The 62178-nt window shown below is 41.3% G+C and overlaps 1 protein-coding gene across 1 annotated transcript; it reads right to left on the bottom strand.

The window, feature by feature from the left end:
• Nucleotides 1-35360: 35360 nt before the first annotated feature.
• On the bottom strand, nucleotides 35361-52833 carry LOC134100439 (myosin heavy chain, fast skeletal muscle-like). The gene is made up of 40 exons (XM_062553633.1): nucleotides 52772-52833; nucleotides 52555-52591; nucleotides 48780-48995; nucleotides 48549-48692; nucleotides 47805-47961; nucleotides 47694-47721; nucleotides 47428-47554; nucleotides 47250-47342; nucleotides 46844-46907; nucleotides 46651-46749; nucleotides 46468-46571; nucleotides 46250-46388; nucleotides 45693-45811; nucleotides 45387-45536; nucleotides 45114-45284; nucleotides 44725-45025; nucleotides 44550-44617; nucleotides 43908-43995; nucleotides 43702-43819; nucleotides 43480-43603; nucleotides 43249-43385; nucleotides 41522-41777; nucleotides 41161-41403; nucleotides 40895-41071; nucleotides 40637-40782; nucleotides 39523-39613; nucleotides 39051-39440; nucleotides 38709-38954; nucleotides 38418-38614; nucleotides 38129-38312; nucleotides 37883-38048; nucleotides 37508-37632; nucleotides 37112-37420; nucleotides 36783-36986; nucleotides 36570-36695; nucleotides 36301-36471; nucleotides 36112-36216; nucleotides 35937-36032; nucleotides 35566-35697; nucleotides 35361-35476 (listed from the first exon to the last, which is right to left on the bottom strand). Exons 3-40 carry the CDS (start codon nucleotides 48981-48983, stop codon nucleotides 35456-35458), a joined length of 5820 nt encoding a protein of 1939 aa, XP_062409617.1. The 5' UTR covers nucleotides 48984-48995; nucleotides 52555-52591; nucleotides 52772-52833; the 3' UTR covers nucleotides 35361-35455.
• Between the last annotated feature and the right edge of the window lie 9345 nt (nucleotides 52834-62178).

The raw sequence follows: 62178 nt of genomic DNA, 5'->3' as shown, positions 1-62178 counted from the left end.
ACAACTTAGTCTTGTAATGAACAAAAACAAGTTAATTGAGGAATTCATGGAGTGCTGGGTCATGAAAATAAGTTTTTTTTAAAGAAATTGCTAAGAAACCCTAGCCCTTCAACAAAACTCCATAGAAAATGAATGCGGGTCACTTGTGACCCATGTTATGCATTAGAGGGGGTTTCAATAGCTCATGCATCAAAGGGTTAAGTGCCGTTGTAGCCTAGAAATCTAGACGCACCCTAGCGGCCAAAAATATTTTTGCTTAGCGGGATGGTCTAGGGTCGCACGGTTGAGGACAAGCCTGCGCCAGGCTCGAGTTCAGCCTAGCCAATCAGAACGCTCTATCTGTGTACGGAGTCTTTGAGCCCGCCTTAGCTCACCTTCGGCTTCCGATAAGACGCCAGGGGGCTGGACAATGCGTCCTCGTTCGACGAGTTGGGTTTGAGACCATATCGCACAACCAGAGAAAAACAAAAGATGGATGAGAGTAACGAAGCGCGCTCGTTTGAATCGGCTTTGAAAGAGTTAGACTTGGGCTTTTCTTTGAAGTTTGAGCAGAAAGAAGCACTCAAGTCATTCGTTTTAAAGAAGGATGTATTTGCCGCAGGGCTGCCAAGTCTCACGCTTTGAGACTTGGCATTCTCACACCACACGCCATAGGCTACTTGACATTTCTCACGCAAAATATTTTCCCATTCAGTGCGCTATATATTTTTTGTTTTCATGATAATAAACGTTGGTCCTTGCCTTGCCAACTCTGATTGACTGACCGCAATAACCAATCCATCAGTTCTTTGTGCCTAAATCTAACCAACCACGGAAGGCATCACGCAATAAACAAATCAGATGCAACGAAAGGCGGGTCTTGGCATCTAACTTATCTTTCACACACGACAGCGCCGACTCCGATAATTGTTCTCCTGCTTGCTCACTGTTGTTCACTGTTGATTCGCTGTTTCTCCTTGAGTTTCCAAGTTAACGTTAAGGCTACTACGTCTATCATTGTCCTATACTTGTTGCAGAGCTGTGTAACATCTATTTGCCTCTGTCTTGGTAAGTTCACACTTGAAAAACCGACTCTAATCGGCGTTGCCAAGTGTCACGCTTTGAGTGTGACAGTCAAAAGAATGTTCGACGAACGCATCTCACTCTTGCCATTTTCTGAAACTTGGCAGCCCTGTTGCCGTTTTGCCGACCGGCTACGATTGGTCACAAATGCTGGCCTATTACGTGCAGAGGCAGTTTGAAAGACAACTGTTCATCCCACCCACTGGCTTCAACTCCGTGAATGGTCCGACCCCAGACTATACATTTCTGTGTAGTTTGGCTTGCCAGGCTAGTGCCGTTGAGCAATAGCCTAGAAATCTAGACGCCCCTAGCGGCAGCAAATGTAATTTGGCTGGCGGGGCAGTCTAGCAACGCTCCGTAGAGCTAAGGAGCTGAGAAATGGAAAATAAAAGCGGGCCAATCACAGCGTGTATAGAGTCAGTGGGTGGGCTTAACATAATGGTGACTGACATGCGACCAGAAGTTGCGACGGTAACGCATCCTGTTATTTGAAAACAAGAAGATGATTCGTTTAGCGTTATCCTATTGCGTGGAGAGGGAAGGTTACGCATCCTGCTACTTGAAAACAAGAAGATGATTCGTTTAGCGTTATCCTATTGCGGGGAGGGAATTTGAAAGACAACTGTTTATCCCACCCCTCCGATTGAGCCCTGTCTACGGTGAGTGTCCAGACCCTACATCTTTTTTTTTTTGAACTTCTTTTTATTTTGTTTTCATATCAGTCATACAATGCATCAAAACAAGATTCTAATGTGACAAAGTTGAATAACATACATTATGTCAGTCTTAGTGGGTTCATACAGGTAGTCCATGGTTTAAAAACATATCCCTCAAGGATCAAAGACTTAAAGATTGATTTACAGTCAATTCAATACATTGATATACCTAAATCTGCCTTCAAGTTCCAACAGAAAAGACGCAAAAAAAAAACACAGAGAAAAACAAATAAATAAATAAAATAAAATAAAATAAAAATAAAAAATAAGTCATATTAAATGGAGATGCAACACAGTGGAGGTCCAGTTGTTGAGGAATGTTTCTAACTTTAGCTGTAAGACTGCAGTGATATATTCCATGTGATACACCTCTTGAACTCTATCCCTCCATTGGACTATTGTGGGGGGCTCTGGCTTCAACCAGGAGGCCGTTATGACTTTGTTTGCAATTAAAAGAAGTATCCTTAACAGTTTTGTATGGCCATCCTCCGGGAAGTCCTCAGGTACTATGCCCAATACAAAATGTATTGGCTCCATTGGTAGGTCAATAAATAAGCATTGCTTTATTTCTCTCTGCATATTTTTCCAATATTCCAATACTTTTGGACAGTCCCAAAATATATGTGTATGGTCCCCCAGTGAGCCACAACCCCTCCAACATACAGGTGAACCATTACTCCACTTAGATGTAACAAGTGGCGTCCTAAAATATCTCACTCTTAACTTCCAGCCATATTCCCTCCAACTGGGGCTATTTGTTACCTTATGCCCTTGCTCAAATGAAGTATCCCACTGTTTGTCAGATATTATTGTATTCATCTCCAATTCCCACTTTTCTTTAATATCCAAATTGTTCTCTCCCAGGTCTTCTTGTAGTGCCTTATATAAATATGATATATACTTTTTCGTCACTGTTCCCTGTATAGCTGAAATGAAAACACGCTCTATTTTAGATGGTAGGGAACAAAGCTTTTCCCATTCTTTATGTTTCTTTAAATAGTCTCTAATCTGTAAGAACCTGAAAAAGTCTTCATTTCCTAAGTCATACTTTTCTTTAATTTGTTCGAATGACTTTAATACTGTTCCTTCAAATAACTGGTCTAAGACTTCTAAACCCTTGTCTTTCCATCTTTCAAAACCCTTATCTAGTCTCGCTGGAATAAATTCTAAATTTTTAGCTATGCTTATGGCTCTGGATATGGTTGTAGGCAATTGTACTTTGTTTCTCACAGTAGACCATACTCTCAAAGTATTTTTAACCCATATGTTTGTAAGCTTTTTCATCCTAGCTTTGTCTAAGTTGAGGAATGGGAGGGTGCTCAATGGAGCATCTAAACATTCAGATTGTTCCATCCCTACCCAAATAGTATCTTTGTCCTGAGTTACCCAGGAAACTATGGATCGTAATTGGGCTGCCCAGTAATATTGTTTCAAATTGGGTAAATTCAGACCACCATTGATTTTTGTGCATAGTAACCTTCTGAGTTTAAGTCTAGGGGGTTTACTTTGCCATATGAATTTTGAAAACCATTTTCCTATAGTGGTGAACGTAGCGGAGGGGACAGGAATAGGCAAAGATTGGAAAAGAAAAAGCAGTCTGGGAAGGATGTTCATTCGAATAGTCTCCACTCTTCCCATCAAAGAAAGTGGCAGTATTTCCCATCTCAAGAGATCTGCTTTAATAGAATTCATCAACTTCCCATAATTGGCTGTGAACATTTTTGATAGATCGGTGGTTAAAATTATTCCTAAGTATCTGAAAGTTTGTGACCAGCGAAAATGAAGTTTTCCTGTTAATTGTGTAGGCCACTGCCCCTTTAACATCATAGCTTCTGACTTGGATTCGTTAATCTGATATCCAGAGAGTTCACCATACTCTTTAAGAGTGTTCATTAGAGCAGGTACAGAGACAATAGGGTCACCTATATAAGTTAAAATGTCATCCGCATATAGTGATATTTTATGTTCTGTATTTCCCATATCCATTATCCCTTTTATTTTCTCATTCTGTCTAATTGACGCCGCCAAGGGCTCAATGTTTATGGCAAACAGCAGGGGGCTAAGACAATCTCCCTGTCTCACCCCTCGCTGCAGGCCAAAGAACTACGAGCAGCATCCATTCACTCTGACTCTTGCTTTTGGCTGTTTATAAATAGTTGTTACCCATCTTATAAATTTTGAATGAAAGCCCATCCCAGATAATGTCTTGAACAGAAACTCCCAATTCACAGTGTCGAATGCCTTCTGTGCATCAAAGCTTATTAGCATAGACGTCTGTTTATTTTTCTTTGCACAGGTAATTACATTTAAAGTTCTCCTTATGTTATTAGCGCCCTGTCTGCATGGAATAAACCCTGTTTGGTCTGACTTAATAAGTGACCCAATGTGTCTTTGAACTCTTTGTGCTAAGATGCTTGTCAGCAATTTCTGGTCATTACATAACAGGCTAATGGGTCTATACCCTTCACATAGTGTTGGGTCTTTTCCTTCCTTGTGTATCACAGATATGATGGCTTGTGACCAGGTCTCAGGCGGGTTACCCTCAGATAGAGCATATCTAAACACCCCAGTCAACACTGGTGTCAGGTCATTAATAAAGCACTTATAAAATTCTCCAGGGAGAACGTCAACTCCTGGGGATTTACTATTTTTTAACCTCTTTATTGCATTCCTTATTTCTTCATCTGTTATGGGTGATATCATATGTGATGACACTTCCTCTGTTAATGTAGGGAGTTTTAATTTTTTAAGAAAGATGTCGGTGTTATCGGTTATCAAAGGTGACTTAGGTTCCTTATATAAGTTGTGATAGAATGTTGCAAAAGCCTCTACCACTTCTTTGGGGTGTGAGACTGTTTTACCATTTGTTGGATGAACTACTTTGGCAACAGTTCGGTTGGCCTGGGCTTTGCGAAGTTGAAAGGCTAAAAGACGGCTAGCTCTGTTTCCACTCTCATAGTACCTCTGCTTAGTAAATCTTAGAGCTCCTTCTGCCTTCAGTGATAACAGTTTATCTAAAGCTTTTCTTGCTTCTGTAAGTTCTGTAATGACGTTGCTTGAACCTGTGCCCTGGTGTTGCCTCTCTAACAACTTTATTTTATTTTCTAGTCCCAGCTGTTCCTCCTGTCGCATTCTCTTCAGTTTGGATGAAACCTGTATAATTTTCCCTCTCATAACAGCCTTTGCTCCCTCCCACAATATTGTAGGGTTGACTTCTCCGTTATCATTTGTCTCAAAATAATCATTTAAATGTTGCCTCAGTTCCTCAACAATTTCCGTGTTATTCAGTATTGATACATTCATTCTCCAATACTTGAAACAAGAGTGTGTTCCCAAGTTTAGTTTCAACATGATTGGAGCATGGTCACTTATGGTTATAGGCTCAATATGACAGTCAATTACCTTATACATATACTGTGGGGGAACGCAGAAAAAGTCAATTCTGGAATAACTGTTATGCACATTGGAGAAAAAACTGAAGTCTTTCCCTTTGGGGTTTTTAACTCTCCATGGATCTACAAGACCCAATTCGGAAATGAAATTATTTAACATATATGTTTTAGGGCTTGGAGCCCCCTTTTCCATTGGCATCCTATCCATTTTTCCATTTTGTACTGCATTAAAGTCTCCTCCCATTATCAACATTCCTTTGGAATTATCTGTTATAATATTTGCCAGCTCTTTGAAAAACTGTGGGTTGTGCTCATTTGGAGCATATACATTTAGAATAGAGAATTCAAGTTCTCCCACAGTTCCCACCACCATTACAAATCTTCCTAATTTGTCCTTAACCACCTTTTCAGTACTGAAAGTCAAGGCTTTATTTATCAAAATCGCCACCCCTCTTTTCTTTCCATGTGAAGCACTATATACTTGACTAACCCATTCTCTTCTTAGTTTCACATGTTCATTATCACTTAGATGAGTTTCTTGTAGCAGAGCAATTGAACAATATGTTTTCTTTAACTGATTGAATATTTTTTTCCGTTTTATAGGATGGTTCAAACCATGGACATTATAACTGACTATATTCAACTTATTCATAGACGACTGTACCCCTTCATACCCTGTAAAATAAACATCCTTTCTTCTCTATAAACATGATGCACATTATATGACTGCACAGGTATACCGTTTACATGTAAAAACAAGCAATGTAAAGAACAAGAACACTCAATCAAAAGGAAGAAAGAACTGACTTCCAAAGGCCCGACTGATTCAAAACGCATCAGTCTCAACAAGGACGGAGAGTTGTGACTAATCTCTCCGGGGGTGTGCACTATGTGCGAAAGGCTATACGCAAGTCAAACGCCTTTGCTATGGCCCGTAGGTTGCAGGATCGCCAACTAAAAAGAAAAAAAAGGGGGAAACAAAAACTCCTCCGTTGAGGAGAGTCTAATCTTATATATTTTGATGTAGCTTTCTATGAATATACTAGCCAAAACGTGTCTATCTTACAACGGATGCGAACAATAGCCAGAGTTAACCAAGACCTAGGCTACTTACTACACAGCTCACAGACGTCAGTCTTTTTGAAGGAATCTTTTCAGATCTGCATTGGTCATCCCGGAATGCCTGTGTGCTGTATCCGACCAGTTGTTCTGTAAAAGTTCATTGAGAAGAGTTTCCCGTTCATCACGTTCCACATGGATACCCAGGCCCTGGAGAGTTTCGGTTGCGTCCCCGAGGGTTGTGAAGGTCTTCACGCCGGAGTCTAGATGAATTTTTAACTTTGCTGGGAATGGCGATTGCGCTTTAATGTTCTTCTCTTTCAGTTGCTTTATGACGTCCCTCACTTGTTTGCGTTTCTTCTGAATGTCAGCAGTGTAATCTTGGTCAAAGAAAATTTTCTGGTCGTTATATGTCACTCCTCCACGACGCTTCCACGCTTCCTGAATCACCGTCTCCTTAACTCTGTAGTCCAGGAATCGGACGATAATGGACCGGGGTGGGTTCTTGGGATCTTTAGGCTTCATAGTGAGAGAGCGGTGTGCTCTTACTATGTTCAGGTTCAGGCCGTCAGGCAACGCCAGTGATGTTCGGATAAGGTCACTCATGAAATCCAACATGTTGCTGTTGTTTTCTTCGTCCTCTTTCACTCCATAGATGCGTAGGTTGTTCCTTCTCGCCCTCGATTCCAGATCCTCACATTTGGCAGCCATATTAGCCTCTCGATGGAGTAGATAGCGGAGGGCTCTTTCGTTTCGTTGAGATTTTTCTTCGGAGTCAACCAATCTGTCTTCATACTCTGTTATTCGTTGTTCGAGTTGTGTCGTCCTGTCTGCCACTTCACTAAGAGCAGTTTCTACCCTCGTTAAAGATTCTTTGGTATCCTTAGATGCTTCAGCATGCTCCTTCCTCAACGTACGCAGTTCGGCTAGCACAGCCGCCATGCTTTCTTCACTTGGCTCCGAATCTGTTTGTTGGTCTTTCGTCTTAGATGGTTTGTTAGTCCTTTTCTCCGTTTCTTTTCGGTTGGTCGCCATTGTGAATTCTTAATATGGTTGTTTTAAGTTGTTTTTAGGAAAATAAAATTGCGTTTTGGCTAGTTTTTTAGACTCTCCTCGGGAGCTCTGGGATCAGGCTGTTGCCTCGGTCATGACGTCACCGGAAGTCCAGACCCTACATCTTGATGTGGGTCTGGCTCGTCAGGCTAGTTGAGCAAGGCACCTAACCCCTCACTGCTCCCCGAGCGCCACTGGTTGGGCAGGCAGCTCACTGCTCTGGGTTAGTGTGTGATTCACCTCACTGTGTGTGTTCACTAATTCGGTTAAATTGGGTTAAATGCAGAGAAACGAATTTCCCTCACAGGATCAAAAAAGTATATATTCTATTCTATTCTATTCTTCTTGCATTAACCGCTGGAAGATACTGGGGGCATTGCATATGTAGCGCTTATAGACCTGGACCAGTAAATTCAGCACTAAACATCAACCTAGGCTCGAGAGAGGGGTAGGCATAAACCAAAACAACGAATGAATAAGTTGAACAATAGACAGTTTTATTGCCTCAACAGCAATGCAAATGTACCACATTCAGTGGCAAACAGAGAATGAATTGTTAAAGAAGACAATTGAATGTTAAAGAAGAGCTCTTCAAAGAAATAAACATAAGCAAAGGAAACTTGGAATTCAAGTGTTCAGTCCTTGTATGAAATGTATTGATTCCGAAAGTTCAGTTCCTGTATGAAATGAGTGTATATTGATTCCAAATGTTCAGTTCCTTGAACGTATGTGTGCGTATTGATTCCAAAAGTTCAGTTCCTTGAACGTGTGTTTGTGTATTTTGACTACAGTGTGGAAAAGCTTATCTGGTCGATGAACGAAAGAACAATCTTGGAGTTCTCTGAGACAAATCGTACGGTTGGCCACACCGCTTCCACGATCGTCCTCAGTCTCACTGGGCTGGGCTCGCCATCTATGATCCAATCTGATCTGGTCATTCAAAAAAACCAATCTACACAAAGTGCAGAATAATAAGAATTGTGTTCTACTTCTATTCTTAACATGAGACTCATTAACTTCTTTCTATTTCTCTTAGAACATCTTGTACTGTGTAACCAATAGCTAAGGATGCACTTACACTACAATGAGATGAATGACTTACATCACAATAAACAATAGTAATGAAAATATAAGTAAATACATTACTTATAAGCATGTACTTTCCGTACATATTCAATAAATTGCATAAATGAAATGACTATAATGTTTTTAACATCATTAACCAATGTACTTATCTTTTATACACTTGTCTTTTTACTATAACATACATTTTTAACCTTTTCAAATATCATGAATTACATTTTACCATTTACCTTATTCAAAACACGTGTGAAACTCAAAAGATATGCATTCGTAATGCATCTGCATTATAACTTATTAGCACTCGCTATTACTCTCAACTGCGAGGCTAAAATGTAAACAAATGAAGCGCCACGGATCCCGCATGGCTTACAACTCTTTCAATGACTCGGCTGGCCAGGCTAACATGCTGCGCCAGCTAGTTAGGGCGTTAGCTATCTTCTAACACTGAATACAATGATACGGCTAGTATCAAAGTGGAAGGAAACATTTCCATTCTCGTCGGAGATTAAACATTCTATCAACCAAGATAGTGCATACCAAGGTTTCATACAAACATTGAGCATAGTCTAATTCATACTCCGATTGGTTTTGAATTATATCTTTCCTAAGTTGCTAGTAAGAACTTAGCCAAACGTGTCTCACTCACCGGAGATTCCAATACACTGCAAACTCGATGAAATCACTCTATTTCTTCACTCAAGAAATAGCTTACGGTAGACTATAACCGTATGTGTAAAGCTAGAGGTAAGTTACCGACTTTTCGTGAGTATTAGATTAATTATTTATTCGCAAATCCAGGAGCTCGGTCAGATGCACGTTGCAGGGACTATCTCGATGGTAAAAAAGAGTGTCTTCTAGTATGGCGCTCTAGTCTTCCAACACATAGAGCGCTCTCTATAGGAAGTTACATATCACTGCATCTAAATTAGTAGCCCTAATTTCATGAGGGTTACACATAGGCCAGATGGCATTCTATTCCATTCGAATAAACCGAATTATCCGTCTCTGAGACTGGAACTTGGTTGTACCCATTGGCAAGGTCCAGTGTGGAAAACCATTGGGCACCTGCCAGCGCATCCAAACTCTCTTCAATAAGAGGTAAGGGAAAAGAGTCCTTACGGGTCTTACTATTCAGGAGGCGATAGTCCACGCACATGCGTAGGCTCCCATCCTTTTTCTTAACCAGAACAATAGGTGACGCGTAGGGGTTACAACTCTCCCTCACTACCTGCGACTCGAGGAGCTGGTTGATGTGAGCTTTAACCATCTCATAATCTGAGGGAGGAATACGCCGATGCCTTTGCCGAACGGGTACAGTATCAAGCAGGGGGATGTTGTGAGATATTAAAGTTGTGCAACCCAAGTCGCCATCATTGGTGGAGAACACAGTGCTGTACTTGTGCAAATGCCTCCGCGCCTCAATCTGTTCTGGTTCGGACAAAGCTGACAGATCAACAGATTCAATCCTATCGAGCAAAGGGCTAGTTGCTTCCTGTGAGGCAACAGTGGCAATAATGGACCGGACCTCTGAAACTCCAGTAGGCAAGCAGATGACTTCTACACTAATCAGCCCAGGCTTGCACGAGGATAAAGAAGAACTTCAGTTAGACCTACGTTGACTATTGGGACATAGGTTGTGCCTCTCAGGACATGGACCAAACAAGGTGAAGCCAGGAGCCCTGCTGGTAACCCCGAATCGGGAGGCTCAAAGAGAGCGGTTTGACCTGAAATCTGCTCTGGACAGGTACTGGCAACCAATTTCATGGTACCACCGGCTATACGCACAGCCTGTGGGCCTCTGACCCGGACAGTACCCATGCGTGTTCTCGGAGTTTGCCTTGCTGACGAATGGCACCGCTGTAAGGCCTCCACAACTGGACCTGATGCTTGTGACACAGGGGGAGAGTCAAAAAGTGAGGGACCATGTGCTCCGAAAAGTTCTTGGTAGCACCGGCTAATCACATTCATACCGAGGACACCAGGTGGGCCTCCAGGTGGATCCTTCACTATCAGTACACCACAGCGAGGCATTACTTTGCCACATAGGACCACATCCAGCTCCAAGTAGCCAATGTAAGGAATGGCCAGGGTCCCCCCATCGAAACATTAATGCTTGGACAAGAAGACATAAGCCTAGATATCTTCCTACTCTGTGAGCCAGTGGACACCCCAACTGAGCCGTGGCTCGGCAGCTCAGTGGGCTTCAGTTTCCCGAATGTTGGGAAGAGCGGGATACTCTTAATGGGCTGGACAGTGGACCAGAGGTGGAACTGGCTCGAGGTCGAGAGGGGACTCGTTCCCCATCACATTCCCTAGCGAAATGACCTGGCTGCTGGCACAGTCGACATATCACAGGACCTAGGTGTGGGGGCCTACTAGGCAAGGGAGGGTTTTGCAGGGAGGCCACAGTCTGAGTGAGCTGGTTAAACTGCTCTTGCTGTTGTTTCAGTAGCTCTTTCAACTCCACCAACTCACCACCAGGTGGGGGTACTGGGTAACCTGACTTTCGCCAGATCCTGTAGTTCGCTGTCTGCTTCACACAAGGATCTGGGACTTCTCGATAGGAGATGTATTTCTGAAGGCGGGTCCTTGTAAAACATCCTCGCATGTGATTTGATAAACCACTTGCCTGTTATCTTGAATGATGTGCTAGGCTTCTTCAAGCTCTTGCCAAACCCGGTCGGAAGAAGAGTAAAAACATCCTTGCCACCAATAAATGTCTTCAAAACTATTCTCTGTTAATCTTTTAAAGAATTAATACTCGATAGATTCGACAAAACGGTTGAAATAGCAGAATCAATGTCAGCACAAGACTCCTCGCTGCGTGCCGCCATTGTTATTTGAATCAAACACTCGCTTCGGCGCTCCTGATTGGTTGCTAATTTTTTGATCACTGGCACAGGGGTTTGGATTGCCCTCGCGTCCAGACCCTTGTGTGGAGCTTAGCGAAACGCCTCTGGTGGAGCATGGCGGAACTACAAGGGTCTGGCGAGAGTCAGGCTAGGTACTGGGTGGGCTGGGTGAGAATGGCCTTGTACACCATACTGGATGCCATATGCTGCTGGGAGAGAGAAACTATGTGCCCTAGCATTGCCCGGAAACCCCTCTTGTTCCCATCTAATAGCTTCCCTCCGAATGTCCAACAAAGTAGCCAATGGCTGACGATGAATTAACTGTTTCAGTTCTCTACGAAGTGCACTGTCCAAGACATGCTCCACAAATTGGTCGCGAAGGAGAACTTCAGCATTAGGCACACCACTGGGGGCACGCTGTTTGACCTGTTCCATGAGGGGCCAAAAGGGCTAGGGAAAACTCCTGCAATGTCTCCCCTTCCTGTTGCTGCCTAGAGAAAAAGGCTTGTTGAAGGGTTACATGGGACTGACTTCAGCCATACAACTCTCTTAGGATGTCTAGGATCTTAATAGGATCTACTCGCTCTGCGCTTGAGCGACAATTGATCTCCTCCTTCGCCTCTCCTTCAAGATGATCAAAAACATAGAAGGCCAGATCAACCAATGACAGATGGCGAGCGCGCAAGCAAGCCTGCACCTCCTCTATCCACTCTGTTACCTTAAGGCCTGTCTTTCCATTGAACATCGGACATTTACGATCGCGAGGAATGACCACTAGCCGCTCTGTGACAGTGGGGGGCGCAGGTGCGGGCCCGAGTGTGGGTGCCGGTCCTGGAGCAGGCCGTTCTTGATGAAGGCACTCGTAATCTGCCTGCAGTTGTGCAATTAAGTCTCGCATCTGTTGCATGTCAGCCTCCATGCTAACTAGAAGGACAGGGCTATCCTAGACAAGAAACGGTAATTACGACAACCAATACAAATAGGCCCTACCGTAGAGAAAGTTATGTGGCCCCTGAAATGGAGGCTGCTGTTCTGTTGCTGCCACAAATAAACCAGACCGCAAAAATGTCAATTTCACCTGGGTGTAATTAGAAACAACATCACGGCAAACAAACACACATCAGCGAACCAATGAAAGAACTCAAGTCTCTACTTTTAGGAAGTGCTATCCTGCAGACAGTACGTCAAATGTGACTGTGGCAAGGAAATTTGGGAGTCGACTACGCCCTCTAGGGAATTGCACCCTAGGACCAGTTCTAATAGAATTACCCTCAGCATTCACAAGTTTCACAGTACCTGGTCTCAAAAATAGGTAAAAAGACTAAAATATCATCAATAAAGAATGCAGACAGAAACAAATTTCAACCCACATCACATCCTATCCTGTCAATGGTAAAAATGACCTGGCAGCACCAGGCCCAACTGGTAAGCTCTGTACCTCCTTTTGACTTTTATTGTTATAAAAATGTGGTGGAATAACAATTGGGAGCACTTAGACTCGGTGCAGTAATATCCTCACTCTTGACCTTTCAGTTTCACTTTAGAGTGAGGATATTACTGCGCCACACAATATAGTTATCCCTCTTACCTGCTTAGAAATGCACCACATTTTATTTTGTCTCACCATACTTGGTCGTGTGACTACTCGTGTAACTGTATTTTAATAGGGAAAAACATGGAGGTGTTTGGTCGCTTCTTCATCTCTGTTTGGATCTTAATGAATGAACTGGGCTAGCTAAGTGCTATCAAAGTAGCGCCGCGCACCAGAGCCAGTGAGTGCACGCATTGAAACGCGAGAGGTATGTATCAACTCGTCTGAAGGCTGGCTGACATTGCACGATTTTGGCCTGTTTTAAAGAGGAACTATGCAGGATTGGCGATTTCATCTCTGGTTTCGGTTTCGTTGTTCGTTTTCGCTCGTTTTATGCTTGCATTTTCTCTGCAGAGCTTCCCCGACAGCTTTAGCGTGTATATTTATACATGTATAGGCTATATTTAAATATATAAATTGCAAGCGTGGTTCTTCATCTCAGACTTCCAGATGTAAACAAAGAGCGATCGTCTCCTGCAGAAAGTTGCATAGGGTCTCTTTAACAGTCGGCGACTAAATTTCTAAAATCGGAAATCTTGGGAGTTGTACTAGAATCGCGGGGCGCTCCCGTCATCTAAATCGTTTAGTGTAAGGTGCCAATCTTGGCGGTTTTAAGTCCATCTGAGTCAGTCTTTTTCTAGTTTTGCAGTTACGACAGTATCAAACATGTTTGACATTATCGGAAGTCTTTTCAGTCGTGGCTCATGCAAATAGTGACGTGAACATTAAAAAACAATAGTAACCTCGCTCGAACACGAAACAGGAAGGGGCCAAATAGGCGATAGCTGTAGCCTTTATGATTATTTGTTATTTAATTTCTTATAATGTATTGGTCGGCTATTCTACGTGACAGAACAACTCTATATCTGTTAGTGATGTCACACATCAAACAATGCTGCAGAAACGTGAAAAAATTACTTTGATATGAGTAGTTTATCGTATATAAGTTTGTGTTGATATGTAGTGCACAATGGAAATAATTTGAAGGAATCTTGTAGCAGTCTTGTAAACACTGACCCACAGTCTTTGCAAAATCCTAATCTGAGACTGGCCTGTGACTAGACTGTGACTAGAAACTGGATGAATTGTCTTTAGATGTGAGAGGGTCTGAGACTGTAATCTTTCAAAAATCTTTTCCAAATCTTTGCAAAGTCTGTCAATGTAAGGTAGGCTTAAGTTGATGCAGGCTCTTGAGACCAACATAACATAAACATTTTGTCATTCTTGGTGCCACGGTTCAGGTAGTTATTTAGGAAAAACTGTAATTTCTGGGCTTCCGGGCGGGGCAGCGTGGGGTGTGGCCCCCGGGGACAAAACATATTTTTTCTGTGAAAGTCTCCTGGGGCTACATGCCCACCAAGTTTCATGTGCTCCGGTGTTACGGTGTCCCGGGAATCGTTGACCAAGAATTCAGGATCGATGACGAAAAAAAACAAAAAAAACTTTGACAACAACTATATGACCGCTTCGCTAGCTATGCTAGCGGCGGTCATAATCAATAGTTTATTTTACTGTCTATGGAGAAAAACAAGCCGTTGGACCTAAAAAGAGATTTGTTATCCCATTATTACATCTTCACTTAATAACCGAATTGGGCATATGTTTTGGGCAAAACTGCTCATGCGCAAGGCTTCACTAACTACCGACACCAACCTGGCTCCAGCTGTGAGATTACATCACATGGTTGGAACGATATATTTGTGTTTTTTCGGCGGAAGGGGTGGAGTATGTTATAGCGCCATATTTGCATTATGAACTATACTGTGCTGATAGAGCTGTAGCTATACAGTATGTTACAATAGTGTTCAGTATCCTATTCATTTATTAACATATAAGTCATGCTTATAACCTTGACAGGCTGTTAATAGGTGGTGTTTTTAAATAACTGTTGGTGAATGGGGTACCCTCCTTCATTGGCACATGCTCAATTAAATTCAATGACACATGCCTACTACGGCAATAACATTTAAACTGATCAAGATTTATATCCTTATGGCCCAGCCACTGATTTGGAGCTGTTGCAGCTGTCAGAAATAAATATAGCGGCCACAGCAAAAATGTTGTTGTCAAAGTTGCCATGTTCAGATATTACCTTGTATGGGACAGGGTCTTAGTGATATAGTTACAGTTTGGCTATGAGCTGCTGGCACCTAGGCTGGGTGAACCCTGCCTGAACTTCCAGCGAATTTGGATTTTGTCTGGCAGCTCAGGCTGGAAACCTGCACATCTATCTTCTCTGTTCCCTGCCAGAACCTTTGGCTCCAATCAGGAACTAGCTTATCCAAAAGACGCACTGGATCGTTAGTCTGATTGGTTGAAGGACTATCCAAGCGTTCAGAGTCATTTGAACGATGCCCATTGATCACGCATCTTGTGCAGTAGAGAAAAAGTGCAACCTCCCCACTAATGTTCAATTTTAAAAGATTGAGCATAGTATGGTGATAGCCAGACTAGCTGGCAACATAACGTCAAAAAGAAACAGCTTACCAAGGGGTAAGTAAATGTCTTTTGAAATATCTTTAATTATTTATTAATAGCATGCACATTAGTTAAATAATTTGCCAGAGTCTGTGGTGCATTTTAGTAGCACTTGTGTAAAGGTTGCTACACACTGAAAATTTGACATTGAATTTATCTAATTCAGTAATGGGGCTTACATGATGAAGTCTTGTATCAGATTAACATTTAAACTTTGCAATCAACTTCATGTTTGCAGATTAAATTATTAACAAATTGGCTCAGATTGCTTTTAGGAGACCATTGTCAGTAATAACTTCATCAGGTGCTCTTTTGAATTGGGTGTGAGTTCAGTCAAAAAAGGAAAGTAACAAAGGCACTTTAAACGTATATGAAAAAGCAGTCAATTAAACATTTAAACATGTTTTTTTTTTACTTGTTGGCATGTGTAATTAAAGGAACCGTATGTAAGAAATGTATTTCAATGAATCAATAAAATGGATGGTCCTGATATGTCACTGAGAAATCATGCACATTTCAAATACTTTTATCACTGACAACTGTAGTCTAGGACACTGTAGGATACAGAAGGATATTGCCATTTAAAAGTGAAGTTGCAGCCCTCAGCTGGGGCCTGTACTACGAAGCGGGATTACTGGCTTAGCTGGGTAACTTCGAGAGTAAATTGATCATGTGTTGCGTATCTTCCCGGTTAACCTGTACTACGAAAGGTGGATAGATTTTAACCAAGGTATGCTGCCATGGCAATTTACGCTGCATCTCAAACCTGCTCCGTGCAGGTTATGTTCTTGGTTAACCTGAGGTTTGCAGTTAACCACACCTTTTATAGGCGAAGTACCACCCCACAATGTCGACGTACAGTAGGCTACCTGAAAGATCCATACAACATTGGAGCGCAAATTGTGAGCAAGGCCAGGGTTTTAAAAGACCGCCAGAATCCGCTGACTTAACCATAAGATATTCTCGAGGAAATATATAGATTCTCAGCTGAGGGAATTCATTACATTCGTCAGCTGACCGAAGCATACGTCTCTCTCACCCGTTGTAGCAATGGCCTTATACAAAAGAGCAGATAATGTGCCTTTCCTTAATTTTGCCAGTAATGTATTCCATCGGTGATGCTGAACATCTGAGCAAGAATGCTGTATGTCGTATGATTCACAATACTTGATCTAAGCAAAGTACTTACTAGGCTAAGCATTAGGCTACAACATATTTTCATAATTAAGAAATATCAATGCAAGCTATAACTACGCCTACTCCGAATAGCCTAATGTTTTTGGGTTTCATTCCGTTTGGCACTGCCGTTAATTTAAATGTTCACAGGATTAGGCATACACTAAATTAGTCAATGGGGGCTAATAATTCAATTACCCTTACTAATGGCCTGAATTGTGTTGCATCTGTATTTCAACAGATTTCAGACATTATGCAAGCTATTAAGCCTGTATGCTCTTGTTTTGGATTCATTGAGCGCAGCTCAGTAACTTATCCCGGATGTCTTAATTCTGCTTTTGTGCAACAGGCCCCTGGACGCCGTGACGTCATGACGTCATTACACAGGACTACAGCCATTCTAGTAGGCCTAACGGACTACACTTCCCAGGGGCCTGGTGAGATCGATTCTTTATTTGTTGGAACAGTCAGTTTCTTTTTCTTTCTTTTTTTTATTTGATATTTTTGGCTGGGAGGGGCCCCAGCCACATGGATGATGCTTTACTTCTCTGTTTGTTTGTGTATGTTGTGTCTTTGTGCTTATGGGCTGCAGCCAGCTAATTTGGGGGCGGGTAATTGTAGAGGGCCTTTCTAGTGTGTGGGCTTATGTCACCTCATTGCTGAGTGGCGTGTCTATGGATTGTGTGAATATGAGATGTGGTGAATTGCGCTTATGATTCGTGAAGTGCCCTGTGTGTTGGGATGGGTTTTCTTGCACAATTAATCTGAGTGGCCAACCCTATACATGTCTGCCGTATAAGCTTGCTCCCCTGCTTAGAGTGGTGAATGCCTGTGTAATTATATGTTAATAAACTTGCATTGTTTTTACAAACATTACCCCATGTTGCGTTGTGTGTAACTGGGATTCCTTTGGTTATTTAAGTTAATTGGCCTTTGGTCAGTGACATTAACGGATACAATGTGGACACAAACTATCCGACGCAACGCAACAGTCGCGCAGTCGCTTACAATTAGGACACAGTGTTAGGAACTGGGATGAGTCATGATGTCTTCCAGTCAGAGGCTCAAGTTCAAGACTGTACTGTATGGGCTCCCCCAGTTCCTCAACACAGGCTTTGGCAGTCTAGGACACACTCAGTCTGGGCCGGCTACTTTCCTGGGGCTAAATCCACTCCACAGCTCTCCTCTGATCTGATAAACCGTCATGATGGGAGGACGGTTGTCCCTTTGTTGAGAATTGGGGAGAGGGGCTGAATCTGTGAATGGTGGCTGGTGATTGATGACTGAAGGGAATGGAGCCAGACTGTCTGTGGTAGCAGCATGGAGGAGGTGAGAGTAATGGGCATGCAGTGAACAGATAAGTATAGATAGATAGATACTTTATTGATCCCCAAGGGGAAATTTAAGGTTCCAGCAGCTTAAGACACCACATGCAACATACACTACAATGTAAACATAATTATAAAAAAGCAAATCAACAAATCAACATGACTTAAATGAACAGTAAAATATTCAAAGATAAAGATGGACATGAATATTGAGGACTGGTACTGTGATCCACTATGAGGTGTGTGTCAAGGTGGAAGTGCAAATAAGTCCAACTGTGCAAGGTTAAAGCCTAGTGACCAGCAATAAATATGGACAATAAAAAATGTAAAAGTACATGGACAAATACTAAGAGAAAAGTAACAGTAATATAAGAATATGTAGGGTTATAATGGTAACAATAATGGTATAATGGTAGCAATAATTGCATAATGTTTAGTTTATTTGACGTCTAGTTATGACAGAAATGGCCCCTGGAAAACATTCAGCAAATATTTTTACTATTGGAACCTTGGCAATGAAACATTTGTGTGTAAGAGAAGAAACCGCATTTAAGAGCATGACTTAAGACCAAGCCTGTGGAGCGGATTTAGCCAGTGCTGTGAGCTCAACAACTTCTCTCCTTGTCAAGTTGACAGTACTTTGTCAGCAGCTCGTTAAGACTTCCTCAAGCAATTGATTTATTGCCAGAACTAGCAAGCTTTTAACCCTCCCCCTAAGCATTTACTATACTACAGTATCATGTTCCCAAATAAGTCATTATAAATAGATTGTGCAGTACGTTTCTAAAATAATGTTCCCCTCTAGATTAGTAGTAAATAATTTACATATAAATTGAGCTGTTTCAATGTGGCAATCCTATTTCCTATACATCTGACCAAACAAAATCATTGTTTACATTGTTTTGAGTTTTATAGGGTCAAACAAAACACATTTGCTAAATGGTGGGCTGAACACTGTGCTGTTACAGTAATAAGAAAATACAATGAATACTATGCTGTTAAAATTTAAAATTGACATTTAGAAACAAAAATGTATGAAAAAGCCTTTAATTAAACATGGCAACTGTTAAAAAAAAAAAAAAAAAAAAAACACACACGGGCTAGTTGGCTAGTTGCTTTTTCCTCTTTTTTTGTCTTTTTTACTTTCCTTTTTTAACTTAACTCCCACCCACTTCAAAAGAGCACCTGTTTACAGTTATTACTGCTGTTTCCTAGTATCTCTCTGAGCCATGTTTTTTTTATATATATAATTGAATCATCTGCAAACATAAAGTTATAAGATAATCAAATGTGAAGGTTATTAATCTGATACAATGTTTCATCATGTAAGCTCCATTATATGACATCAATCCAATTTCACATTTTCAAGAACTTGTTGAAATGTCCCTCAGACTCTGCCAAATTATTTCCCTAGTATGCATGCAAGTATATAAATAATCAGAGATATTTCAAAAGACATTTTCTTACCACTTGGGTTGTAAAGCTGTCCTGTTTTGATGTTATGTTGGCTGCCAGCAGCTCCTGGCCAAATTGTAACTATATCACTAATACCCTTTCCCATACAAGGTCATATGAGGTGTGTCTGATCCAGTTACTGGTACACACACACACACACACACACACACACACACACAAACACACACACACACACACACACACATCTGAACCTGGAAACTTTGTGAACAACATTTTTGCTGTGGCTGCTATATTTATTTCTGACAGCTGCAACAGTTGCAAAATCAGTGGCTGGGCATCAGAATTTAAATCTCAGTGAGATTAAGTGTTATTGCCGTATTAGGTGTAGTGCCATTGAAGTTAACTGGGTAGGTGCCCACACAGATTTTTGAACACTTTGACTTCTCTGCCATCTCTGTAATGTGTCTTGTTATTTTAAACTATAATTATGTCAAACACATTGTTATTATGACATTATATCATATCTCATAAAATCATACACCCCCTTCTCAAAAATGTTGGTTTCTTCCAAACGTGGCATGATTATATAACTGTTCCGCATTCAAAGGGGTTTCTGTTTTCTTTTATTTTCAGGCTCTGACAGGCATAGATACACTGCATGGGCAGCTCGGATCAGACCTTTGGGGGCTCAGCCCCTAAAGAGCAGCTGTTGTGGTTCTTGAGCCAAGAAATGGGCCTACAAGTTTAGTTCAGTCTTGAAGATCCAACAGTCTTCAACTGTTTAACACTGGAAGCGCCAAGCGCCGGTCATTTGACCGCTTACGGTTACGCGTATTACTAGAAGCGCCGTGTAGGTTTGACCTAGATATACCTAGAACTGCCGGGCTGCGGTCATTTGACCGCAGTAATTAATAAAAATTAATAATTAATAAAAATATATATATATTTTCACTCGATTAAATTCCAGGACCCTACGTTCACGACTTTTCCTACATACGCGTGTTTTGTCACCCAGAATTTTTACATGATCAAAAGCACACCGGTACAAGCTAGTTTAGAGCTAAAAAGAGAGTGCTGAGAGCGCTACTAGGAGTAGTACAAAATTGTAGTAAATTCCACACTGGTGCTCTTTTGAGGCCGGGCAAAAATGTAAGTAAGAAAAGTTGGTCAAAGGCACTCAGTTGAGGAAAAAAATTAAGCCTTTAATGGTACATGGCAGAGACTAAAAACATACGCCGACGCGTTGCGGCCACATGGCCTTCTTCAGGGCATAAAGCTTGAAGATAGGACAAAGAACAGAGTATAAAATGGCACCCTTGGGTGTCAAGTGGGTGGAGTAACCCTTACAGGTCAAAGGTCACTTGATTGACAATCATCAATTAAAAGACAAACAAAGTCAGAAAATCACTGTTTGACTTGTATAGAACTAGGAGCATAACAGAATCAATGCTAGAACACAGGTAGACAAATAATACAATTCACTAAGGGACATTCACAAAAAAGGGGAGAAGTCACATTCATCATTTAGTCCAGGAAAGTTGGTGGCACTTAGTGTGCTAATCCAAAATGTCTCTCGTTGTAAAAGGATCTTGAGTTGGTCGCCCCCTCTTGGGGGCTTAGGGATCACTTCGATAGCCATCACTTTGAGTGACGAGGAAGAGGGATGTCCGGCGTCTTGATAGTGAGCAGCCATTTGATAGGTTGAATTTCCGGTGCGGATGGCATACTTGTGTTCTGCCACTCTATCCTTGAGACGTCTCTTTGTCCTACCGATATAGAAGCAGCCACACTCGCATTCAAGTCTGTAAACTACAAAACATGTGTTACAGTTTGCAAAATAATTCACTAAATACTGTTTTCTTGAAAAGACATCAAAAAAGGTATTCGTTTTGACCACATTGTCACAATGGTTACATCTGCCACATCTGTAATTTCCTTGCGGCTTTGGGAATATTTGTTTCTTTAATGGAGCTGTGAGGTGGCTACGGACCAATCGGTCCCGTATAGAAGGTGCTCTTCTGAAACAGAATGATGGTTGTTCTGTAAACACACCCCTCAAGGAGGGATCACTTTTCAAAATGTCCCAGTTCTTTTTAATAATGGTCTTGATTTTTTCTGACGCCTTACTGAATCTGGTGGAGAAGAAGATCTGGTTATTCCTTTTTGGTCGTTGTTTTTTTGTAAAAAGGTTTTCCCTCTTGCACTGCATGGCTTTTTTCTGAGCATTCTTAACAACTTCACTGTGATAACCCCTTTCTCTAAATCTCTCTGACATCACCGCTGCTTGGGAAAAGAAATCCTGATCCCGGTCACAGATCCTTCGTAGACGGAGAAACTGTCCATAAGGGATATTGTTGATCAGATGGGATGAATGAAAACTGTCAGCTCTGAGTAGTGTGTTGCGATCTGTATCTTTTCTGTAGATGGAAGTGTGCAGGTCTCTAGTTTAGAGCTATTTTGCTCTCACTTATGTGACAACACTATGTTGTCTCGCGTTCGGCCATGTTTGTCCAGGCTGCTATTCTCTTTTCTCACAGCAGATGTCGCAAGGGTTTCCTGTCAGTCGGGCATGAGAATAATATTTTACCATAAAACATATAGTTTATATATGTGAAATAGGTATTATATATGTGCTTTATTTTAATAGCTATTTTTCATTTACATGGCATAGTCTATGGATGCGATTTACAGTGGTAAAATGCGAGTTTGTTTTGAAAACGTTGCGACAGGCCTACATGTGTAAAAAATATTTTCGTCGTAGCCTATTGATGTACGTAGGGCGCGTATGCCTACGTACATTCATAGTTGTATATCTTATCTTCTATTTGTAGGCTATCTTTTAAAGCTCAGACTAATGTATCAGCATTTTCTTACATATTTGCTGGACTGACTGAGTTACGTCAAGTTAAACACCTATCCTAACATATGTAAAATATCAAGTGGTGCAGCGTTAACACCCCAGTCTGCAACATCGAAGGCCAGGGTTCACAACTTGGCAGGAGCGAAGTATAGAATCTCATATCGATTGATTTTGCTGACCGTTTTTCAACGTCGACGAACAATTATTTTTTGTTAATGGTTTTTAATAACAAACTATCTGAAATAAACGGATGAATCACAATACTGTTTAGGCCTACCATTAACGAAAAATAATTTCGCCAGCCAATCATTTTCTGAGCCAAATTGAGCCGCCATCTGACAAACTTTGACTAAGCCAGTTAGACTTTTTGCATCTAAAAATAACTAGATGCACCGCATAGCGGTACACAATATGACCGCCGCTCAGTTCTGCACATTCTCTCCAAAACGAATTACGCTTGTCAACTTTCCTGTATGGCTGGGATTATACTTGCTGTTAGACCAACCGTAAGCGTATGCGCCCGTGTGCGACCTGCTGTGTCCGGTGTACAGACTCGCTGCAGCATTACGCACTCTACTGGAGGTCTTCACTAGGGGGAGACTATAGTAACATCAGATGCGGATGTGGCCATGTGCCATTGTTTACTCTCATGATTGCCTCCAGCTTCGATGTCGATAATGCATCTTGCAGTCACCTTTTTTTGTAGTGATCGCCCCCTACTTTCTTATCAGTATTGCATCTCGCGGACGCGTCATGTTCGCTTGCGACGACGTGCACGACCGACGCACCAAACTACCGCAAAATACGCGAGGCAGCCATGATACGAACATGAACGCGTTGTCTGCGCAAGTCTAAACCTGCCTTATCTCCGATTTGTGCAATATACTGTATGTATATATCTCCTACTCTTGCAGCTCATGTGTAGCCTATATGAGTGTGTGCATGTGTGAGTTTGCTTGTATAAAGATGTGTGTCTGTCTGTGTGTGTGAATGTGCATGTGTGCGCATGTGTGTGTGTGTGTGTGTGTGTGTGGAATCCGTGGAAGTGTGTTTATCTGTGCGTGTGAATCTGTTGATGTGTGTGTGCGAACTTAGTTACTTTTTAAACTGAGCCCCCTGCCGGCTCAACATAAAAATGGCAATCGGTTTTGCCAATAGCCTACTCACTATATTGGAATTTAACAGTTACGCCATTTTAACAGTAACGTCAGAACGTATAGAAGACATCACAACCTGCAAAAAGTAATTTCAGGGAGGTATCTAAAAAATACTTTAACCTACTGAGATACTGAAATACAGATGAATAGCCTATGTTTGTTCAATAATGTCTAGTCAGTATACCAAATAAGAGAGGCCTATAGATAGAAACTGTGGTAATAAAATATGAAGATTTTGGTAGTTTGGGCTTTTCGTGTATCCTTCTACTGTAGCCATTTAGCCATCTACTATAGGCCTGAATTATATGCCAATGAAATTACACTTGTTAAACTCACCTCAATAAATATTTTGCAATCATTTAATCCACCATGGGCAATGCTAAAGTTACTGTTACAAACCAGCGGCAGAGTTGGCGGTCCAACGGCGGTAACCACCAGTGGCCCACTGGAGTTTTGCTCATCAGTTCTCTGGCTGTCCACCGGCGGCTCAGAAGCGGCTCCAGATAAAGGGCCACCCTTTTGCCGCTTACTACCCACCAGCTTCTAATTGGCCTTATTTATGGCCATAATAATGAAAATGATGCACTAAAATAGCAATAATACATTACAGTATAACACTTTCCATTTGCCCTCAATCAGAACAATTTACAATTATTTATAGAACTTACCAAAGTTACCAAATTTACTAAGGTGAAGACAGTGCCTGCTGATGAGAAACCTATAAATGTATTCTGTAATTTAATAATCCAATATAAAAACATTTATCCTCAGCAACCATCACACAGACTCACCACACATAGTATTAGGTTCAATACATTTTGTTTATTTATTTATTTTACTTGCTTTTGTTTATTTATTTTACATGCTCATTTACATGCTTTATTTATCGTACATGCTTAAACAATTTGTTAAAATTGTTTTTAATGATGATATAAATATGCAACACACTCTTCAGATGTAAGGAAAGTAAAGATGCAAAGAAGTTGTGACAGACATTCATGGCTTGTTTCTCCCTTGATATTGGTGCCAGATTAATGAAAATGCAGTTCTACCTTGCTGGGGTGTTACTGGCAGCACTGTGAGCGAATTTGACAGAGGTGTATGTCTGACTGGTAAACTCTGTTGAACAGATTAGAAATGAAAAGGCGTATTTAGTGAGATGATTACTGCAATGGCAGGGTTCATACAAAAAAATTGAGCTGAATGTAGGCTACTACCTTTTCACTACCATCAACATGTTTTCTACTACAAAAGCAAAAGGTGAAGAGTAATGTAATGCAATACCTTTCCAAAACACAATAACACATTTAAGAACAACATTTAACAATGGACAAAGCTACTGGCATTTGAACAGGGGTGTGTAGGCTGTCAATAGGCACTGTATTTACCGGCATGGCTATAGTTGATGAAGCTTGCTGGGTGGTGGTGCTGGCAAAGGTGTAGTGGTCTGACTGGCAAACTCTGTTGAACAGATTGGATATGAAAAGACGTGTTTAGTGAGATGATTACTGCAATGGTATGACACCTGGCACGCTAACTAGCGCCTAAAGTACAAACACTTCTAAAGGATATTTCCACTTAATTTTCAGACAAAGCAAGCAAGGGACCACATGTACAGACTCTACAAATACTAACCATTATATCCATTTTTTATTTAAATGACTTGAAAGAGATCGTCAGGTATAAATGCACCATACAGTAGTGGCCAGTTCATTCATTCACATGCTGTTACATGCTAACTAGCGCCTAGAGTACAAACACTTCTAAAGGATATTTCTACTTAATTTTCAGACAAACCAAGCTAGGGACCACATGTACAGACTCTATAAATACTAACCACGAGGTCCGTTTCTTATTTAAATTACTTGAAAGAGATCGTCAGGTATAAATGCACCATGCCAGTTCATTAATTCAGATGCTGTTACATGCTAACTAGCGCCTAAAGTAAACACTTCTAAAGGATATTTCCACTTAATTTTCGGGCAAACCAAGCTATGGGACCACATGTCCAGACTCTATAAATACATTTTGGAAACAGGTGTTGGCTAGAATTACGCTTTACATACAGTTTTTAAAATGCAAATAGTAGAGATATAGAGAAGAGATGTTTTACTTACCTAGTCCTAAGCCTGCTACTGGTGGTTTGAGTACTGACAGGCTATTCGCATCTGCTTGGATGAGTTTGCTTGATTACGTTTCTAAACGTAAAGACATTTACCAACTTCTTTATCAGTCTGACGGTTACACAGTTACGTGCAAGAATAACAAGTCACGTAAGAGATGAAATCGTTTAGCTTACTGCAACATGAGAAATCAAGTAGTGTGAAACTAGCGACAGTAAAGAAAATTCCAATATGGCCGCCATTCGGAACTGAGAAATCACAACTCCATCTTCTTCGTTTGTCTTCTTCTCTCTGATCTGATCTATCATTCACTGAGCAGCGCCAGCGCCACACACCAGTGGCAGCAGGCTGCAGTGTTTGAACGTTGTTGCATTAGTTCTGCCTTTGACATTCTCATATAAAATCGTAATAAATACATAATTGTTTTATTTGGTAAGCACAGGGTAGCCACGGGGGTGGCCAGTGACACAGCTACATGGGGCACGGGCCATTCTAGGCTTCAGTGTAGAGCAGCCACGTTGAGGGACCATTCACTAAATGCACACATTTACATTTATTATAGCCCCCCATGGATGAAATTCCACAAAACTTGGCTTACTCCCAGAGGGTGTCAGGTTAATCGTACACATGAAATTTGGTGCAGTTCATAGCATCTCATCTGAAAATAGGGGCAATTAAAGCAATATTACATTACATTTTCAATTTTTACCATGGGGGTGCAATTCACAAATTACTGGTTATAAGCTAAGTTGATCCGAGCTCTTGAGACCAACATACCATAAAAATGTTGTCATCCTCGGTGCCACGGTTCAGGTAGTTATATAGGAAAAACTGCAATTTTTGGCCTTCGGGCGGGGCCAGCGAAGGGGGGGAGTGACCCCTGGGGACGAAACAAAATTTTTCCGTAAAAGTCTACTGGGGCTACATGCCCACCAAGTTTCATGTGCCCCGGTGTTACGGTGTCCCGGGAATCGTTGACCAAAAATTCAGAACCGATGACGAAAAAAAAAAAAAAAAAAAAACTTTGACAACAACTATATGACCGCTTCGCTAGCTATGCTAGCGGCGGTCATAATTATATCATAGTGACACGCAAAAAATAAACGATAACCTAGAAACTAGGCCTACATGAGATTTTCCCACTGGACACACCACATCAGTCTTGTGCTCGTTGCTACGATACACAGGACTCACAGTGAGTTGACGACCAATGAAAATGACATGGGGAAAAGAAGCAAACAAAGTAGCCTGATTTTAATCTCACCTTACATACTTTCCTAATTCCTACGTAGGGCTACTCAGACTTTTGTTAAATCTTCAGGGCCCGGTTGCACAAACACCAAAACCAAAGATTGATGATATGAACCAAATATTCTGGAACAGATGGATTTACAGCATTGAACATGATAGGCTATTAGGCTACGCTCACCGTTTCCTTTCCAGAGATTGCTGCGCTGTTCACAACGCAATGAACGCATGCAGTCTACATTGAAGTGAAACGTGCAGAACGTTGTCCAAAACAATACAATAACATTGTGTGTTGATATCTAATACAATATAGCCTACAGATCTGTAGACATGAAGTGGCAACTAAAGCCATTATCAGTCATGAAAACTTCATTTGCTGCATTTAGGTTTTGGCTGAGCCAGCTAGCCAGCCAACAACTTCATCAGCCAGCCGTTCTCAAAGCAAATGGCTTCGGGGTCTATACATAACACATTATCCATTGCAAACATAGCCTATTTGAAACCGATCATCCCCCCTCCCCCATACACTCGTCTAGGCTACAGACATCACCGAGGCATTGAGGACAATTAACTGCCTTCCCACCCCGACCCCATCTCTCTGTCCCCTGCATTGGCCTACTAGGCTGTAGGCTGGCTGTTTAGGCAACTCTTGGAAGAATGCGCAATCGTGTTTCATCGCATATGCGCGTTTCAGAATGTTCGAATTCGCCAGCGTGCGTGTAGTTATGTGAATAGAAAATAATAGAATAGAATACTTTATTGATGCCTTGTTCAAAAGAACTTCCGTCATGAATAGATTGGGGATCAAACCAGCAACCCCTGGATGGTCAAGCTGAAGGTCTAACCACTGAGCTACAGCTCTGCTTGTTTAATGTGTGAAAATGTGTCTCAATGCTGAATCTCGAATTCACATAGAAGTTAGCTTAAATTGTAGAAACAATAGGCCTATAGCTTTTTTTCAGCAGACATCGCAAACATAGCCTACACATTCGCAAAACGGAGAATATCATTCACTCATTATTTTTAATTAAGCTACTTCTCACGCCTATGCCTGCTCATCATAGCGCTCTTTATAAACTGTCTCTGGTGATATTGCTTAATATCACCACTGATAGAACGTGTCTTGTCCAAATATTGCTAAATCGTTCGACCGGAACTGTTGTAATCACCAATAACTCATGAGTGAGGTATTCCTGCAAGAAAGGCTAGAAAGGGTTAACATCTTAAGGCTGGCTTACATTGTACGATTTTGGTCTGTTTAAACAGTCGGCGACTAAATTTCGAAAATCGGGTGGAAATCCTGGGAGTTGTACTAGAATCGCAGCGCGCTCCCGTCAACTAAATCGTTTAGTGTAAGGTGCCAATCTTAGCGGTTTTAAGATAGATAGATAGATAGATAGATACTTTATTGATCCCAATGGGGAAATTCAAGGTCCCAGCAGCTTAAGACACCACACACAACATACAATACAATGTAAACAGGAAAATACAAAGCAAATCAACAAGTCAACATGTCTAAAGGAGCAGTAAAATACTGGATAAGATGTGCATGAATGTACTGAGGAGGATTAGTACTGTTATCCAGTATGAGGTGTGTGTCAAGTTGGTAGTACAAATAAGTCCAACAGTGCAACAGTGCAAGATTAAATTCTAGTGACCAGCAATAAATATGTACAGTACAAAATGTAAGCATGTAAATCCAACAGTGCAACAGTGCAAGATTACATTCTAGTAATAAATATGTACAGTACAAAATGTAACCATAGCAATAATAATAACAGTACTAGTATAAATATATGGACAATTAAAATAGACCTAACATAGTAATAATATAAGAGTTATAGCAGCAGTGCAAGGATAGTTAGATATGGGTGCAGACATTAGTCATTGGTCAAATAAATGGACAAAAAGAGGGTAGACATGTACTGTAAGCCATGCCATGTAAGTGTATAAGAGGGTGGAGGTGCAGATATACTATGCATAGAAGTCCAACTCTCCTTTTCCCTTCAGTGAAGCATTGTACAGTTGTATGGCCCTGGGTACAAATGACCTCCTCAGTCTGTCTGTTGTGCATGTCATGGAGCGTAGTGTCCAGCTGATCAAGCTCTTCTGCTGTATGATAGTGCTATAGAGTGGATGACAGTCATTGTCCAGGATGCTGTGTAGCTTGTTCAGGGTCCTTTTGTCTGATACTGAAGTGATGCACTCCAGATCAGCTCCCACAACAGAGCCAGCCTTCCTTACCAGCCTGTCTAGACGCCCAGCATCCCTCTGCCTAGTGCTTCCTCCCCAGCATGCCACAGCATAGAAGAGGACGCTGGCAACAACAGACTGGTAAAACATCCAGAGGAGCTTGCTGCAGACATTGAAGGACCGCAGCCTCCTCAGGAAGTACAGCCTGCTCTGCCCTTTCTTGTATATTGCTTCAGTGTTGACTGACCAGTCCAGTTTATCGTCCAGATGTACGCCCAGGTACTTGTATGTGTTCACCACCTCCACATTGATCAGGCTAAGACCTCCTGAAATCTACCACCATCTCCTTGGTCTTGGCCGTGTTGAGTTGTAGGTGGTTGAGTCTGCACCATTGCACAAAGTCCTCCACCAGGCTCCTGTATTCCTCCTCCTGCCCATCCCTGATACATCCCACAATTGCAGTATCATTTGAAAACTTCTGCATGTGGCATGACTCCGTCAGAGCCCCTTTAGGGAGAGCCGGTCCACTTCCTATTAACTCCATTGTACCGGATTGTTCATGCAATCTGTTGAAATTCCGCTGGGGGCGTTGCCGAGCAAGTGATACATGAATTGTGGTCTATGGGGCTAAGCGGCTAGAACTCGTTTTTTTCACAGTTGACAACTTCATTTCTTAATGTACATTGTCGTAGTAGCTACCTGAGTATAGGTTTTCCACTGGAAATGAAATAAAAAGTCACTCATGTCCTTTCTGCTTTTCATAGGATGGGCCGTTTTCCCTGTAACATGCTAGCATTTAGCTCATGGATGCTCGCGACAATCGCGACCGATTACGACCGTCGTGAAGCTGAACCTTCTTTTAGGTCTATGGCCGTAAAGTGGTTCGCTTGTGTCACGTGACATGAAAACTTTGAAAGGGTTTTTAGGAATAACAACACATATTGAAAATTGTATTGGTCAGCTGATTGTCAAGTCAAGTTATCCTGCATCGCATGCATTAATGCAATTTTAGGAGAAAAAATTATATAACGAGAAATGTGGTACTGGGGGGTTCAGCTCCATTGCTACCCATTCATTCATCACTTGCTCGCGATCGCCCTCTAGTTGCAGTACCATGCGGAAGTATTTCGCTAGTGGTCCTTCTCCCCTTATTAGACATTCTCTGACTCCGTGTTGTAGCAGAAGTCAGACGTGTACAGGGTGAACAGGACTGGAGAGAGCACTGTTCCCTGTGGAGCACCTGTACTGCTGATTACAGTGTTGGAGAGGCAGTCCTTCAGTCTGACAAACTGTGGCCGCTCTGTCAGGTAGTCTGCAATCAAGTCCGTCGGAGTCAATGTTTTTCTAGTTTTGCCGTTACGACAATATCAAACATGTTTGATATTATCGGAAATCTTTTCAGTCGTGGCTCATGCAAATAGTGACGTGCACATAACCTCGCTCGAACACCAAACAGGAAGGAGCAAAACAGGCGACAGCTATGATTATTTGTTATTTCATTTCTTATAAATTATTAATCTAATTATTCTACGTGACAGAACAGTTCATATCTGTTAGGGATGTCACACATGAAACAATTCTGCAGAAACGGGAAAAAATTACTTTGATATGAGTAGGCTATCGTACAGTATATGAGTTCCTGTTGATGATGACGTGTAGCCTAGTGCACGATGGAAATAATTTGAAGGAATCTAGTAGCAGTCTTGTAAATAGTGACCCACTGTCTTTGCAAAATCCTAATCTGAGACTGGCCTGTGACTAGAAACTCGATGAATTGTCTTTAGATGTGAGAGGGTCTGAGACTGTAGTCTTTCAAAAATCTTTTCCAAATCTTTGCAAAGTCTGTCAATGTAAGGTAGGCTTTACCCATGGCTGTGAGACAGGGAGCGCACATAGCAAGGCATAACACAGACATCTCAACATGCAAAAAATAATTCTAGGGTGGTATCATGACATATAAGGAAGGCCTATGTAGAAATTATGATAATGAAATAAGTAGATTTTGGTAGTCTGGTCATGTCATGAAGTCTAGGCAACTACTAAGTGTACGAGATATGGATACATTTTGTATAGCTAGATACACTGAACTGATTCATTTACAGTTTTTTACAATCACTTTGCTACTATTTTCAGGACGTTGATGTCATTTTTCACAACTAGATACAGAGTTCTAGAGCAAACTCTAGAGCAAAGTGATTGTAAAAAACTGTAGTTTGAAAGAAGCAAGATAAAAGCCCACCTACATTGAAAGCAGAATGGTTGATGGAGCGAAACAGGCCAATTAGGTTATTCTCTCTCTTGCATGTGCCGCACACACACACCACCCTTCTCTCTCTCTCCCTCTCCGTCGTGCGCACACTCCACTCAGAGGCAGTTCAGGCCTGATACCACTATGGGGCACTGCTGCTCTAAGTATATATGTTGAGCTCTGGGCTCTGTTGTTAGGAGAAGGGAGAAACCTCTTGTTTTCTTTTTTTTAATGGAAGGACACACAAGATGTGTCTGTCTGCTCCGCCGTCCAGGCGAACACACACACACACACACACACACACACACACACACACACACACACACATACATGTGTAATGTGTAATAAACAGTATCTATTTATCTATAAATGCAAGGAATGTCTGTCTGAGTGTCACTCTGTCTGTCTGTTCCACGCATAACTCTCCAACCACTCATCCGACTGCTCTCAAATTTGGTGGGTGCCCAGCAAGCAAATAATGTTCTGCTAACTTTAAGTAACGTTAGCTTTTGGTTCCCCTGAGGTTAGTTTTGCAGTAACCTACTAACAACGTTTAGAGAACGTTATCTCCAGGTTGTCAAAAAAATTAACGTTCCCCTAACGTTTTTACAACTAAAAAAAGAAACGTTATATTATGGTTGAATACCAGCAAGCAAATAACATTAGCCATTGGTTCTCCTGTGGTTAGTTTTTCAGTAACCTTCTAATACCCTGGAGAGAACGTTAGCTCCAGGTTATCAAAGTTCCCCGAACGTTTTTGCAACTAAAAAAAGAAACGTTATATTCTGGTTGCATTTCTCTTTTCACGCAACGTTGCTACTTGTTGTTTTTTGGTATCTTATTTGTATAACTGTATAAAACATATTTTCTGGTTATGTGCTTCAGTGCTTGGGGTTGAAATTGAAGAATATTTGATGCGAGTGATGCACTATTTGTTTCTTAGCAGAAGCCATGAAACGGTAAAGGTCAAATTATTTATTTAGAGTAAAATACATCATTTATGAATTTGTTTTTTGTTGTTGTTGGCTTTGCCTCGCGTTCGCGTCTAGTTTGACATGTCAGGATTTTCCGATAATGACTGCAATCTCGTGATGCTGATAGCCTAGGCTATTGACTTTTAATTTCTGCGCGTGTAAACTAGTCTAGGGCTAGACAGTCTGTCTGTCTGTCTGTATGTCTGTCTAGACAGTCTTTCTGTCTGTCTGTCTAGACTGTCTGTCTGTCTGTCTGTCTGTCTAGACAGTATGTCTTTCTGTCTGTCTAGACAGTCTGTCTGTCTGTCTGTCTGTCTAGACAGTTTCTCTTTCTATCTGTCTGTCTGGACAGTCTGTCTGTCTGTCTAGACAGTCTGCCTGTCTGTCTTGATAGTCTGTCTGTCAGTCTGTCTGTCTAGACCAGTTGTTTTCAAAGTTGATCACTCTTCGTAGTACCTGTGTCTATGAGTGTGTGTGTATGTCTGAATCAGCAGCATGGGTCGTGTGTCGGTCTCACTCCTCTTCCAGGACAAGCAACCTCTCCCTAGCAGCTGATTCATTGGAACCATTATTGCTTGTATTTTGATATTCCAACTCTGAGAAACAAAACTCCAGACTGTGTTTTACTGAATTCCCTGTTAATAAATATTGTTTGCTTTTATATTGACATACCACGTCTCTGTCATTACTTCAGTATCTGTGTGTGAGAGCCCTCTTGTCTAAGTTAAGGTGTTAGAGGTCTAGCTAAAGTATATCTTGGTGTGAAAGGCCCCAGGTGACGTAGTCGAGCACCCTTGACTCAAGACCTTTGTCATTTGACTCCCGTAGGTCACACATGATTTCGGTGAGCAAGTGCAAGACTGAAATAAGCATTGTGAGTAGGCCTCATGAAAGCGTAGCGGTGGTTTCTTAAAGGGGACATATTAAACCTCTTTTTAAACGAGGTTAGAATTGGTCTCTCCCAAATTGAGCCGTTTCTGGGCTGGCCACGCCTCCGGCTGCGTGTATTGATTACGCTGCTCCTTTCACAGGTGAAAATGACTACAAACAGAGCCGGCATCCAACCACATATGTTACACCCTGGTGCTAGGGTTGGTCTATGCAAATTCCCTTAGTATTACATCAGAATAAGGGAGCAATCCAAATGGCTCACAGCAGCATACTATTCTTTACACCAAAGTCTTTCTACTGATCTACAGAAAGTGATGGATGGGTTTTTTTCACGCTTGGAGTGTTTATAAGAACAGTAGAGGCTAGGGTTGCCAACCGTTCCGTATAATACGGAATCGTCCCGTATTTGACACCTAAAAGTCTTGTTCCGTATTGAACTAATACGGAACGCTCTTTGTTCCGTATTTTTGAGAAACTGCTTAATGCACACATACTACAATTAAAAACACACACACAAAAAAACTCCCTGACACAACGTGGAGCCTGCTGGTCCGCAAGGCATGGAGTGAGGTCCGGTGCTTCACCTGATAATTAGCTGCGCAATTGATCTGGATCAAGCAACCGCGGCCCGAAGTTTCTGCAATTAGGAGGAAATGCTGGCTAGTTTGATGTGATTAAACAGAGTCATACAAATAAGTGGTGGTATGAGCGTTCATTGAATGCATACGGTTGTGCGTTTGCGCAACAGAAACTGAAACTACACAATAACGTTGTTGGCGCTCCGCTTCAACCTGGAAGACTATTTAATTAGGCTACGTAACGACATTTAACAACGTGGATTCTTGCAACTTCCATGGAAACAGAGCAGAGACTGTAGGCCTACAATATTGTTTAGCATTGAGTATTGTTTAGTCAAATTTGAATATAACATGGTCAAAAGATTGTAGCTTTAGTCTTTCATTTAAAGATCTCCAGATAAGTGATTTACGCCATTTACGATTTATGCTCAGCCGTTTACCATAGACAAAAGTTGGTATTATGTTTCCTGGATCTTTACATTCAGGCATTCAAATGAAATTTCATTATAAAGCACATCATTTTTTTCTCCATTTGCCTACCAGAGTAGCCTATGATGCTTGCATGAGGGAAACATCCCAAAACAATAGCACCCATATAATTGCTGTTTTCAGAAGTATTTCTCATGCAACCATGCAAAAGCAATGAACTATTGTAAATATCTTACATTATTAAAGCAGGCCTCTGATGTGCATAGGACATGTACACACATGCATAGCACTTTAGGCACTTTTAGCACTTCAAATATTGACTGCTTTGAAGTGAAAGTGCATGTCTAACAATATAGCATAATAATAATAATTGTGATAATGATAATCATAATGATAATTTGATGTGGGGGTGGAGGTACGTGTAGGTGGGCCCCAATGACCCCCCCCGGGTATTTTTGTTCCGTATTTTATTTTCTCAGAGTTGGCAACCCTAGTAGAGGCCTAAATATGAACACAAAGGCCCGCAAAATGTGAGTTTTGCATAATATGTCTCCTTTAAAGGAAATCTCATCTGGCGTAATAATCAAGGCAACTTGCAAACTACTGGCACTACTACTGCTTGTTGTCTATGGGGACTATTTTCAGATGCTGCGTGATATCACTGTGCCCATGGTACATTTCCAAGTTGCCTTGATTATTACGCCAGATGAGAGTGTAGTTCCATGTCAAATCAGCCTAGAAAAACGTCAGGTTTCATTTTCAGTTGGTCTTATTGCACTTTCTAACTTGAGAAGAGACACGTTTTAAATGGGAAAATTACCGAAAATCTTAGTCACTTTTAAACATGATGCTAGCAGGCGAGATGCTACTGGTCTAATCCATTTCAATGATCTATGCTAGGCTGAAGCTAAAAGTTGTATCGCCAGACTCACAGAATGGCTGGATGAACGGGAAAAAGGTAAATGTCAATTATTTTGCTCGAGGGGAGGTGGAAAATGAGCTTATTTCCTTTAAGGGAATAACATAGTTTAATATGAAAAAACTGTTAAGTGTTTCTTTAAGAGCAGCAGCTAAGATTAGAGGAAACTGTGATTAAGTGGTATCGGTGGGTGGTATCGGGGAATTTATACGAGTACGAGTATATGGGCTCAGTATCGGCCCGATCCCTTATGCCAGTATCGGTATCAGGCCATCCCTAATAAATATGATTATAATTATGGTCACATTATAAGGTGTTATGGATGAATGTATGCATAACTCATTAAAACAGTGACCTTCATATAAAGTGTTACCACATCGTTCATTATTGGCAAAGACGGTTTTAGCCTAACAGACCAGTAAAAAAAAAAGTGATTTTATATACAAATAGGGAGGTCAAACACTTCACAAATTCCAATCACAATTATTTCTGATAATAAACAATTATTTTGATTAAAAACAATGTACTCATATATTCTGAAGAGACTTTTATTATGTTGTATTACAGAAAAGCCAAAACCATCAGGATATTAATCCAGATGAGTGACTAGATGGAAGATTCCACAGGATTTACTCTGCAGCTTCCTTGCCCTAAGAAAGAGAAATTCAGAAATGGAATGAAATTGAATATGAAAATACGATGGCTAATTATATGTTGAAATATGGTAAATTACATATACCTTTCCAGAATCACGGCTCTTGGCTCTCAACTTGTTGACCTGGGATTCAGCAATGTCAGCACGTTCCTCAGCCTCCTCCAGCTCATGCTGAACCTTCCTGAACTTTGACAGGTGGGAGTTGGATTGCTCCTCCTAAGTATGAGCAAATATTTTTGTTGAGTGTAGAGGCTTCTGTTATGAAGCAAACCAATCATTTTTATGTCTATGAAGATTAATTTATGGTCTAGGTGATAGCAGCTCTTTTAAAAAGTTTACTTTTATAACATTGGACTGAACAGAATTAGAGATACAACATTTTGGTGTTCATCCTTCTGTTACATTCATTACAACTGATGATGGTGACCATATAGGCAACACAAGAAACTACTTACAGCTTCCTCAGCCTGTCTCTTGTAGGATTTGACCTTCAGCTGCAGCTTGTCAACCAGGTCCTGCAGTCTGCGAACATTTTTCTTGTCCTCTTCAGTCTGAAAAGAAAAACGATCTGTCAATCGTTGTCCTCCCTGACTTAAATGTAATTAAATAGTGGTTAAAGAAACATTGTACCTGATAGGTGAGCTCCTTCACTCTCCTCTCGTATTTGCGGACTCCCTTGACAGCATCAACACCACGTCGTTGTTCAGTCTCAACCTCACTTTCCAGCTCACGAACCTTTTCATAAGCAAGACTTTTGTTTCAGACAATGTCTTATTACATTCTGAAAAGTTTTCTTCTCACCTAAATTGATTCACTTACCCTGGACTCCAGTTTCTGAAGTTGTTTCTTGCCACCCTTCATAGCCAGATTCTCAGCCTCATCCAGGCGATGCTGCAGATCCTTCACAGTGACCTCCAGGTTCTTCTTCATCCTCTCCAGATGAGAACTGGTATCCTGCTCCTTCTTCAGCTCCTCTGCCATCATGGCAGCCTAAAATAATGGGACATTGTGTTTTAGATCACACTAGCTACATACAGTATTTAGCTCATCATTTACAATACTAAAGTTCAAAACAAAACATTGCTTACATCAGTGATAGCTTTCTTGGCCTTGTCCTCAGCATTTCTAGCCTCCTGGACAATATCATCAACCTCACCTTGGATCTGAACCAAGTCACCCTCAAGCTTCTTCTTGGTGTTAATCAGACTTGTGTTCTAAAATTCACAAACCATATCATGACAATTATGAACTGATAGGTGTACATGTTGAATTCATTCATTTTTTAACACCCTTCTCTCTACCTGAGAGTGCAGGAGGCCAACACGCTCACTGGCATCAACAAGTTCCTGTTCAGCCACTTTGCGGCTTCTCTCTGTCTGCTCCAGGGTAGCTCTGAGCTCCTCAATCTCAGCAATCATCAAGGTGTTCCTGCGCTCCACCATGGCAACCTGTTCCTTCCCATCTTCCTGTCCTCTGACAGCATCATCAAGGTGCAGTTGAGCATCCTAATAAAATAACATGGAAGAATGAAATATGTGTCATAATACACTATTACCCATATAGTAATTATGATAAGATAAGATCAGATCGGATCTTATTGCATCGGATCGGATTTTATTGCATAACTGACCTTGAGTTGACCCTGCACATTTCTCAGTTGTTTCTGGGACTCAGAAGCCTGGCGGTTAGCATGGCTCAGCTGAATCTCCATCTCATTGAGGTCTCCCTCCATCTTCTTCTTGATTCTCAGGGCATCATTTCTGCTCCTGACCTCAGAGTCCAGAGTACTCTGCATGGAGTCAGTTATCCTCTGGGCGTTCCTCTTGATCTGCTCCATCTCCTCATCCTTCTCTGCGAGCTTCCTGTCAACCTCACCCTTGATCTGGTTGAGTTCAAGTTGGACACGAAGAATCTTGGACTCCTCATGCTCAAGAGTTCCCTAAACAATACATTTAGACTGTTAAAATATATACATCATCATAATTTCTGTTTCTCACTTTGTAGAAAAGCCTGTTTGAATTTCTACCTCAGCCTCTTCTAGGGCTGTTTGGATCTCGGACTTCTCAGTCTCAACCGTTTTCTTTGACTTCTCCAGCTCATGGATGCTCTTTCCAGTCTCACCAAGCTGCTCCGTTAGGTCAGAGATCTCCTCTGCAAATTTGCAGTTACATTACAGTAAACATATTATCTAGCACTTTACTGCATTCTATGTACTTTGCTTGTTCATTAGATAAGTTTAGCTTGTTTTATACATGCTTTTGATTTTGATGTTTATTTTTGTTGTTTGACTAAATTCAAGACTGTAAAAACACTACGTTTTTGCCATGTCAAACCAATGAATTAAATACTTTGTTTTAAAAATATTTTTCATTTGGATATATATTGGGTAATATTGACTCACGTTGCAAATTCTTGCTCTCCCTCTTCATGGTCTCAAGGTGGTCAAGAGCCTCCTCATAGGAGTTCTTCATCTTGAACAGCTCAGTGCTGAGAGAACGAGCCTCTTTCTGGGCACCCTCCAGCTCAGCCTGACCCTCCTCATACTTCTGCTTCCATTCTGCCAGGACCTTTTAGAAACAGTTTTTGTTGTGAGGCTTATACTTATTCACCCACATTCCACATGTGAATGATGTTTTGGAGGTATTACCTTGTCAAAGTTTCTTTGCTTCTTGTCAAGGTTGGCAGCTAGACCATTGGCTCTCTCCACATCAATCATGAGGTCCTCAACCTCACCCTGGAGTCTCTGCTTGGTCTTATCAAGAGAGGCACATTTTGAGTTGACAGCCTCGATTTGCTCCTCAGCCTCCTGGAGACGCTGGGCTAGCTTTTTCCTGAAGGAAAAAGCATCAGATTGATAAAAAAAACCATGATATTTCAGAATATTTTGGTCGACAACATCCATATCCAAATTGCATTTTTCCATCTTTAGCACATACTTGGACTCTTCAAGCTCCTCAGTGCGCTGGATGGCATCAGTTTCATACTTGGTTCTCCACTGAGCAACCTCACTGTTGGCCTTGGACATGCCACGTTGAAGCTCAGCCTTTGCTTCCTGTTCCTCCTCAAACTGCTCCCTCAGAAGGTCACAGTCGTGGCGAGCTGACTGAACAGCATGGGCCAGGGCATTCTTGGCCTGTTTGTTAACAATCAAGGATTTTCATTAAAGCATTTCCCCAAATGTGTTTTATGCAATCCGATTCTTTCATTTCATGCATAGGTATAAGTACCTTGACTTCCTCTTCATTCAGTCTCTTGAGCTCCTCAACTTGCTGAGTGAAGGCCTGCTTGCTTCTGGTCAGCTGAGACACGAGAGCATCTTTCTCCTCCACCTGGCGGGCAAGCTCACCATTTTCAGTCTGAAGTCTTGCTCTCTGAGCGCTGAGGTCATTGACCTGTCGGACACCCTCATCACTCTTGGCCTTGGTTTCACTGAGTTGGTCTTCAAGGGTGCGGCACATCTTCTCCAGATTTGTCTGTTTATGATAATGTCCGTTTGTAGCAAAAAGTTAACTAAATTATTGTAAGTTGATTTGTTTACAAGATAGCCTGAGGGTTAACGTCTCACCAACCTTAGATTTAGCAACAGCCTCCATATTGCTGGAGAGATCATCAATCTCCATCTTGTATTCACTCTTCTCCTTCTCAAGCTTCTGCTTGACACGTTGGAGGTTGTCAATCTGCTCTCCCAGCTCAGCCACGCTGTCAGCCTGCTTCTTGCGGAGAGCTGATGCAGTGGCTTCATGCTGCAGGGTGGACTCTTCAAGGTCACGACGCAGCTTCTGGAACTCAGCCTCACGCTTTTTGCTCATCTCAATTTGAGCAGCAGTAGCACCACCAGCTTCCTCAAGCCTCTCACTTATCTCTTCAAGTTCCCTGGAGAGATCAGCCCTCTGCTTCTCAACCTTGGCACGAGCTGCACGCTCAGATTCAATCTCTTCCTCCAGTTCCTCAATGCGGGCCTATTGCAAAACAAATGTTATATTAGTAAGACAAAAGACGGCAAAAATGTTCATAGTTTGATTTGGTGTAGAATAATCAAACCTGGAGCTCCTTGATCTTTTTCTGCAGCTGAGCACCAAGTGATTGTTCATCTTCAATCTTACTCAGAAGTTGACTTGTTTCAAAGTCCTTCCTGATTAAAATAGATTAAAGATCAGGGCCCGTATTCACAAAGAATTTTAGGGCTAAAAGTAGCTCCTAACTGGCGAATTTAGGAGAAACTCCTAAAAATAATGGGCGTGTCACTCCTAACTTTAGGACTCCTAATTTTTCTCACTAAAAGTAATTCACAAAGCATTTTAAGCCTAAAAGTAGCTCCTACTGTAAGTCTAGGACAGCTTAAAAGAAGTCGAGAGGACTCCTAACTCAGTAAGACCTATTCACAAACCGCTTTTAGTGGCATTTCACGTCGAGATGTAGTGAAATGACCGTGCGGTTACAGGAGCTGTCATCCAAGGGAATCATTGTGCATTGCAACTAAGAGATGCAATAACGCCACCGACAATCAAAAATCCACCACTGCATCTAAACTAAATGTAACGTGTCATTGTAGGGCTAAATTAAATTAAATTGTTTATCCTCTTCGCGAATGTAGGCTTCATGCTTTCATACAGATTCATTTAAACCATGTTGCAAATATAGGCTACTGTTCCAGTCCGTGTTTCATTATGCTCCTGGGCTATTTGCTTTAGCCTACTCTTTACTAATTTAGGCTATACCCATTTATTCATCATCTTCCATCCTTCACAGTCCGACATAGCGCGCGCATTCTCACCAGCTAAGACCTGACACCTGTCACTCAACTCGTCAGCGTAGGGGAGGTTTTTGGCATCATTCCCGCGTTATAATCACCAGCCAATCAAGGTGGTCACTTTCATCAAGCTCGTGCATGAGTAATGACGTCAACCATAGAAACGAAGACTCACTTTTAGTTTAGGAGTGGGCGTTTCTCCTTACTAAAAGTAGGTCTGAAAGGCTTTGTGAATAACTTTTAAGAGAAAACTCCTAACTAAAATCTTCTAGCGCGATTTAGGAGTACTCTTAGTGGTAAGATAAAATGCTTTGTGAATATGGGCCCAGGAAAGGAAGAATAATTTCTGAAGTTGGCTGCATACATGGGAATTGAACAGTGATGTGTTTTAATATAATGTCTTACTTCTTTATTTTCTCTTCAGACTGCTGCTTGTCATTCTCCAGATCCATGATGGACTCCTGGGCCAGCTTCAGGTCACCTTCAAGCTTTCTCTTGGCTCTCTCAAGGTCCATACGGAGCTTCTTTTCTTGCTCCAGGGAACCCTCAAGCTGTCAATTTCAAGTGTGGGGTGAGTATGTAGTAAATGATCACATTTCAGTGTGAGAAGTTGTCAAATGTTGATTATTTTTGACTGATTGAATGAAGGATTTTTTCACTTACATCATCCACTTGTTGTTCAAGCTTAGTCTTGGATTTGGTCAGAGTGTTGACTTTGTCTTCCTCTGCCTGAAGATCATCAAGAGTCTGCTGGTGGGCCTCTTGGAGGGCTTTCTTCTCCTTGGTCAGCTTAGCAAGGGACTCATCCTGAGAGGCCATCTCCTCAGTTAGGTTTTTTACCTGCACATAGGAATTACATTAGTAAACAGTGTAATTTAGATACTGTTTTTTTGACAGACTACATTGATTAGACTTTTATAAATCCCAACCTTGTTCTCAGTGGCATGTTTCTCCTTCTCCACTTTAGCCAAGGTCAGCTCCAGATCATCAATGTCTTTCTTGAGCTCAGAGCACTCATCCTCCAGTTTTCTCTTCTTGGCAGTCAGCTCAGCATTGATTTCCTCTTCATCCTCCAGTCTCTCAGTTGTCTCTTTGAGCTTGGCCTCGAGCTGGATCTTACTTTTGATAAGACCCTCACACCTCTCCTCAGCATCATTGAGACCTTCACTTCCCTATTGTAAATATAAGATGAAGACATGACATCTAATTTGTATTGAAAACACAGTGCTGATACTAGGTAGTGGTATGATTGTGAATATATGATTGTGAAATGGTATAGTAGACACATACAGATGCCACTTGCAGTGCCAGGTCATTCCTTTCTTGCACCAGGGAAACCATTTTCTCCTCTAGCTCCTTCTTCTTCGCTGTTGCCTTTGCAAAGTCCACTTTGATTTTTTCATAGTTCTCCTTCAAGCTGGCCAGCTCCTTCTCAGTTTCAGCACTCTTCAGCAAAGGTTTGATCTTGTAGTAAACCTTCATCCAAGGCCAAGTCTTGACATTCATGAATGACCGAATATTGTACTGGATGGTGTAGATAGCCTCCCTACACAAAAAGGGTGATGAAGCATGTCCTTATTCTATATAGAATTACATACCCTTCTTATTTAAGCAATAAGCCCCTAGAGACCGTGGATTGTACTGTATATTAGAACAGCTAAGGGGTGTTTTTAGGCACGACGTGGAGTGCCTTTAAACCCCCTTAGCTGTTTTAATATACAGTATAAACCACGGACTCGAGTGGCTTATTGCTTTTCTAAAATGGTTAGTACGTCGATTTAGCAAGAGTTCATGAAACAAAGGTACAGCAATGAAAAATGTATTAATAGATAATCATTCTTCCGCCAAAAAATATGTTCCGTCCATATGAATGGTTGCCATGCAACAGCGAGATGCAGCTACTCTAACTTTTGTGCAAATTGTGGTAGCGCATTATTATAGAACGAAATGCGGTCAAGGTGTGTGGTTATGCTGAAATAAACAACGGCATCGAATGCAATTCAGCCAATTATAATCAAGGACCAGAACTGTCCCTTTTAGAAGTAATCATAATTATCATTACATAATGGGTAAAAAATAGGGATGTGACTATATACATCTCACAATAAGATAGTACCTCGGTAACAAGTCCATTACACAATATTCATTGCAATATTGTAAGGATGTAACAATATCAATCTCTCACTACAATAATACTTTAAGTCAACAGTTAGATATGTATCGCAGTCATTCTTAAAAGTAAAGTTAAGACTTGGAAAAGAAACACATTTACTACCAGATCACCAAAGCACTGTGGGGGGGGGGGGGGGGGGGGGGGGGGGGGGGATGTAATGGACAACCAATTTGAATACATGCCAAAAGCATGGCAAGATGAACACTAACTTACATTAAATGCTGTTAGGCCTCAATAGGTCATTACAGTAGGTGACATAATATGGATGAGTTGGAATCTTGGTATTAATATGAAAAAGAGCTAAGACATCAATAGTCTACATTAGGCAAATAGTGCATTCATAGACAAGTTCTCCAACAATTCAAACTCTCTTATGTTTGCGGTGCATTGTTGCATACAAATTATCTGTGTGTAGCACATTATCAATTTAGAGCAGTGGTTCTCAAACTTTTACTATCGTTCATTCCCCTCTTTGACCTGGCAAATACTATACTTTTTTCACATTTTGGTTAGCCTACATTTCCTGTCTCAGTCCGCTGGATCATATGTTATTTTAATTCATGTCAGTCTGTTTATGACTTGACACTGTTTATGTTTGTGGCTACTTTGTTTTGAATCCATGATCTTCCTTGTCAAAAAAGAAAGGCATTATTAAAGATAGGCAAAAAAGAACAAATTTCCTCCTGCAACTCACGCCTGACCTGTCAAGTCTCTATTCCACACTAGTCAAGCCCACCCCACACTTTGATTTAAAGGGATACAGAGGCAAACTATAGAGTTAATAGGCTACTACTCATACTACAACAGTCTTTCAGACTTCTGTGTTCTTTTTATACACATTTACCTCCTTTCCATCATCTTCACAAACTCCCTCCTCATCAGGTATGCACGGCAGAGAGCCTGAGTCATTGTGACCAGGTTAGCCAGTTTCTCATCTCGCAACTCCTCAAGGGTACCCAACAGACCAGCTTTGAAGAACACCTGAAGAGAAAAAAATATAACAATAATAAGGAAAATATCAGGATGAATCTGACACAGAAAAAATGTGCTCTAGATTGCATGGAATCTACTGTACCTTTGTGTGTCCAAACTTGTACTGTGTGTGATCAACATCAATGGATCCCAAGAGCTTCTCAGCAGCCTTCTTGTTATCAATGAACTGACCATCAGGGATGACACTGGCATTCAGCACTTTGTATCTGAATTAAATAAATTAATGTCCATTTAAAGCATTACCTTTTCCTCTCTAAACACAATATTGAATACATGTAATACTTCCTTGACTTTCTCAGTTCACCTCTGCTTGAAGTCACCGTAGAGGATTCTGCTTGGGAAACCCTTTCTGCAGATTCTGATACCCTCTAGCACACCATTGCACCTGAGCTGATGGATGACCAGGAAGTTTTGCATATAACCTGCATGTCAAATACAACTCATGAGATCTCATATTCTCAATGTGATAAATAATACCAATATATTCATTGGTTACCAAACACCCTTTACCTGGTTTCTTAATTTCATTTGGAATCAGACAACGCACAAAGTGAGGATGGGTGCTCCTCAAGTTGGTCATCAGTTTGCCCAAGTTCTCCTGTTGAGATAAGAATGCAATCAAAACATCCCCTCGCCTTTCCTCAGGATGATTCATTTGCATGCCATTAGTTGAACATGATATGGGATCATATATAGAATACTGCTTTTTCCTTTCTGCCGTCTCTGAACTGACCACATTTCAGACCTCTAGGTCTGTTGATATAGCTTAAAAACACAACTGAGCCATAGAACCAGGTCCTGTGAATCTGTGCGCAAAATACTGTGTAGATCAGTACAGAATGAAAATATGAATACTTAAAACAATTTTTTTGCCAAGGTATGCTCATGCATTTTGTAAAATTCCCTATAGAAACTTTCCTTCGGACTTTGGTTACCCAAAATGCATACTTGACGATACAAGGTTTACTGTGTCAACCACTTGGTGTAGAAGCATAATCCTGGTCTCAAATGAAAGGTTACACTCTAACGTTTCTTGTACTAGTTGGATTGTATGTCAGGGGTTCTGATATAGAATGACTACTCCAAATATGGAATAATTACACAAGATGTGCCGTGGAAGGCACACTGTCTCATATACTATACAGTACATACCCTGAACTGTGATGACACAGTCTGCATGGAGCCACCCTTCTTCTTCTTCTTACCACCACCACCAGTTTCTTTTGAAATACAAATGATGGATTCAATAATTGAGTTACATATTTAGCAATTCATACATGGGATGTTTTTTGCATTAGTTTGTAGACTGGTATAGATGTGTTGTTACCCTCAACGACAGGTGGGTACAAGACAGGCAGGAGTTTCACTCCCGACTTCTGGTACAGCTGAATAACAGAATCGTTCAGTGGATCCTTGTTCTTGTCCAGCCATCCAGTGACATTGTAGTCCACAGTGCCAGCATAGTGCACCAGAGAGAAGTGGGCCTCAGCACAGCCTTTTTTGGGCCTCGGCTTCTCAAAGGCCTTATTCTTGCCAAGATGCTGGTCATACAGCTTGTTCTTGAAAGTGGTGTCAGAGGCCTTGGGGAACATGCACTCCTCTTCAAGGATGGCAAAGATTCCCATTGGCTGTTGGAAAATGAGCTTAGTTTTGAAAGTAGGAATTATAAAACGACACAAATCTAGTGCTTGACTCATTTGATTCATTGAAACTGACCTTCTCAATGAGTTCAATGCAAGCAGCCAAGTCCATGCCAAAGTCAATGAACTCCCATTCAATGCCCTCTTTCTTGTACTCCTCTTGCTCCAGAACGAACATGTGGTGGTTGAAGAACTGTTGCAGTTTCTCATTGGTGAAGTTGATGCACAGCTGCTCCATGCTGTTGTACTATGTAGGAGAAATGTCATACATAATTGGAGAATATTACAACATGAGTCACTAGAAATAAATAGTTGGTGAACAACTATTGAATTGGTGAATAACACTCACATCGAAAATCTCAAAGCCAGCAATATCCAGCACACCGATAAAGAACTGGCTTGACTGTTTAGTGTCCAACATCTGGTTGATACGGATGACCATCCACAAGAACATCCTCTCATAGATGGACTTGGACAAGGCCGAAACTGAGTTATTGACCTGAAACAGAATATTCAAACAACGGTCATGCTATATTCAAACCTAAAACTAAAATGCTTATATGATAAAAACAGGTAATTTCACTATTAGCAATTCTGTCCAAACTCTGCCAAGTGGTTTGTGATCTTGTGAAGCTCTTAGTGACTAGAATAATACCTGTGGCACAGTCTGACCCTTGGTGACAAACTCATTTCCAACTTTCACTCTTGGGTAGCACAAAGCTTTCAGCATGTCAGCGGAGTTCAGGCCCAGAAGGTATGCGACTTTGTCAGCATCTAAAAAAAGTGCCAAAGTGTAGCATTTTGACATTTGTAGCAACCAATTTCACACTCAACACTCCAAACAAATTCGGGACGACTTATGAAACAAGTTTGTTCACCTAAATCTCCTCTCCCTAAATCAGAACATTTGTCTAAGATAGACAAGTCTCACAAAAATAAAGGTATCAGAGTGACCATTGTTTTGTAAATGTTTGTCTTTAGATGAAGATAGATAGTTTCTTAATCCAGAAGGAAATTTAGAATATGAATATACATGAATATCCATGTTGATATAATCACATGGCGGTATTTCATTTTTGGGCATGGTGTACAGCAGTGACAATGGTTCTGCTTGAGAATCAGTCAAAAATGAATGAGTGAATGGATAAATAAATAAGAGTAGAGTACCCTTTAGTTATTACTAGAAGTGACTGGTCCATTAGTGTAACTTACCCTCAGTGCCATCAGGCTCAGCCTGCTCCTCACGCTGCTTTTGCTTGAATTTCATGTTGCCATGATGTAGCACAGCACCAGTCAGCTTGTAAATGGTCACTTTCTCCTCTCCGCTGAAACCCAGGATATCAATGGCATCCTGAAATGATAAATTGTTTGATTATTTTGGAGCTTTTTCAAGAAATCAAAGGGGGGAAATACTTATGTGGAAGACTTACATCTGTGGCATCCAGTTCCTCTTTGTCATCAATGCTGGCCACAGTAATCTGACCCTGACTGCACATTGGAAAGTCATAGGGGTTGGTTGTGATGAGGGACATTTCTGTAGGGGTCAAATTATATTATGAATTCAGAATGCCATGTATTGATTTTTGAATGTTGGTTGAAAATATTAACCTTACCTATGAGCTCAGGCTTGTGGTTAGTCATCATCTGGTAGAAGATGTGGTAGCCTCTCTCATCAGGAAGCTGGAATGTCACTCTAGACTTCTCCAGTAGATCTTGTTAAGCAGGAAAGGATGCATTTTCATTTGATACATTTAAGGCAATAATTAAATATTTCTTTAAACAGATGAATTATTTAATTATACTTACAAGTCTCGATATCAGCCCTAGCCAGTTTCCCAGATGTGCCAAAGTGAATTCTTATGAATTTACCCTGTTTGAGATTACATTTTGAAATGACATGTATTTGTTTAGCTGAAGCTGTTAACCAATGCAGGTTACAAGTTACAAATGAGGAAACTATTAAAGTATTAAACAAAATATTAAAACATTCAGTAATAGACCTAAGAGTAAAAATGAATACTGCCTTTACTGATACGAAAAGTAAAATATGATAGTGTAGAGTAGAAAGTAGAAAACCAGAGAATGGTTAAAAAAAATACTATTAGATATAAAATAAAGTTTTAGTGTGTTTTGTTAAAAGAAAAGCTCTAAGTTCATTCTGTCTAAAAACAACAAAATAGAGGTAGGCGTTTTGATAAGAGACTAAACTTACGAAACGTGAAGAGTTGTCATTCCTCACAGTCTTAGCATTACCATAAGACTCCAGCAGTGGGTTGGCAGCAATAATCTGGTCTTCAAGAGAGCCCTGCAAGTCCATAGATATATTGTTATTGAAGTTCATGTCTGGTGCTATATGATAATTAGCCTATAAATATGCAAGGGGCCCCTGCCTTTATTTTTCCAGCGGCTGGTGGAGCATCTGCTGCTGCTCCCTTCTTCCCACCAGACACTGCAATTGTTGCAAAGTACTGGATGACACGCTTGGTGTTTACAGTCTTGCCAGCACCAGATTCTCCGCTGTATTGAACAGAAGATATTGCAATATTTGTAATTTACAATTACAAAGTGTACCAGAAGAGTATACTGTATAAGCTATGCAAAGTTTAGCCCTTTATTAAAACCTGTAAAAAGTTATAATGGATACTTTGACACGTACGTGATCAGGACAGACTGATTCTCCCTGTCTGTGGGGCAAAATAGAGATGTACATGAATGGATCAAATAGGTAATGTATTTTTCAGTGTTGGCTTTAAAATTGATAGCATACCTTGGAGCATGAACTGATATGCGTTGTCAGAGACAGAGAAGATGTGGGGTGGGGCCTCTACGCGCTTCTTGCCTCTGTAGGCATTCACCACTTCTGCGTCGTATACTGGGAGCCACTTGTAGGGGTTCACAGTGACACAGAAAAGCCCAGAGTAGGTCTAGATTATGGAGAAATAAAGAAGATTGGTTTCTCAGCTTTTCACTTTCATTTTTTTTTCATTGTTTTTTTTTAAGCATTCCTATTATTTTTGGGGGTCTAGCAGCGAAGCTGCAGAACCCTATTGTTTTTGCTAGTATTCTTCCTATTATTATTATACTTCTGCTACAGAGTTTTATGGGCTGCCGTAGCAGTCTATAATACAGTCTATGGCAGCCCATAAAACCATCTGGTAAAAAGTTGTGACATTTGGCACACTGACTGGGAACATTCCCATGATTCATTTGACCACGTTTCATGTCTGAACCTCAAGTGCTCTAGTGCCACCAATGTGTCAAACTTGGTACTACATCCATGTGCATTAATATTTTAACCGTATATCAGATCTTGAGGAAAGTGGTGTCATTTGGCCTTTAGAGGCACTGTAATAAAGGAAGTAAGCTGGTATCTCAGCCATTCTTTGTCCAGTTGCCATGAAAGTTGCAATGCCATTTCTGTGATTGTACAGCAAGACCCCCCATTGCTGCTTGCAGCTATATTTTTTCTTTTCTTTTCTTTTCTTAATTTGGTCAAAAGTGTAATGCTTACGTAGATCATCCATGCTGCATAACGCTCTTTGAGGTTATACAGGACAGAGGCTTCATTGAGGTGGGTCATCATGGCCATGTCCTCAATTTTGTCAAACTTGGGAGGATTCATGGGGAAGGCTTCATCTTCCTTTACTGTCCTTTCCTAAAACCAATGTAGAGAACAGATTTAACGAGATGCATTCAGGAAACATTCTGTGAAAATGTCATCTTAACAGCTTTGCTAAAGTACCTCTTTGGTTTCAAGCACTTCAACAACGGCTTTACCGCCTTCCTTCTTTTTGATTGTACCCTTGACGTACAACTCCTCTTTGTCAACCACATAGCAAGCAGTCTTTGCATCAAAGGGCTTGGTTTGGGCCTCAATTCTCTCCTTCTCAGGCTTACGAAGGTAGATGGCAGCCTTGCCAAACGCAGCCATTTCACCGTCTCCCATGGTTGCTGGTTACTGCATTAATCATAAACATGAAGAGCAGACAAATATATTTTGTTTAAATAATCAAACATGTAACAGACACAGTCATGTAAAAAAGTGGTTTACTTTCAGAGACAAAACCACAGTTTTTATTCACAGTTATTTACTGCATTATGTCCTGAAAACTAATGCCATCCCCAATCATGCATTTCCAAAACACACCATACAAACTACAGAAATGATTTATGAGAATATTAACCCTGTGCTGCATGAATTATCACAACCAGAGTCAGGATTGTATTCCTATCTGTATTAAATGTCCTAAAAGTATGAAAAAGTATTCTGAAGTTTCTTTTTTTGCTTCATGTATGTTCCAAAATGTTATTCACATGTCCACTCTGCGTGCGTTTGAACAGTCAATTACGAAAATATGAAAATCAATTTGATATGAAAACTATAGAACTGTGTTAGTTAAAAATTGCCATAATATTCCAGCAACAAAATAGGAAAGTTGAAGTAATTTTCCAAAAATTGGCAAAGGAAAGCTGCAAACAGACATACAGTTATTCGAAAAATGGAACTAATCACAAAATAAATATTTTAAAACGCCTAATCAATTTCTAAAGACAATGTCATTTTTAAAGGAATTTAAATTTCATTGAAATGTCATTCTCATTTAACACACATAGTTGTAGAATAAGAGAATTGACCAGTGATTCCTGCTGAGGTCAAAATGTTTGGACTTGCTTGGCCAACTTGATTTTTGGTGTATTACAACTGCTCACCACTGGGAAGAAGCCCATGGTGTTACGCAGTAGTGTCTAAATGGCTGATGTGCAGTAACCTGACTCTCAATAGGAGATGTATTTCAGAAGGCGGACCTTGTAAAAAAAATCCTTGTATGTGGTTGGATAAACCATTTGTCCGTTATGGACTGTAGGATATTTACTGGGGGGGAGGTCCGGTCGTCAGGGGGGGAGGGCCTAAGAGAAATTATTAAAGGAGTCCTAGAATTCAAAACCACATTCACCTTGTTCCTGTTGAATTTAGGTTGCGAGCAGTGTCCAAAGGACAACACCAAAGACTTTACCGCGTCCCCCGCCTGCTTTCGTATGCAAATTGGGAAATAGAAACAGCCGTGTTGAAATGCTCCAATCTGAACAGAGCTCAGATAACACGTAATAAGCGCCCATCCCCCTTTAGATACACCCCCTCTCATTTGCATACCTTCGATTAATTCTTGTTAAACTGCTCTTACGATGCTAGTATCTAGATATGTGGTCTATGGCAGAGACGTTGTAATGCTAGCGTTATTACAGCTAACTTTGGAGAGTTAATACTAAGAAATGTACTGATAAAACTTACCAATCTAACACATTCATTCTGTTGGGGAATCTGCTGCACTTCATCTTCGTCAGAACCTTCTTCTGACTCGGTTTATACATGTATGGCTGTATTCCTTATTTAAATCCATTGTTGATAGCTTTATCAAAGACTTTGGCTTTATTTACCAGCAGTAAACGTAGCTTCACTTTGCTCTAGCTTCAGACCGGTGGATTGAGCCAATCAACTTTCAGGACATATCGGCCAATAGACCAATCAGCGCGCATCTCATTTGAATATTCATGAACTTGCTGAGTGGGCGGGAAAAACAAACTGTTTCATTGCAAGGCTTATTTATGACCTTGTATTAGGCGATCTAGCAGTGCTCCTGGGGCGTTTTCAGCCCAACAAATTTACATATGACATTATTTAGGCTCAAAGATCAATTTGTAATGGTAAAAAAATGCGTTCTATGACTCCTTTAAGGCTTAGGGTGAATTTTTTTTGCCTGGGGGGAGGGCCGAGGAAAAATATTTTTTCCTGATCCATGATATTTCTTTCCCTGGTCAATGATTCGTTTTTGATATTTTAAAAGGTGTGTAGGCCAAAACACGATTCACGTCTCTTTGACAGAGTGGGCGAGTCCAAAGTTTGCCTCTTCCTTCAAAAGTAGCCGACTGCCAGGCGAAGAAGCTCATGGGCTGATCTAACAAGCAATCGAATAAAAGCATCAGCTAACTTCATCTACTGACTGAGGGCCTGCCCTGGCATAACATTGTTATAGATAAATGTAGACAAATAAGTTATGTCACACTGTATTGTGTAGCCTAATAAAGAATGAATAAAATCGCGGCCGCCTAGCGCGCAGCCGACGCGGTGCGCAACCGATGCGGTGAAGGCCCGACACTTCTTTAACAAAGTTTAAAGTTCAGTGCGCAAAAGCCCCAACATCAAGCATCTGAATCAAACAGTCCAAGTGGGATCTCCTGGAAAAGATTAAAGATGTTTACAGTCTGTTGAGATGCCGCTCCGACACGTATGTGAAAAGGAATCTCACCATATGCGCACATAACAAAAAAGGTATAGGCCTACTGTACTAGCTGTAATCCAATTAATAGAAAAAGGTAATCCACAGGGGAAAGGTTAACAGTAGATTGAGCATGCAAGGCCTCTAATGCACGTAACTTCATTCGCCAGCCGGCTTCACACAGGTAATAAACGGGGCAAGCCCTCTCCCCGTGCATCCATTTAAACTAAGGGCAAGTCACTCCGGCCCAAAACGCGTTCAACAGTCAGACATCAAGTTTACATATATGACATATGAAATGATACAAACAATAAATACATTTTCATTTTAGCAACCATGTAACAAGGTGATTTTGGCAAGATGGCAACCTTTACAAAATAGCAACTCGTTTTGAGATGGGGCTGAAATACTACATGAAAATTGAGTCGACAGGCATCTATCTATTAATGCAAGGAACGTCTGTCTGTGTGTCTCTCTGTCTGTCTGTTCCACGCTTAACTCTCGAACCACTCATCCGACTGCTCTGAAATTTGGTGGGTGTCACTCTAATGGCACGAGTGTGTGCAGTGCCAAATTTCATGTTATAGAACAAAAAATGGCACATCTACGGGCTCTGCACTAGTCTTGAATTTCCTCTTGGGATCAATAAAGTATATCTATCTATCTATCTATCTATCTATCATGTTAATTAAAATATTAAAGTGAAGAGTAGGCCTATAGGCTATTTTCTTTTGCTCCGACTGGAAGGCTATTCTAAAATCAAAAGACTATATCTCTGTGCGTGCGTATAACGTTAACTTCTGGTCTTGATCACTGCAGAATTGCGGGTCATTCCACCGAATCAGTGCCTTTTCGACGTAACAAATTAAAGCGACTTGTTCGCTGCCCTGGAGAATCCAATAGCCTGGGCAGAACTTTTGCAAGATTACGATCACACAAATCACCAGGCAAACCGGTATGTGAGTTCAAGCAATATCACTGAATTACAGTGGAGGGTGGGGATGTTTAAATGTAAGTTTCCGTTCAATATTTGTGAAGACACAAGAGTCATAGGCTAGCTAGTGAAATTAGCTAATTAAAAGTGTAAGTATATTGGACTTTGTCTGCAAAGATTGCGTATGTCTATACAAGTAAGACCGTGGAAGGAACTACAGCTGTGCCATCTCAAAATATTTACTTTACCAGAATGTAAGTAGCTTGTTTTAATCGTTGTTGAGATAAATCCATTGTATGCTACCTTACCTTTCCCTCCAAATGAAGATGAAATGTCCAAGAGTATCTAAATGTAAATAAATTGTAAAAAAAAAACATACCAAGATGAGTATTTTAGTATCAATAGATGTAATGTAGTAATCGTAAGCTTATTAGTTTCCATAGAGATGAAGAGAGGCAGTTTGCCATGACACATTCTCTAATAGGAGACACCCCCTCTCTGTGTTAGTGTCTTTTAATGACTTACTGTGCACTGAAACCCCCCTGTCCTCTTCTGCTGCCCTCCCATACTCCCAGCAGGTCCTTTTATTGACCTTTTCTGTCAACGAAGCAGAACTCTAATAAGGCAAGGTGTGTTTGATTTATGTGTTTGGATCTATTTAAATATGACTTCTACCTCACTGGGCAAAATAGATGGTTTACCTCATTACTAAATGAGGTAATTATTAAATTATTAGAGTATAAACATTATTAAAATGTGATATTGTAGAAGTCCATTATGATATATATAAAGTTATCTTGTTATTTTTAACTAAGCAAACAAAAATGTTAATGGAAGGGAATGGAATGTTGCCAATGAAAATGTTTTCACTATCAATAAAGAATAGTTCAGTTGGCATAGGCCTACAGTATAGCTTGATGCCAGTGTTATACAAATGCAAATTGTTCTCATATATCATAATTACAGTTTAATGTCTGCCTCACATGTCTGTTTATGTATTTTTGCTTTTATTGCCACAGGCTTTCTCATCTGTATTTAGATGTGTCTGGCAGTTGTGTGAGATTTCAATGGTTTGTAAATATCAGTTTACTAGATTTTGAGTCCCACTGATTTGTAGGCTCCTTGAAATAAATTGCATGTAATTAATATCTCCATCAAATATGAATGTGCTGCATTTCATATGCCTACCATGCACCTGTAGCATGTGTCATTAGTTTTGTTTTGGCAGTGATTGAAATAGTAAAGTTTAGGGCAGTGTTCCAAAAGTGAAGAGCACAGCACTTTTATATCTGGTGTTAAGTGACAGACTTCTTCTAAACTCCCCAGATGCCAGGACATACTGCACTACCAAAAGTGCAAAAGGGACATCACAGTTGAGAATAAATAGATATCACAAATAATAAGAAACAATGATTTCTTCTGTATTCTCCTTTAAACTTGTGGCACTGTTTTAAATCAAGTAAACTTTATTTGTATAGCGCATTTCATACACAGAGGTTATACAATGTGTTTTACATAATCATGAGCAAACAGAAATAGTTAATAAAAGCATAGAGAGCAAGTCAAAGAATAGTTTAAAAATAAAAGAATAAAAAAAGAAAATACAAAACAAAGAAAGTAATAGTACACAAAAGCATAAAAGGGCAATAGTTTAAAAGTGTTGAGGGAAGTGAACAGGAACACTATGGAGACTCTTGAAATAATTAGTATGACATTTACATATTTGTGACCCTTTTCCAGACTATCTGTGTTGGCCTGTTGACCTAGGCCTATAGTTCAGTAGCCAACTAGGTGAACCCGGAAATGTTGAGCACACCAAAGTTTTATTGCAGAAATGTGAAGCATGGGTCCCCAGTATACAGAAACTGCCGGATGCTAATTTCAATATGTTGATCAATTTGCATAATTAGCATTATTAGCCTAATCGTCCATTTTGACCACATATCTTGCACTGTATGGCCAATTTCTACAATATGTGAGTACTTCTCGAGGTTTTAGAGGATGCTGATCTAATTTCTGGCATTTTCAGATTTCAAAGAGCTAACTTTATAAATGTTTTTATTTATTTAGGGGGGGGGGGGGCATTGGGGGGGGCATTGTGGGTGGGTGGATGTTGCGTGCGTGGTGGGTGGGTGGATGTTTGCATGCGTGGTGGACAATGTGCGGGATGCCTCTTCGGGTTTAACTGGGTAACCTATTCCTACGCACCTGTCCCCACAAAAGAGGTGTGTAAAAGCGTTTTGTAAACCCTCTATAGTATAACCATTTATATCACCATTGATATACTTATTAATACTTAATATGACTTACAGTAATACTAACACACTCTATTTCTCTTCCCTTTCCCCTATACCTCACCTGTGAGGTAAACCATTACCAGCCATCAACCATCTCTGTGCCTGTCCCTCATCACACCTGAAGTCACATCCCTCTGACTGCCCTACCATCGCCATTGCCTTCGCCATCCCTATGACTGCCCTAACATCGCCTGCTGTGGTTCCCTGCCCGAATCTTTGGCCCTCGGATCCCAGCGACCCATCACCTTCAGAAATAACTAATGGATTACTAATGGACAATTTATTCCCTACACTGGACTATTTGAACTTTCATTGTCATTGTAACTTTCAAACTACAAATGACTGTACTGTAACTGACCCAAGGCAGATGGGTTGGGCCCTTGAGTCGTGGGTCTGTCTGAGGTTTCTTCCTATATGTATCTCCAATTCTAGGGAGTTTTTCCTTGCCCCTGTTACTCATGGGCTCTCTTTGAATGTCTAACACTCTGTAAAGCGCCTTGAGACATGTGTAATGTATTGGCGCTCTATAAGCGACATTAAATTGAAAAATTGAAATTTAGGCAATTTTTGAATAACTCATCTTCCGTTGACTTCATGTATTACTCTCATTTAAAGGAACACTTCACTGTTTTTTTCATATTAAACTATGTTATTCCCTTAATTAAGACGAGTTGATACCAGGGGGTCAGGATTTGGAGGGTTAGCTTCAGCCAGTTAGCATGTCATTTGGCCGCCGACATCTTTGAAAAAATGGCGTTCCAAGGTTGGAACATATCCGGCACCAGCTCATGCACGAGCTGTCTCAGCTCATGCACGAGTTTCGAGTTGGGCAGAGCTTCGTCGCGCGTCCATGTTGATTACGCATTCCAGAAGACATAAATAAAATGACTGACTACTTGAATTAAGTTACCGATACTTGACTTAATGCCTGTGGATTAGACTGTATCATTATACCAGGCTTTGTGAATAAAAAAAGCCAATGTTGTTCTTATAGGTTACTATTATTTGCATTAGACTAGGCTATGTATGAGTTGGCAAGGTATTATAAGACATTTTAGGAAATGCGAAGCAATTCTCTAAACCCAATTATTAACCTACTCACTGTCGTGTAGGCTATGAGGACTATTTTAAAACGCTCAGCTGCAGTTCCTACCTGTAGCCTAGTTCATAACAACGCAGCGTTGTGGGGTCACATAACCTACATAACGGCAAAAGTTTCCGACAGTGACAGCAGACTTAAAATGCATGCTGCTCGAAATACAACACATGGATGCGCGCTTCTACCGGTAAGCCTATAATATGCGTTAGCTTCATTTCGTCTGTCTACAAATGTAGGTTTAAGCTGCAAATTCACACTGGGTGCAGCACAAATAGCATATCAGGTATCCACACGTTTCTTACATCCCATGTCTACTTATTAAGAGTAATTTTTGTCGGGTAGACAGCCTATTGCGCACATAACATCCTAGGCTACAGTCAGTTCAAAGCATTTACTGTGGGGATCATATTTATGTGTATGCTAAGTGAATTCTTGCTCAATATTGACACGCCATGTTTATTATATCATGACATATGAATATCACATTATAGGATTTCGAAACAAGGGGCAAACTTCTCCACCACCATCCCAACTCAAATAATTAAATTTGCGCCTGTAACGATAGGAGCGCGTTCACGAACACCTTCTCTCACTCTCCAATCTTCATCAACGATGTACCTTATGTTGTCTCGTTGTAACGTGGAACCTAATTGGCTCATTCTAGCTGGTGACGGAAATGAACACCCATGGAACGCCATTTTCTCAAAGATGGCTGCGGCCAATTTCAAACTTTTTTGGCTGAAGTAGCTAGCCTAGCATGGGCCATTGAAATGAATGGGGGCGGGACTTAGTCCCTCTCTCCAGTTCTTATAATACCTCCATGGTTGATACGTACCTCTCACGTTTCAATGCATGCACTCACTGGCTCTGGCGCGTGGGGCAACTTTGATAGCATTTAGCTAGTCCAATGCATTCATTAGGATCCAAACAGAGATGAAGTTAGAAGCGACCAAACACCTCCATGTTTTCCCTATTAAAATACAGTTACACGAGTAGTCACACGACCAAGTATGGTGAGACAAAATAAAACGTGGTGCATTTGTAAGCAGGTAAGAGGGATAACTATATTGTGAGGCGCAGTAATATCATCACTCTTGCACTTTCAGTTTCACTTTGAAGTGAGGATATTACTGAGCAGAGTCTAAGTGCTCCCAATGTTATTCCGCCACACAATATAGTTAATAGTTAATCCTTTACATGTATCGGATTCTCTGTGCGTCTCCTGGATAATCCTACAGCTCCTCCTCCGACAATGATGTTCCGGCGTAACCTCAAAAGCCTCTGAAGTGACCATTTCGCAACTTAAGTAACATCTGCTTTACCTACTTCGAGTTCATTCTCGTCACTTGAGGTTAATGACGCTACTGAGACTCTTTGCTCTACATCTTGTCTGAATACAGCATGTCCTCTTTCCACAACACCTACTCGATCTAAACCTTGTCATCCATGGTTGACAAATAGTATTCGTAAGGAACTTAGAGCTGCTGAAAGGAAATGGTGTAAATCTAGAGATCTTATTAAATACCAGTCTATGCTATCTAGCCTGATAAACCAGCCTAAATGGATTGGATGTCTAATTTAGTCTGGCCCCGATGAATGGATACAACGGAACATTGTTGATGAGCACAACCCGTTGTCTTTCAAACCGTGTCTGTGCCTATAGGCCAACGCTCCCTCAAAACCCCGCCCCAGAGCCCTCTGCCCCGCCCGCGTTGATTCAAAACACATCTCTGCGTTGTGATTGGTTTAGTTGCCATCTGCCAGATTCAGGGCAGTGTTTTCAAAATGTTCAATGGTCCGAGGCCAGACCCAAATGCAGGCAAAACATTTTGCCGTCCAGCAGTTGGCGCTGGTTTTCCAGGCTATATGCTATCATCTCTTTCATCCAATGTTACAGTTGCAAAAAAAGCATACTATCTGAGTAAGATTGAGAGCACCACTGATAGTAGAAAATTCTTTTCCACTTTCAAGTCTCTACTCAAACCTCCACCACCGCCATCAGCTACTTCGCTGTCAGCAGATGACTTTGCAACATGAAAAAGTTGTTAAAATTAGTGCTCAGTTTGATGATCCTATGAGGAGGACTTTGTCTTGTGTTACCACGATGGCATCATTGGACACTTTCTCTCCTCTTGATGAGGAAGCAGTCTCTCAGCTGCTTCAACGAAGCTGTCCAACAACATGCCCTTTAGATCCTGTCCTGTCTACTCTCCTACAGTCTATTGCACCCGCTGTTATACCAGCAGTTACACACGTTTTTAATTCTTCACTCAGCTCTGGAATATTTCCTTCTTCTTTTAAACAGGCAAGGGTTACACCTTTGCTAAAGAAAAGTACACTTAATCCAACTGATGTGAAGAACTACAGACCTGTCTCCCTTCTTCCTTTCTTGTCAAAGGTTTTGGAGAAAGTGGTCTTTAAGCAAGTATGTGACTACCTTTATCAGAATAACCTACTAGACCCTATGCAGTCTGGTTTCAAGAGTGGTCATACTGAAACTGCTCTTCTATCTGTGACTGAAGCATTGAGAGTAGCTAAATCCTCTGCTCAGTCATCAGTGTTAATCCTGCTAGATTTATCTGCTGCCTTTGATACAGTTAACCATGTGTGACTGTGGCAAGGAAATTTGGGAGTCGACTACGCCACCTAGGGAATTGCACCCTAGGACCAGTTATACTAGAATTACCCTCAGCATTCACAAGGCATCACAGATTTGTGCACTCTTAGGCCAAAGACAAGAGTTCAGTCAAGATCATTTATTGATACACCGATTCAACAATAAAACATTCAAAGATTCAACAATAAAAGCAACACATTGATTGGGAGACCATAGGCATATGGGTTTTGCTCAATCACTCTCAATCATCCTCCAAATACACACATAACTTGGGCTACTGATGGTGACAACCACACTGTTACACCGGTGACCAGTATTGCTAAGGGGATGGACTGCAATCCATAGAGCACCCGTTGTACACAGCAGGGAAAAGTGAGAGGGAACTCCACCACCTTAAGGTTGGCCTGTCGCTTGGGTGAAACCATGGAGGTATTATAAGAACTGGAGAAAGTGAACAAGTCCCGCCCCCATTCATTTCAATGGGAATGCTAGGCTAGTGAAAATTGCCAAAATTGAACGATTTTTTCAGGCTTCAACATGGCGTTTCAAGGGGATTGTTTCCGGTGCCGTTTTACTTAGCCAATTAAGTGCCAGGTTACCGATTGACGTAAGGTACAGAAGGAGAGCTCGTGCCCATACTAAGCTCGTGCATGAGCTGAGAGTGGAACAGCCACCAATCAGAATGAGGAAAACGCAGGGAAAACGGCACCGGACATGATGTATTTCTGGAAAATGGCGACGAGGAAGTGCCTTGCTAATCGGCGAAGCTAATCAGTCAAATCCTGACCCCCTGGGTGAAACCCACTGCACCTGTCCAATAGAGAGAGAGAGAGAGAAAAAACACACAGTTGGTCAAAAAGACTTGGCAGTAGATAGGTGGCAATTGTTCATTGACCAACAGCCCAATATTCTTAGCTAGGCTACGAAGGCTACTTATCTCAGGCAGGAGGGGAGGAAGGCCTTCCAGCTGTCCACTAGAGCACGGAGGTTGGTCTGACGGTGCAGCTTGCATGTCAAGCAAAGGAAAATGGACAATAAACTTCACCACAGCAAAGCAGTTACATGCACTAAACAAAAGAAAACAACAAACACACGTAAGCATGCAGGTGGGGGCGATAGAGAGGGCAATTACACCACTGTGTAGCCTCATGCAGGGAATCACAGTCGCAAGCAACTACAGTATGCTACGGCCACGTAGGCCACGTATTTTTATTTTTTTTTCAGAGGTGGGGGGCAATATTCCAAGAAAAAAGTGGCAAATTTGCCACTTTAGAAAGTCGGAAATTTGCGGATCAAATTGTGCTGCCCCTTGCTGCCCCGTGTAGCCTAGCATGTACAACGTCAGGACCCGAGTTTGGAATGACATGTCAGCCTCCCCATCTCCTATAACCTCCCATCCCTACAATATTTTCCAGTAAACTATCAAAAACAGAATACAAATAGCTGTGTCGGCGTCACGCTTTCTTACTCTATCAAGCGAGCAATCACAACGCAGGGCAGAAACCACCGGTTACACTCTTACACACAGACTTTATAATGTGGCAAATCTTCGGCCTTATAAAGTGGCAAATTTGCGTCTTTACAAAGTGGCAAATTTGTGACTTTATAAAGTGGAATATTGCCCCCCCACCTCTGAAAAAAATATATGAACGTGGTCCTAATACGCCATCGTACATGTCAGCCTCCCCATCTCCCTACAATATTTTCCAGTAAACTATCAAAAAGCGAATATAATCAGCTGTGTCGGCGTCACGCTTTCATACTCAAGCGAGCAATCACAACGCAGAGCAGAAACGACCGGTTACACTGTTACACACAGACTATAGGCTAATGTGGCAAATTTCCGACTTAATAAAGTCGCAAATTTCCGACTTAATAAAGTCGCATATTTGCGTCTTTACAAAGTGGCAAATTTGGGGTGACACTGTTGATCCCCAAACATTTGGTGCACAGGGGCAGCCGTGGTGTACTGGTTAGGGTTTCGGGCTTGTAACCAGAGGGTTGCCGGTTCGATCCCCGACCAGTCCGCCACGGCAGAAGTGCCGTTGTAACCTAGAAATCTAGACGCACCCTAGCGGCCAAAAATATTTTTGCCTAGCGGGATGGTCTAGGGTCGCACCGTTGAGGACAAGCCTGCGCCAGGCTCGAGTTCAGCCGAGCCAATCAGAACGCTCTATCTGTGTACGGAGCCTTGAGCCCGCCTTAGCTCACCTTCGGCTTCCGATAAGACGCCAGGGGGCTGGACAATGTGTCCTCGTTCGACGAGTTGGGTTTGAGACCATATCGCACAACCAGAGAAAAACAAAAGATGGATGAGAGTAACGAAGCGCGCTCGTTTGAATCGGCTTTGAAAGAGTTAGACTTGGGCTTTTCTTTGAAGTTTGAGCAGAAAGAAGCACTCAAGTCATTTGTTTTAAAGAAGGATGTATTTGCCGCAGGGCTGCCAATTCTCACACCACACGCCATAGGCTACTTGACATTTCTCACGCAAAATATTTCCCCATTCAGTGTGCTATATATTTTTTGTTTTCATGATAATAAACGTTGGTCCTTGCCTTGCCAACTCTGATTGACTGACCGCAATAACCAATCCATCAGTTCTTTGTGCCTAAATCTAACCAACCACGGAAGGCATCACGCAATAAACAAATCAGATGCAACAAAAGGCGGGTCTTGGCATCTAACTTATCTTTCACACACGACAGCGCCGACTCCGATAATTGTTCTCCTGCTTGCTAGATTTTGTTCACTGTTGATTCGCTGTTTCTCCGTTTCCAAGTTAACGTTAAGGCTACTACGTCTATCATTGTCCTATACTTGTTGCAGAGCTGTGTAACATCTATTTGCCTCTGTCTTGGTAAGTTCACACTTGAAAAAGCGACTCTAATCGGAGCTGCCAAGTGTCACGCTTTGAGTGTGACAGTCAAAAAAATGTTCGACGAACGCATCTCACTCTTGCCATTTTCTGAAACTTGGCAGCCCTGTTGCCCTTTTGCCGACCGGCTACGATTGGTCAAAAATGCTGGCCTATTACGTGCAGAGGCAGTTTGAAAGACAACTGTTCATCCCACCCACAGGCTTCAACTCCGTGAATGGTCCGACCCCAGACTATACATTTCTGTGTAGTTTGGCTTGCCAGGCTAGTGCCGTTGAGCAATAGCCTAGAAATCTAGACGCCCCTAGCGGCAGCAAATGTAATTTGGCTGGCGGGGCAGTCTAGCAATGCTCCGTAGAGCTAAGGAGCTGAGAAATGGAAAAGCGGGCCAATCACAGCGTGTATAGAGTCAGTGGGTGGGCTTAACATAATGGTGACTGACATGCGACCAGAAGTTGCGACGGTAACGCATCCTGTTATTTGAAAACAAGAAGATGATTCGTTTAGCGTTATCCTATTGCGTGGAGAGGGAAGGTTACGCATCCTGCTACTTGAAAACAAGAAGATGATTCGTTTAGCTTTATCCTATTGCGGGGAGGGAATTTGAAAGACAACTGTTTATCCCACCCCTCCGATTGAGCCCTGTCTACGGTGAGTGTCCAGACTAGGGCTGGGACAACGCATCGACTTAACCGATTAGTTCGACGCAAAAAATACGTCGGTTCAAAATATGCGAATCGACACGTCGTCAAAATCAAAACAAGGTTGGCGGCAACGTGAGTGACTCCTCAGAATTTCAAAAGTGCAAGGCACTGCAGCACGCACTCGTTCCTCTACTGCGTTTCTCTAACTATGGGCCGCGGACGGAGCTGCACCGGACCGCAATGTAGAGAGACTGCTGGTCTGTGAGGCGGAGTGAAATTAGGCTCGGTGCTTCACCTGATAATTTGCTGCGCAATTGATGAAGCAACCGCGGCCCGACAGAAAAAGAAAACAAAAGTTTCAGCAATCAGGAGGAAATACTTGCTAATTCGATGTGAATAA

Source organism: Sardina pilchardus, chromosome 14, assembly GCF_963854185.1.
Source record: "Sardina pilchardus chromosome 14, fSarPil1.1, whole genome shotgun sequence".
Classification (NCBI taxonomy): Eukaryota; Metazoa; Chordata; class Actinopteri; order Clupeiformes; family Clupeidae; genus Sardina; species Sardina pilchardus.
This window is presented reverse-complemented; position numbering and strand designations above follow the sequence as displayed.

Excerpts from the sequence above, each read along its gene's own strand:
- LOC134100439 (XM_062553633.1), bottom strand. The coding sequence starts at position 48,983 with ATGGGAGACGGTGAAATGGCTGCGTTTGGCAAGGCTGCCATCTACCTT. Across the intron at positions 43,996-44,549 it reads CTGTGTCATCACAGTTCAGG|GAGAACTTGGGCAAACTGAT; the intron begins GTATGTACTGTA and ends TTATCTCAACAG. Across the intron at positions 38,313-38,417 it reads GAGGAGCTTGAAGAGTCCAA|GAAAAAGCTAGCCCAGCGTC; the intron begins GTATGTGCTAAA and ends TTTTTCCTTCAG.